Source organism: Harpia harpyja, chromosome 10, assembly GCF_026419915.1.
Source record: "Harpia harpyja isolate bHarHar1 chromosome 10, bHarHar1 primary haplotype, whole genome shotgun sequence".
Lineage (NCBI taxonomy): Eukaryota > Metazoa > Chordata > Aves > Accipitriformes > Accipitridae > Harpia > Harpia harpyja.
The window spans coordinates 6933667-7005755 of NC_068949.1; positions in this window are offsets into that span (position 1 = coordinate 6933667).

Here is a 72089-nt window from a genome sequence, read left to right on the forward strand (position 1 = left end):
AAAAAGAAGAAATTTCAGTTATGTCAGTCGCAGCATTGCCAACTGCACCTGCTTTGGTATGCGTGTGGTGTTCTTTTCATGGTGCTTAATAGTTTTCCAGGGCTTTACAACCATGTATGTGAGAGGTGTAGAGAAGCTGTAGCTTCCCCTGTGCTAGTGTATAGTGTATTAACATTGCCTGGGAACTGGGGGGAAATAAATGTTTTTTCTTTCTTCCTGAGATATTCCTGTCTGAGTGATGGGTGGGTGGCTCAGTTAGACAGCCTGAAAGGTGGCTCAGTGAAACACTTGTTGTTCAAAACTAAATCTCTTCCATTCCTGTCTCTGGCTTGTGTAGATTGCAGAAATCTATTCACATTTAGCAGGGAAATTTGCACTTCTCATAAACTCCTCTGCAGGAGCATTTCACAGTCTTAGGCCAACGTATGAGGAAGCTCTGTCTTTCTTGCATGAGTTTCACCTTCCAAGATGACAGTTTCATACTGCCTGAGGGATGTACCTGTCCAGATCATCATCAGGAGACAGGTATCCTCTCGGGTAACTCTTGGCAGTTTCATTGTGAATTGTGCTCTTTGTGCCCACGTTGGGGCTTTTGTACTTTGAGTTTTTAAACCACAGCCTTTAAATGTCACAGTGAGCAGTAAACAGCATGTAAACCTAATCTTGTGGACTAAGTGCATATTACATTATATTGGTGATATACAAGTTCTTTAGAATTGTGTAGACTTGACTATTTTTGGTGAAAATCCCTGATTTATTCACTTTATTCTTAAAGATGTAATCTAAAACTGGGTTCTTCTCCACATTCTGTTTTGGTTAATTCAGCTCACTTGAGATTCTATATGTGCGTGTGTGTATGTACACCCATGCGGATATATACGAATGACTGCAATACTAGCATTACCTTGGTTTTTGGTGAAAGTAATTCTGTTATCCAAAGGAAATTAAGTCACTTCTTACACATGTAGTTTGTCATTCCACTAGATGAAATGTATGTATCTGTAGGTGATCTGACTTTAACTGATTGTTCTCTCCTTGAGGAAAAGCACTGGCGTCACACTGCGGCGATCTTCTCTTTTTGAAACCTTAATTTCTGCACAGTATACTTTCTCTAAATCCAGTCATAGGAAAAAGTCTTACATTACCAGCAGGAAATGTGAGTTAGCTTGATTACCACCTGAGGTTATACATGTATGTGTGAAATACACACAAATGTAATACATAATATATACAGTCTTTTTCTTTGCCACCTGCCAAAAATGTCAATGTGCCTGTGGTGTCAATACATTAGCGTTGAAATGGACAATTCTTTCCCTAGGTACCATATTCTGAAATAACTGATTGGGGTCATTAGTTTGTTTAATTTCGTCATTGCTGGTTTAGCTTACAAAAATGTGGATGGACCTTCTTTTCTTTTTAACAATGTACTTCAAGCAATCTTTTCTTCTAGCTAAAAGTATTTCTATATAAAATGTCACATCTATAATATCACATCCATTATTAACCTCTAAGGAAGCCTGAACCTTTGTACAAGAAATGAACAGGGTCACTAGAACAATTTTTTTCTTTGTCTACCCCATTACACACAACTATAAGAATTTTCCAAGATCCTTAGGACTGCTGTAGGCCAGCAATATGTTCCCCAAAAGAAGGAAGTCAGTGCAGTAAAGGCACTTTGCCTCTTGCTGGCTGCGGTCAGCCATTTCACAAATTCCAGTTGGTGTCATCCTTTTTCACCCCGGTGGTTATCTCGTCAAGGGATTCGACCTTTCTGCCATGACTTTTTTTCAGTAGACCCTGCTTTATTTTTCTTAACGGCCTGCTATTTGGTAGGTGTTTGCCAATTAATTTTCACTTATTTCCATCAAGGTGAGGCTGACTGGTCTGTGCTTTTTTATCTCCTCTGGAGAAGTCTGGAGAAGAACAAACAGAACCTCTGGGCGCTTAAGCTCCTGTTGCCTGGGGCTGTGAAATAAAACCCAACGGTTTAGAAATTACTTTGGCTGGGGTCTCATGAAGAGGAAGTACTTTTACATTTAAACTGTAACCTGAGTTTTGTGGATATGTTTATAAACATAGATTTTTATTTCTTTTTTTCTTTTAATCAGTCTGCTGGGATACAAAGCTGGAGAATCAATGTCATTTTGTTTTCTCTTTGATGGTACTATTGTGAGTGGGATTTTTTTTTTTTCTTGATTTTGATAGAAGGAAGAAGCAGTGAAAGAACTAGAAATCGATTTGGCTTAAAGTAAAGCTGGGATTTCTTTCAAATTGAGCTTGATAGTGAGAGAACACATTCTCCTCATTAACATGACCTGGAACCCAAGTAAAGATTTGATGCTTCAGTATAAGCAGCAGAACACTGTGTATTTTATAACTTCATGATCATTAAAAATAGGAATTTACTGCAGAACAACATTAGTAGTCTTTTTTTTTTATAATTATCATTGGTGTCTATTATGTCATATTGTATATTAGAACACTCTTCAATTACTTTCAAGTTGCCAAACTGAAAGCCTACTCTTCTTTCATGATTTTGTACTTCTGATTCAGAAACTTGGGTGTCTTGTTTCATCAGTGAAGAGTAATTTGTAACATCATGTAATTTGCACGTCATTAGTTCAGGGTGCGGTTTTAGTACATACTTTCTAGTTTCAACATGGGATCGCTAATTTTCATGGACTACTAGGCTCTATAGATCTAGCAAACTATAATTTATGCATTCATACTTTGAAATTAGTTTGTAACACTTCATAAGGTTGGGGTTTTTTTTGCTGTGGTATGATAATTAAATGGAACAAATTTTCAGAGTTTTTTAATGTACAATGTGCAAAATAACTGTGTTCTCAAGTGCACTGTTTTAATAGATATGAGGCAGAAGTTTTCCCATGTCCATTTTCAAAAGGCAGAATGCTGTACTTTTCTATGCCAACAATAGCTTCCTCTGTGTAAAGCTTCATACAGGACATGAGAAAGTATTAGAGAACAAGGTCTAAAATACTCCCTGAGATTTCCAGATGTCATAGGGCTGTCCCTTGTAGAATAAAAAAGCCTTTGCCTTCAGTGGAGACTTGCAGTTGTACTTGATATCCATTTAGGAAGGCCTTTGAATAATCATAGTGTTCATTACTGAGTACATCCTCTCCATAATCAGAAACCATTTTTGCATCAGAGTAATTTGCTTACCAGTGTAGTATGCAATCCGCTCATTCCAGTTTTAGTGGAGACAGCCACGTGTTTCCAATGACACCTACGGAATTAGTGCTATGGCAAGATAAGTCCCTTCTAAAGGACATCCACTCTATTTTTGATGAAAATTAATAAAGAATTGTTCTGTATATAGTTGTACTCATAGACCTCATCAAGAGGAAGAAAAAGGGCCTTATCCCAGACTGTGTTTAGCCACAAGGGAGGAAAACACGATTGGATGGGTGAGGCTCATTGACAAGTTATAAGGAGAATTCACAGGGTTGGATGTGATAAAAAAAATAGTTTAAGTGAGAGAATGAGATACGAATAGAAAGTGGGAAACTTGTTTTCTCGTACTTCTTTCTTTCTGCTTTTCTTCTGGTTGTCTGTGTTAGGAGCCTTTCATTGTCCAGTTTCTTTTCTTATAAGGAAGTCAGCACAGCTCTCCTGACAATTAGACGAGAGAGATGGAGTCTGATAGCTTCATGATTGCACATAGCCCAAGTGGAGAGAAGAGCAGGCAGGAGTGGGCAAATCACAGCAGCTCTTGAAGAGTTTTCTGGAGGCAACTGCTAATTCAGGACTTCCAATACTTATGCTACTGATTTTGCATTTCTTTTTTTCTTTTCTTTTTTTTCCTTTTTATTTTCTCCCCCCCCCCCCCCTTTTTTTTTTTTGTTTGGAATAAATCATCTTTTCAAAAGCCTGAGTTTGAATTAGGCACACCTCCTTCTGTAAAAGTGTAATAATGATGCTGCTAAAGCCAATAAAGAGAAAGACTTTTTTAAAATCAGAGGTATTCAAGTATAATTGCCAGTGTTGCCAGATATTTACTCTTTCTATTTTGCAGATATTCATATACTATTGGCACTTGGCTGACAAGTAAGAGTAGATATTGCTGCTCGCCTCTACTCCTTCCCGGTATTAAGGAAGAGAAGCTTTGTAGTTATGTATGATACATGTATCTCTCTTTGTCCAGTATTTATCCTACTTTACATTAGGTATGAGAGGCATGTAATTAATGACTATGTTTTGCTCTGTAGCGGGTCAGGTAGCACCAAATGGCAAGTTTGATATGAAGTGGTCTTGATTCTTGTCTTAATGGGCTTATCTTGCCCTTGACAGTAGGGGAAGAGGTGACCAGGCTCAGCCTAAGGCCCTAGAGGAGGCTGAGGCGGACATGGGCTTTTCTACTGTTAGCCCCTATCAAACTGCAAAGAAGGATTATTCTCTTCACATTCCTGCTTTGAAAACGAAACTGAAGATTTTCTCTCCCTCTTTGTGAGCAATAAAGTATGGAACAAGAAGCAAGAGGGAGTTTACCAGCTTATTGTGCCTGTTCTTTTCAAGCTAGAGGGTATGCATGATCAACTCAAATTCGTACATGAGACTTGACTATATAAATGTACGTATATACCCACACACTGATAACTTATAATCTTAATGCCTAATCATTAATGGGTTTCTCTGAACTGATCAGGGCCTTTTTGTCACCTTAATGCCGCCAGTATAGTTGAAATATCAACAGCTGGACTTGACACAAACTCACAAGAAATAAAACCAAGATCCTAAGAATCCTGCTTTATACAATACTCTGCCATACACGGTAGTGTGTTTATTGATCTCAAGCTAATGCTCACTTACTTGATTAGTAGCCTGATTTTTCAGTTAGATATTTAAACGTAGAAACCAAAGACTCAGTTATCCTTGTAATTTGCCGCCTTTGGTGTTTAAGAGCTAGCAAAGAAAGCATTATCATTATTATAGGCAGAGCGCTAGTTCTGCTTTGTTAAGGTTGTGAACTCTTTTCTGTTTAAAGGTTGACTGTCTTCTGCATGCTTTAAAATACATGTGCTTATACAGATTGCCTTCCAATTGAATGCATCTTGCAGCTGCGTTGAACCAAGTTACTCAGTTCTGAGGGTCATTAGAAACAGCGGGTTTTTTCTTCCTTTTTTTAGTCCAGTTGAAAAGGATACTAAGGAAGTTGTTTCTATTGCAGAAAAAACATATGATTTTTCTCACTTAAAGAACTTCACCTCTATTTGGTTTTATTTCTGTCTGCAAAAATGTGCTGTTGGTAAAGCTGGCATTAGATGAATGTTTGTTTTTACTGGCAGTGTATACATATCAAAAGGTTTTGCTGCAGAGAAGATCCCAGAGGTCTCATGCTGATCCAGACTAGGCTGGAAATTGTACATATTTTCCTTGGAGAGTGAAACTCTCTTCTCTGCCTAAGCAGAGTTGACATAAGGAGCTTTTCTGGTGGGAATCTGGCATTGCCACTTCTGCTTTGGAGTAGGAGATTGTCATGGGCTTCATTCACCTAAAAGCATTGTTTGTAAAGGAAAGCTAACTTGCTTATCACAAATGTTGAAAAAGGAGCCGCACAGCTCGAGTTCTGCTGGAAAGACTGGGACAGTTTCTCTCCTGCTAGAACCTGGTGTTCGACAGTCTTCTGCATTTCAGAATTTCAGAAATTCCAGAGAAACAATTACTAAACATAATCAACTCTCATTGAGATAGCTGTCAAAAAATACAGGAAAAATCATCTCAATCCTGTGAGAGTTGCCCTCAGAAAACAGGTGTGCACTTCTGTTCTAAGGAGAACAACTTCCCTTTTTGTGTTTGAGAGGGTTCTGTTGCTTTTTTCTGTAATAACCTTACTATCCTGCTATAGCAACAGATTCCTTATTTTGTTCTCATCGCATTCTCTATCAGTAGGTTAGTGTATGGTCACTAGATAAATGCTTCAAATGCCCTGCTGTTCTTAGGAAATAGAAGTTGCATCCTCAAATCTGAGTATTTATTGAACTAGCTGTGCTGGAGCTGATGCTTTGGAAAAAGTATTTTCAGGCCTCTTTGGTTTTCCTGGCTCTTATCATATTGAGCAACAAACATAACATTTTCCAAGGTAACCAATGTTTCCCAAGTAACTGGTTTGTTTTTCCAGGTATGTGAATTCTGCAGGTAACCTCTGTGTAGCAGGGAACCATCTGGAGACGTGAGCCGAGTAACAACCGGACACCGATACGGTTAAAGTTGTTCTCCCTTTATTGCCCAAATAGCGTGCTTATATACCTTGTCAAGCTAAACATCAGCTGTCCACGTGCCAAAAGCTAAAATATAATTGGTTATACTATCTCTGTCCACGTGCATAAACATAGGACACAATTGGTTATACTAACTCTGTACACGCGCCTAAACATAGGACACAATTGGTTGTACTAACTAAAACATGCAAAACTTGTCTCAGCCTAATTGGTTAAGATAAACTGCCGAATTGAGGTTCTTCATGCCAAGTTCCCTTTATCTTGGAATGTGCACCTGTGTTCTTCTAATTGGCATGTTTCTTTTTTTGTCTTCTTGTTTATTCTGTTCAAGGCCTTCTAAAGGCGTCTGGAATACTTCTGCGACCGTTAGCTAAATATGTGTCCGCAACACCTCTGGGTAATGCTTTTCTCTTTGTGACACATGAATGTTGGTTACCTTTGTGTGCTCTGCACCTGGTTCAGCCAGCCTAGACAGTACATCCCATAGCCCAGGATGACTTCTACATTTAGGCTCCGTGTGACCTAAAAAGGACCAGACGCATCTCCTGTATTCCTAATGATGCCAATGAGCTTACAGAGAGAATAATTTTGATTGAAGAGGTAAATATTTGATAAAGAAACAGTAGATATTACAGACAACCTAGAAGTGTAACATTACTTCATGAATAAAGGTAGAACAAGCGAAATCCTCTGAAGCAGTCATCTCCTGCTTCAAATTAACTTCAAGGAGAAAAGTTAAAATGAATTTATTTTTTCTGACAAACAGAGAGCTGGGGTTATGGGTATTTGTGAAAATGTCCATAAATTTTAAAAACAACCAATCAAGCAAAAAGAACTCGGTGCCTAATAGTAGTTGAAGCATTACAGCACAAAATTATGTGCATCTGTATACACAGCTGTTGGAAATGTGTAAGAACACTTGGAACAAAGTACGCTACACAGGTGGTTCACTACATTGTGGTCTGAACAGGCTGGCACTGAACTTTCAAGAGTGCTTGTTTTATACTCAATGCCCTACCAACATTTGTAGAGTCTGTTTTTGACAAATTAAAGATCCAGCATGTATGTCGACAACAACACTGGAAAGCAGATATCCTGAACTCATCTGCCATCGGACTGTCATTATTTGAGGATTTATTAAGAAATATTAGTAATGGAAACATACTCGAAGACTTGAAAATAGAAGTTCTGACTGCCATAGCACAGTGCACAACGCAGCTCAGAGGCTGCCCAGTTTCTTGTTGTTGAAGAAAGCAAAAGCAAATAACATGCAGATGCAATTTTTCATCATTTGTACAAGCACTGGACAGTCAGATCTGATTTCTTCTAGGAAAGACAAGAAAGAATGTCTCTTGCACCTATTCCACCTTCATCAATAATTGAACTATAATCATCCCCGTTGCTCTTGTAGAGGAAAGCAAATGGTAAAATGTTACTTCAGAGTACTTTGGCGAACACAGAATTTTGCTTAAAGGTTATTAATACTTCTACTTAAGTGTTCTATAGATGACTTTAACAATATCCTTGGGATATCTACTGCTAATATAGAAATAATAGGGAAGAAACGATATTCTCGCATTTGGATTGCAAATTGGTAAAAGAGGTTAAGTCCATTTGTGCTATCACTAGCTTACTAAAAAGTTCTTTGGTTCACCTTTTCAGGGCAATGTAGGTCAAAATGGAGTGTTCGTAGCTGAGTTAAGTCTTGTCACAATAAGAAAATAGACTTATTTTGGGGGAGATTTGATAAAAAGTTAATAGTGAATTTGCTGCTTCTTGTAATCAAAAAGAAACATAGTGGTAATTTTTAGCTTTTTTAAAAAAAATTTTTCCAGGTACACCGATGGAAAAACATATGCTGAATAGAAATTCTACACAAATGTTGTTACTTGTTAGAGGAATACATTCAAAATGATAACAGAGTTTGCCAAAGAGCAACTTGAGAGGTGCTTTTACATTTTTGTACAGCTAATTACGCGCAGAAAAGAAGCGATAGCACTGGGGCTTTCCACATGGCTGACAAACATACTGAAAAATTCAGTTGCTGAATTTGGAAATAAAGACGAATTCAATAATGAAGGAAGTGGGAGTATGCTACAGTGAGGATGATTAAAGACTGGATTTCCAGAGGCGGTGATCTTATTACCATTTGGGCCTTAAAAACAAGGTTAGCTACCATTATGAAATACATCTTGTGCCCTAGATTTTAGAGGCTTTCTGCAGTTCTACTTTGCAGGTGTCCACGCTGGTCCCTGCTGAGCTTGGAGCTTCTTAGGTAATGTAAGTTGCCCTCGTAATGCTCTTCCTTTAGGAGTCTCAGGGAGAGCAGGATTGCTTCTCTAGCCCTCGGGAAACTCTTATCTGCCTTGAGGCAATTATGATATTCCAGCCCTGTGCCTAATGGGCTTCTCTGTACTCTTACAGGATCTGGGATGGGGTTTTTTCTTCTTTGTGCCTAATTAGCAAAGTGTGTTGGGCATCGGGAGATGATTGTTTGGTTGTTTTTTTTTTTTAACTGACAGGTTTTGTATATTTTCATTTCACTGAAGCATTAATAATGTCCTTGAGCAGGTGAAAAAACAGAATTTGGTGGACTGCAAAACTGAAGTGATACAGAAAATCTTCTTCAGTAGGTGGCAGAGGGCTACTGAAAAGAGCTACAACACTATTTTGAAAGTGTAGGAACAGTCTGAAGAAGCATAAAATCCTCTGATGGGTCCACTTGTTAACAAAGCTCCTAGTAACAACTAATAAATTGAAGGGTTGAAAAGAAAAGAAAGCTCCTGTTCTCACCTCTTATGCATAGAGTTTAGATTTAATCTTATGCATTGGCTGAGATTTCCACAAACTGAACATTAAAATACAGTAAACCATTAAATTTTTCTCTATTTTCTATCAAAACAGCAGAAATCTTATTTCTTGTGGATTTATCACATATAAATTGGAGCATTTGAACAGAGATTGAATCTGGCATAACATACTCCTTAGGACTGTTTGTTACGGATGCACGACTAGCCAAATCCAACACGTGTTAAAACTCAGATTTATTCTTCAGCAAAAGTTAGTTAGAAGTCCGGTAACATTTAATAAAACCACAGGCTCAATGATGTGAAGAGAATTAATACTACACGGCCGACTTAAGAATTCCCAAGATTTAAAGTGATGGCTCAAAACGCGCGTATCACTCACCTAAAAGCTGAGGGCTCTCTCCCTCGAGGAGTTACCTCGGGCGGTGCCCCAGCCCGAGGGGGAGTCCCCGACTGCAGACCCGCTGCTCCGAGGAGGACTGCCAACGTGTCCTCCGGCGGGACCCCGTTTATACCCCTGTCGAATCTGACCTGTGGTCATTTAATTCTATTGGCCAGGAGCGTCACCTCGGTGTACCTGGCGCATCTCGATTGGCCAGTTCAAATTTCAACCTGCAGCCTGTAGGGTTTCCTTCCCCTTCTCCCTTCCTGGAGAAGTTTTGTTTCCTGCTGGCAGGATGGGGGGGCGGGATGTACTGCCACACCGTTGTCTGCCTTGATTTAATAGTGTATTCCCAAATTGGATGAGCAGCACTATCCAGGTTTCTGAACGTAATTTCACATAATTCCATGGCTTTTCAAAAAATATTTGAAGAATGTGCTCTGTTGTTTGCTAGAAGTTACAGGTGGCTGTGATTGTCCCCCCCCGCCCCCCAGTAAATTAATGAACTAATTCCAGAGAAAATACATACAAGCATCTTCTCCCTTCCCTTTCTCTTCACTAATCTATTAATGAAAGCCATAGTGTGCTCCCTGTGACGCAGCTTACACTCTGAGGATGCAGACTTCGGACACCTTAGAATCCCTTTTGGTTGTTGATATTTATTGTGAGATGATAGTGATATTAGGTTATGTAGAACATTCATTTATACTTTAATACCAAAAGAAATAATAATTTATAGAAAGGATTCCAAGTATGTAAAATAGTACTTTGTTTGATACTTGTGTGCCTGAAAGCAGGTACAATGTTATAGTTTCTGGATTCTAAGAAGAAAATCTCTCCTTGGCTAATTTGCATTAATCCAGAACCTGTTATCTCTTTGGTTGGAGGCTGTTGTTGTAAAGGCTTTGGGAACACATTTAGAATTGTTCTTGTTATACAGAAATGCTATAGCTTTCCTTTCTAGATAATACTTTTGTGATTAATGCCTATAACTTACGCAAGATCTGGTTAATAAATTCAAAGCAATCACATTAATTATTTCATCGACAGTTTGATCGTGGTCAGTATCAAAATGATTCTACATACTAGAAGGGAAACCTTATTTTAGGAACTAATCGCTTCATTCATACATTTTATTTCTGCAAAAGTGAGATTTGGAAGAACATTCATTAACTGTGAGTCATGGCTTAATGGAATCATACCAGAGTCTGTGGAATCCCTAAAAAGTTATTGAGCAAAATTGCTAAAGTAACTAATGTGCAACTGCAAATCTGAGGAGAGATGAATACAGTGTCAGCTACTATTTCCATAAATTAGACACCGCTTCTTTTCACTTGTCTTTTGAAAAATATTCAAGTAAAAATATGGTTCTATACCTCATAATATTTACCAAATGCTTGTAATTTTTCTCTGTATAATTTACATGAGTAAATTGAATTTCCTTTTTCCATGGTTTTAGAAAATACATAAGAGAAAGAATTTACTTGGTAAATGCTATGCTTGAGCAAGAAAATAAAGGTGAAATTTTGAATTCATATGTCCTATAAAAATAGAGGGAATATATATATTCTGCACATGTCAAAAAAACCCCACAAATGCAAAGGAAGATTCAGTGCTGCTTCTTTAATTCAATCGAAAGATAATGAAATGGCAGCAAAAAAGCTATAGTAGGGAGAGAAGAAAATTTGTCATGTTACTGATGGATTGTGATGTGTGAAATATAATTGGAGATGACGGGGAATATCAGAAATCAAAGCAAGCTCTTGAAAAGGCCTAAACAATGCTTGGCAGTTAAAATAAGATAATGGTTATCTGACCAAAGATGATAAGTTATGAAGCTAGTAATAAATGATCTGCCAGGGGGAGCGGCAGCGGGGCGGGGTGTGTTTCCATGATGTGCATGATGTTTTTGTGAACTTGAACAGAAAATGATACAACATTTGTAATCAAGGTAAAAGAAGGAGAAAAAAAAAAAAAGGTATTGTAAAATAGTTTTCTCTGGAGTGAGGCATGTTTGAAAAAGATATTTATAAAGCCAAGTATCATAGTTAAAGTTTATCTGCAGGAATTAAGGTATTCAAGACTTGATCTAATGTTCGTTCAAGTCAACAGAAGGATGCTTACTGACTTCAGTGCACTCTGGAGGAGATTCCCAAAACATTTGGCTTCACTTAAGTTGTCCTGCTTAGGTCAGGTTGACCTCATTTTGCTTGAAACACAGTCAGGCTTATGGAGGATGAAGAGTGATGGATATTGAGAATAATCCAGCGAACACTCAGCTGGGGAATTAAGGCTTTTGAGGTGGCTATGAAAGCCAGCCATTGACAGAAACGAAAAATGTAATTTGTTTTTCTAGCACATGCCGAACAAGTGCCAAAATGACTGATTCACTGTCTTAAATTTTAAATTAACAGAATCTGTCCATTTTGGAAAGCAGCTTATCAAACCTGCAGTTTTGTGACAGAGGATTCTGCAGTGTCCTCCAAGCTTTTGTGATCCTGGTAGGTACTGATGGTAAAACTAGAGAATGATATAATTTATATACTAGAGCAGGCTGCCTCATCCAGAATGTCAGTGTGAATAAAATTCCAATTTTTAAAACAAGTTCTTTGCCTAAATGCCTGATTTTCTATGCAGGATCCCCATCTTGCTCAGCCTTTAGAAATTTACACCCAGAAATCAGAAAAAATACAGCTACATCTTTCTAGTTCAAGTCATCATTGCACAGAGAGATTGATATGACTATGAAGACAAATCAATAAGAATGGAATGGGTCAGTGTGATTTCTGTTCCACCCAGGTTTAGTGCAAACCATCCTATTTAATGTCATAAAATCCGTGAATGTGTATTAATAACAAAACAAGGAAATCTCCCATTTCCCACTGTGACTGTGGGCTAATTACCAAGCCTCTACCAGTTTAAACATTTTCTGATCCAGAAAGCAGCCTTCCTCTGCTAGAGAAAATGTTAAAAAATAGGGCCAAAGCTCCTGTTTGTTTTCTTCCCTAAGACGGCGTGCAGGAGTGGGAACGGGAAAGGCACTGGAGGTGGAGAGGGCAGAACTACACCCCTTCAAAGCTTCACAGCTCTTGCTGCTGTAGAAGTGCTTTAGAAACCAGTGCAAGAGGCATTCATCTGGAGTTCCTTCCCCATGGTCCCATATAGGGCCAAGTGATGCACAGCACAGTGAAAGCAAGTGTCTTTAAGGCACACTTTGGGCGATCACATTTTAAGCAGTGGTCTTCATTATTAGAAATACAATTAAAGTGAAAACCCTGGTGGTAAAACAGTACCAGTCTTTGTGTGCAAGGGGTAGCTGGTTGTCTATTCCTGTAGATGAGAGTGAATTTGCAGGGTTTTTGTCAATATCGCTTCTCACAATTATTCACAGAGTCAGGAGAGGATTCAGCTAAAACTGGAATGGGAGAATTTCTAATCTGCTTTGTGGTGTGTAAACATGGTAACAGGATGAACAGTATTTTGCAAATAAATTCTTGAGAAATTGTTTGTACTATTATAGATTTAAATGCAGCATTCTGGACAAGACTATCTAATCACATTTAAAAACTCCCCAGTTTATGTGAATTTCAGCATGTCTTGATAACAAATAGTAAACGATGAACTGAATTGTGCTTGAAAGTAGATATAGAAGCATCTTTATGGCAATCTTCATTATCATTAATGAGAACGTGCCAAACTCCTGTCTTATAGCATCACATGCATATTTTATCTTTTATGTGTGAATGGTCTCGTTTACAGTTTGATGGAGACATTTTGTCCATCCTCCAAGAAGGTGGTTGAAAAACATTCTTTTCTTAAACAGATTAACAACTCAAAAACCTTGAAAGTGTTTGTGAGGTGCAACCTAAAGAAACCAAAATCCTTTTATTAAATGTGTTTTCTCTCCCTGTTCATAAGAAGGAGGGGTTTTGAATTCTTAAAATTCACTTCTTTTCATACACTGCTCATGGCTTGTGAAGGGTCTCTGTAACTTAGATCGCAACTTTTTTTGCAAAAATATTCTGGTCCAGTGTCTGGCTTTAACTAATTTTGGTGAAATTCAATCATTCGTTTACAGGTGAGTGCCTCTGGCTGGCTGATAGCAAGTCTCCTCAGCATATAAAGAATGTTGATCATCACCTGTCCTGGGCATATGTAGTTGTTTTTCTAACAGAAAAAAAGATTCTTTTTTTTTTCCCTATTTAGTCTTCTTGGAAAGAATCTATAGTTCTCAGGTTTTACTACTGACTATTCTTTTGGCTATTGCACACTGAATCTTTCTCGCATTCCTGTAAGGGAGTGTAGGTATGGCTTTTGGAAGATCATGTGACAATTTCTGCACTAGCCTTTCTGGGTACCAGAGAAATTATACTTGAACAAAACACCAGTGGGTGTCTTGGAAAGGAAAAAAAGGCAAAAAGCTCCTTTGGAAAGGAGTTTGGCTTGTCTCTTGCTGTAAGTCTGTTGCTACGTTTGCCTGCTTGGTATTAGTAAAACCTGAACTCCCCTCGCCTTTGCAGAGAGACCTTCTTCCTGTTTCAGGAAATGAGGAATCACACAAAACTGTCAGCCTGTCTCAGCTCGTAACATGTTATATTTGTAGAAATACTGCCTAGCTCTAAGCAATGACTTCAGGCTTGCGTTGGTTGCTTCTGACTTTCAGTCATTTTCAACTGTATTTTGAATAAGATGCCAGCTTCAGTATTTCTGTTCGTATGAATCAGACCTGGGAAGGAAGGGCAATATCATTATTCTAGATGGGAACAGAAAATTCAATAGAAATTAGGGCAAGAAGATTGTATTTGCTATTTACCTTAAAATTAAAAAATTATCTGTGGACATCTTTAGAGAACTGGAGCTGCTAGAGATCAGGTCCAGTACTAAGCCTGAATTGGAGAAAGACTTATTTGCTGTGTGGATAATTAGCTAATTTTTAATTGACAGTCCCTTAATTCCATCCATTTCCATCATTTCTCATGGCCGATTTTGACAAAGCATTGCTAAGAAGATGAAGAGTAGTTTAGAAAATTGTTTGGGTTAGTTTCTTAGTAGCGTCTAAAAATCAAAGTATTTGACAGTGTTTTAGGAAAGCACTAGATGACCTGAATGCTTCCGTGAGTACTGTGTAACATTTTTTACTCAGGTCAGGTAAGCTGTGTTTACAAAAGATGTTGTAAAATGTTGAATGTATTGTCCTTCCATTCGTAGCCGAAATACTTTTTCTACTGGTGGTGGCAGTGGCAGGTGAAAAATTTTGGCTGGAGAGGAAGATCAGAAGAACTTCTTAATTTATTTTGTAATTGTAACTGAACCCTCCATCAAATGGGCATATTTTGAGTAAGTGGGGATCAATTCTTTGTAATCCAGTTTGTGGAGATGTTATAAAAGATGAAATAAAATCAAGGAAAAGGTTAGAAGAAGTGCATTTCATCTAGGGACTTTATTCTTTAAGTCTTTTCCCTGTGATAGAGTTTATATTCTACTTGGTTTTCACCACATTGTAGAAAGGAAGCTTAGAAAACATGGGTCACGTTTTTGTCAATGTCATTTGCACAGTTTTAAGCTTTCTGAAGTGTTGAGAAATAGGTCACTTCCCCAGAATTTAGCAGTTAGTTTTCATGTTTAGTGGAGCTGAAGGTTAGGAAAATTTCAAAGCCTCTTTTGTTTTTCTTTTTTAAGCCATTATTCAACCTTGAAATGAAAACTCAGCCACTAAACTATGCTAAATAGCTCGTTTCCCTAGTTTGCTGATTGAGCTAAATGGCCTTTGGAGATATTTATGAAGATGACTTACCTTTCTCTTCTATAGAAGAGTCATGCTTCCTCATCCATGTAATAGAAACAAGAGAAACTCAGGCCTAAGATTTTGACATTCTGAAATGGTTTAGCTATTTTTGCAATAAATTTAGAGTTTTTAATCTGAGACCTGAGTTTTACATTCTAGAGTGAATCATAAGATACAATTTTTTCCTAAGAATTTGACCTGTAAAAACAAGATGCGTACTTGGAGAAAGTTGGATTCCTATAAACAATGAACGTTTCAGCTGTGTTACCTTTATGCGACCTCTGTAATCCTGTACATGAAGAAGGGGAAGCGCGGCTCTTCCTCCCTGTGCCCGCTACTGCTGGAAGACAGGGCAGTTAGTTAGGGGCCCGCTGAGCCGTGCTGAGGATGGTGATACGGTCAAAGTCTCTACACTTCTGAAAGTAATGTTAAAATAGACTTGCCTATCTGGAGAGACAATGGTTTTCCTCTGCGCCGAGCAAAACTCATCAATTCACGTCTTACGTTCACCCCCCTTCTACAATTCCGCATGAATAGAGGAGCTGGAAGCGAATAGAGACGAACACTAACCTTGTCTGAGCTTCTTTTTACTTTCCAGTATTGCAGCTGGGCATGGGGTAGGGCTAAAGAAACCACCGTAACCTCCCGCTTGCTTCTGGGGGTGCAAACCTGCGTGCTCCCCCAGAACACGCCGGCGGCGGCGGCGGCAGCGGCGCGCCCTGCAGCCGCGGAGCAGCAGGGGGAGCTCCCGCACCGCCGTTCACCGCCCGCCCGCCCGCCCGCCGCGACGTGGGTCCGGCGCTGGCGGCGAGGCAGGGACTGGGCGAAAACAAGGCAGTGCCACGTTGATGCCCCTCCCTGGGGCGGGGATTCTTCCTTAGCGTACGAGCCCACGACCAAAGTTTAATCCTGCTTCTCTCGCCTTTCAAGATCTGTCTGTGAAGATTAGGTTACGGGCGCCTTCAAACATACAACGCCGAACGAGGTGCTAGGAGAGGAAACCCGTAAAGCCTGGCAAAACATGGGCTTTATTCCACAGTGTTCTGATCCATGTGTTGCTCATAGAAGGCCACAGCTTGGGCATCTATCTCATTCACAGGTATAAGCTAAATGCACCGCTTATCCAAAGCTTAACATTTAGATACAATCCCTATAGGAAAGAAGTGGGGGAAAGGCTTTTGCACATTACTATCATGTTTGTCTCTTTGTTTTTCTTTTTTTTTCTTTTTTTTTTTTTGTGGCTGCAGAAAGTCACTTCCTAATTCCTCCTGTGTGCACAAATTTCATTTCACTCATGTAGAAAGCATTAGGAAACCTTTCTTTAGTTTTGAGATAATGCATTAACACATTTAAGGTAATAATTTGTCTAAATCTGGAAACATTTCCAATCCTATGCAAAACTTGGACATAGTTTATTCAAAGGTAATATTCAGCGATAAGACTTTATTTCCATTTTGTTTTATTTACAAATTTAAAAATAGAATGAGTAAACATAATAAAGTCCATTTGAAAATTGAAGGTTTTCTAAGGCATTGCAAAATACGTGTTAATCTTTTATGTACAAATACACCGAAAATGACTTGCTGTTTTCAGAAGTCTCATGGAAAATGGTTTTCAGGCAGTTAGTCCTAAAAGAAAGTTTGCATCTGACATGTATGTCATTATTTAAAATTTCATGTTTCCTCAGCTGTGGGAGAATACAAAATTCTTTCACTGGAATCTATATGCATCTTTCCTGCTGGCTTTAGTAGGCATTTGGTAAACAGTAAGATGGCAAAGATTATGATCATCTTGTGGGAATATGCATCTTTTCATTATTCTCTTAAACGTGCCCCTCCCCATCATTACAGCAGTGTTAACAGAAGGGAAAAAAAAAAACAAAAAAAAACCTTCTCAAAGAAAACTAATAAAAAGTAGCCTTAAGCAAAAATCCGAAGGAGAATGTCTTCATTGGAGGCTTCAAGTGAATTTGGCAAGAGTGGCTCGGTGTCGCAGATGGGGAACTATCCAGCAGAACTCTCCTTGCAGTCCTCAGGAAATCAAATTAGCCTGACAAATGTCTGGCTGCACACTTCAGAACTAAACTCATGAATGTTCTAGCAACATCTGCTGTTACTTATGTGAATGTGACAGAAGCAAATTGAACATAACATGTGCTAGTGAGGCAGCAAATCTGACTTTGATCTTTCTCACTTATTCAGGACAAAAGAAGAGAATGAAGTACAAGATGTAAAACAATTTCTAAAATACAATTTTAAAATTCAAATGATGACTAAAAACATCTAAAGTGACCTTTTTCAAATCATGCTATCAGTGTGCAGCAGGTCATTTTTTCCAGGAACTCCCCTTGTTCAGAACAGTTGGCCATTCAGTGAGGAGCAGGAGCTGATTTTCTAAGTTGACGTACTGCAATTCATGAAAAGAGTGAACTCTAGATATCAGAGACTTTACAGTCATGTCAATGAACCAGAGAGAGACAAATCCTAACATCAAATGTAGTCACGAAAACTACTTCTTAGCAATAATAATTAATAATTAAAGGCATATTTTCACAATTTGAAGGGGAAAATATGCATAATATAATTTCTTCCTAATGAGTCATTTTGATCAAGGAAGTACGATACTGTATCTTTTAAAGGAAAAAAAATGTGCTTTGAACCCCTAATGTTTGTAAAAGAATATCTTTGAGAATCCTTTACTTAGATTGAGGCTATTCAGGATGCCATCACATTTACACACCACTTGGTAGATTGTCACATCCTTCTATTCATTTTCAACTTCACTCTTTCCCATGTGTAGAATAATTGTTCACTCTAATTTTAAGAACGAGTGTGCAGATGCATACTCATCTCAGCCATGGATATGCCATCCTTTGCATACCAAGCTCAGTATTGTTTATATTCTTGCTGTTTTCTCTGCTAATGATAACAATTATGGGTAAAAGCATTTTACTAATGATGAAGTGGTAAGAGCAAGCATTTGGAATATTTGATTCTAGCTTTGCTATTAAGTTACTATTAATTTAGGTTTTAAACATGTCATAGAGGAACTGAAGGAACAGTCTGACTATTGACCTGTGTTTTTACATAAGATACAAAGCAGCTCAATGAATTCCCACTTGTGCATGCAAAACAAGCTTGTGTATAGCTACCAGTTATTACATTTGAAGTGCGGATTCCTATGCTCATAATGTTATAGGCAGTACAGAAGTACAGAAAGGTCTTTTCAAACAAGATGAACTCGATATTCTGTGGTCTAGCTCTTAACCTGCTATGCTGCAGAGGACTAACATAAATGTCTTGCACCGCTGAGTTGTGCCTTCCTCCCTAAAATCACTGTACAGCACTTCTCAGGTCCTTATGGCTTTTGAGGGGAGAAGAAGAATCAGTGTGTGTGCAGCTCCCAAATTTTCCCATGACGCTGGTGGAAAGCACAGGAGGGAATTTTGATGTTGTGTTCAAGAATCAAATCTATTTCTCTTGTATGCCAATAATGACAATCAGTTTAAGAACACAGAGCGAGTCAGAAAAGTAGAATATCGTAGCTTCAAATGTTTATGTATGCTTCTGTAGTAACATTCTAGTTTGAGTTTGCCAAAGTCTGGACTATGGTTTGGGTATGAAGAGCTCTGAAGAACAAACCTCTTTACTCCCCTTCATACATCATTATAGTTATTGACAGATAAGTTTTGAATCCAGTATTTTTAGTAAGATAATGAGGTGGTGAATGGTATTGTTACTTATATTTCAGGGACTGGGTTGAGCTTGCAGTTTTCTTAGTTGAACAATCTTGTTTTGATTTGTTCATTGAACAAGTCAGATACAGAAATTTTCAATGAAAGACAGCTGTGAAAGGAATAGTGATGTGTTTCTGTGGAATAATATACTGGACTATAGCCATACTTAAAACGTTAGCCATACTTAAAATGTTAGCATTTACAGTGTGGCTTTCAAGAAAGCAGGTGTAACTCTGTAGCTGGGTATACTGCTGCCTCCACCATGTGTGGACCTTTCCTGACGGGCTCTGCACCCCAAAATTTGGAAGACAGATCAATAGAGTGTTTGTGCTTGTAGTAGGGTTTCTGTTCTGCTGGGTGCAGGCCTTGCAACAGTTCTGAAGGGATGTTCCCAAAGTCTGCATGGTCTTTAGCTTTATTATAGCCAGGAGGAGTCAGGGATTTTGGAAGCATCCTGGTTGCCACCCGTGCTTCCAGGAGGAGCAGCAATATGGAATCAGAGAAATTCTTGATTAAAATTTCTGGTGTTTTCTTCAGTCTTTTTTCCTCTGGTGGCTCCAGAATGATTTTCACATTGGGTGATCTTGTTTGTGATACACAAGCATTGCTCCTTGCAGGGATGGGTGCTGTGTTCTGAGACTGAATCGAGGAAAATGTTGGATTGCAGAAGAGTCCTAGGATAACAGAGCTTTCTGTGAAAGACCAATTAATGTACTATTGCTAGTATTATCAGAAAAAGTTAAGAAAGAATAAAGTTATCTTTAAGTGCTTCTATTTTTTTAAGACTTTTAGAAGGCAGCTTACAAGTTAATACTTAGGAGAATTTGCCTCTTAAGGAGAACATTTTTGCATAGTTTCCAATACCCTCTTACATGTGGGCTGCAGTAAGCAAGGGCCAGAGTCTCAAAGGTAATTAGGTGTTTCAGTACTCAGTGGTGTCTGACTCTGCCGCTGAATTAGGCAACAAGTCCATTGAATGCACAGGGAAGAGCGTATCTTTACCCAAAAGAAGCTAAAATGCCTTCAGAACCCCAGATGCAGACTGCAGGCTCTTTGTGCTGTGTGCCATAAACACAGAGAAGCAAAAACTCTAGAAGAGACCAAATACAAAGTACATATGAAGAAAGCCAGAGGGAATGTAATGATGTTAACAGACATACATAGATCTTTTGGAAGGCTTTAAGATGCCTTGGAAATACTCTGCTTTGTCAGCAAGGTTTTTTCACTTAAATAGGCCAAAAAGAAATATTAAGAGAAAAAAAATTAAAGGAAATGATCACAGCCAGTAGGTTGGAGCTGACCACCAGATAAAAGATCAGGGTGGTTCATGTAACTTAAATGAGACTAGAAGTGGCGTGTTGGCATGTGGGCTAAGCTTCTGCACAGCTCCAAGGCACCTTTTGGCAGTTTTGTGATGCTGATTGATAGGAGCTTGTGCAACTGAGGTGATTTTTTTGAGCGTACTGACTGTGGTTTTATGCTGTGCTCTGCATTTAAGCTCTACTTAAGAGTCGGTCAAGCACAGAACCAGCTGAAGATCTGAAAGGTTCTTACTGCAGAGAAATGTCATGATTGGCAGTGGAATGAATTTCCTAATTTTACTTTGGTCCTGATCAGAAAGGCTTTTAATTTCCTGAGCATGAGGTCTTCTTTTGATAGGCAGATGGGTAAGAACCCGTTATCTTCTTTAATACATATCTATAATGCTGTACCAACTGATTAACATAGTACTGGTCTGTATGTACATACAGTGTGTATGTATATATAGTACTCGTAAGCCATACGCTGGTTTTGAATACTGATCTCAACACCCGTTCCCCTCCAGAATATTGTTTTAAAGAAAGAAATCTGTGGAAATGTGGGTAAATAAAAGCTTTTCTGGAAAGTATAACAAAAGGAGCAAAAATCTAAATGACAGGCCTGGTATGTGCCTTTCTCAGACATTTATATCTGGGTGAATCAAGGTTTATTTGTTTTTTATGGCTGCCATTGTGGCTGTCTGCTTTGCTTTTTTTCCAGCCAGCGGTGGTGTTCCTCAGAATTTGTTGCTGTTGTCTTTGTAGACTCTTTAAGCCTTCTCCACCTAGAAATGTATTATTTTGGCTGGCAGTCTACAGAGTGCCAGTATTCTCAGGAGGAGAGCAGTAAGGGAAAACAGGTATTCATCTTGCTATTGCCAGTTGAATAAAAATGATTAAGAGAACGAACTGTTGAATCTGAAGATACATCCCCTGACTGCAATTCATTCTTTCTTGCAGCTTCTCAGCAGCTTGGTTGTGGCCTTTTTTTATCTGAGATTTACTGTTTTTCTGAATAATATACAAACGAGTTATACTGTTAGCTTGAAATGGCTCAGAACTTATCAATGTAAATGTTTTCTTCTTTCAAGAAGATTAGCAAAATTCAACACCTTCTGCCTTTCCAATTGTCTACAAGTTGGGCTTAGCTAGCCAACAGCTCTCGCTGGACTCTTGATGGAGAGAGTGTGCCACCTCCATGGGGTGATCCATCCCATCTATTATTCCAGATCAAGATGGTATCTTCTGCTGGACTTCTTTGCCCTGCCTTGTGATCTCATGTAATCTCTTTTCCTTCCCTGGCCAGCAATGGGGTGAGGCCCCTGTAATGTTGGGCATATTGTGGAATCAAATAAGGATGTTAGAAATTTATAATTTGTTCTTGCTTAGTTTCAAAGCATTTTAGTGATATTACAGCTGGTGGGAGAAATAACACTAGCCATTAATTTTCTCATCTAATGTAGGCACTTTGTTTCACACTGGTTGGTAGGGGAAGAAGGCAACAGTGAAATAAGAAATACAGTCAGGAAAACTAAAGACAGATCAGAATGACTTCATTGAATGGATGGCCTGTGATGTAGCAAAATCAAATTCCTCTGTATTGAATAAAAGTAGTGCTCTGTGGAAGTCCTTTATAGGCAGCTCTGTCTCAGGAATTTTCTCCTCTCATGTTTCTCACTGTTCTATTTTTTTTTTTTTTTAATTCACTTTTCACTTGTGCATGATTTCACTCAACAAGCATGAAAAAATTAATCAAACAGGAGAAGAAAAGTTTCTATTTTATGTAATATCACTAGTACTTGTTTGTTTCAAAGAGAAAAATAGGACATATTTTGCTATGTGGCAAGATTTTCCATCTAAATTTCTGGAGCTCCTTGAAGTCGCCAAATCCTTTTTTTTTCTTTTTTTTTTTTGCTTTTCCTTATGTTTTTGATGGGGCAGAAGTTGAATTTCTCCATAGCAAAGGAAAACCAAGCATAGCAAAGGAAACCTGTGGGCAGTAGGTACATTTTAAAAAATCCATCAATCCTTGGATTTCTTTGAGGCTTAGAGGCCAGTGAGGAAGCCACATTCCTTTATCTGTGAGGGCATTCTGAATGTGACCATCACACAGTGGGTCACTTTTTCAGGCATCCTTATATAGCTCAGTAAGAGACTCTACTAAATAGAGTACAGGCAATAATAGAAAGGCATCCTTCATTGGCTACCACCTGCAATAGATAGCTGGGACTAATGTGCTAAGCATTAATATGCTCACAACACTTAATGAGTTTCCACTGACCAGGCAGCTGTCAGACTGCTGGAGCAGTGCTGGTCTCCATCACTTCTTGGAATGTGCCGATCCTGTCTACTCTCCTTTTTCTTTTCTTTTCTTTGAGTTGTGTACAACTTTGTGTCGGTGTGTTTTCTCCTTGAATTCTCAATCTGCCAGCTATTACTGTTGCAAATATTGCTCTGCTGTCAGCATGATTACCTTTCGTATCTTACATTACTTTAGCTCATATACTTTCTCATGCCTTAGCAACAATTTTCTTAGCAGAACAGAGCCAAGGTTGTAATGTGCCTAACCAGACCTTCAGTCACAAACAGTCCCTCATCCAATGTTTACATGAATGTGTTCAAAATAAACTGAAGTGGGGAGGAAAAAAGCTGGCCCAGAGGCAGCAACCCTGATGCAACACATAGTGGAAAAAGATTTAATTATAATCAAATTGTGCTAGGCACTATGGATGTGTGAGGAAGTACAGCATTCAATTCAGTGAGGACATGGGGAGCAGGAGGCACAGAGAGGTGAAGATTACATATACCCAGCTGATTACCAATATGTTTTGTCTTTGGAAAATACACACAGGTAGCATTCTTCAGTGAAAAATTGTTTTTGAGGGGAAAAAATGCAGATTTATGGCTTGTCAGCATTTAATGATATTTGTTATTTTGTTGTATTTGCTGAAGTGTTCCTACCAGAAGAATAAGAAGCCTGGAAACTATGAAGCTACATTTTAATACTGTGAATTGAAATACCTTTTGAGCTAATTTTTCATTTAAAATGTTTTAGCTTTCATTTTATGAAAGCATAAACAAAAAAATTAGAAGCTCAGTATTCAAGTATTTTTTCAAGTTATCACTACTGCCAGCAACTTCAAAACTGAGCTCCTGCACAGGATCACTACTGCCTTATGCCTCAGCACCTCCTCAGCAATGCCACCATCTGAACCCAAGTGCACTACTCAAAAAGCATACACCATTTCCTTACTAAGAGGAAGCCTTTTGTTTCAGACTCTCTGTACTTTTGTTTGTATAGAAATATATCGTTATCTTTTTCTTTATGTCCCAATACATAGACACACACACAACTGGAAACCAAAATGATTTAAATACATCTGTTCCGGCAGCAACACGTGAAAGATTAGGTCTGATGAGCGGGAAGCACTTGAAGAACGTGCTGTTAAACTGCTAAGTATCTCCTCAACATGTCATTCAGAGTCCTGAATGTGGAGGAAAAAAGCCCAGAACGGCTCCTGGGGCTGCCATCAGCAGGTCTGTGGGAAATGCTGCAGGATGGCCAGCCTCATGCACCCTTGTCAGGACTCTGAGGAATCCATTGGCCTCTCACCTATGAACTACTCCCAAGGCAGCTAGTCTCTGGTTTGTGTATCTTGGCCGTACAAGGATTTTGCTGTTGCGGTTCACAGCATCAAGGAGGCTTGGGATCTAGACTGATCTCTAAGGAACTGTTGTTACATAAGTGCTAATCTATTACAGAGTGTTTTATAATTAAGCCCTTTAGAAACTGGTAGTTTTACAGCAAACACAGAAGGGTACACTATAATACTAGATAGGCTGTGTGTTTTGTTTTCCTGAGAAGTGGAGTGGTTTTTTTATTTGTTCTTGGTAGCTGAAGGTCTGACTTGAGAAAGAGTCTTCAAAATATGGGTCAAAATGCATCTTTAAACAATGATAATGGAGAATGTAAGTCTTGTCTAATTAAGGATCTTAAAAAAAAAGTTATTATCTCCTCTTTGCAGATATTTTCCATTGGGTTTGGGGATTTGTGTGATCCCCACCCCTCCCCCACCTCCTACTGAAAGATCTGGGCAACTGGAATATCGATGCTGTCCGTGGTGGAATTAGAGATGTTTTGATTCTTTGTAGCTAGAGCCACTATCAAACAAACAGTGAAACAGCAATGTTAAATCATCAAATGTTACCCTTTCAAAGCGAATGGTGGTACTTACACTGAATCCCTAAGATGTCAGTTAAGTAAGGATTTGGGTCAGTGCAAGAGCACTACGCTAGCAACTAGACACAAATTTTTCAGCAGTGTAATAGCAGAGAAAAATATATGGAACAGCCTACCCTGAAGGTAAAAGTTTGAAAAATTTCCTTATGTCTTTTAAGTTCTGCAGTTTGCAGTAATTCTGTAGGTGATTTTATGCTAAAGGGGTATCTTTTAGCTAATAACAGCCTTTTTCTGCCTCCAGCCCAGATGAAACAGGATGGAGAAGGGAACAGGGCATACAGACCCCAGCAACGTAATTCTAAAAAGTCTTATATCTAATACTTAGTTGGCACATGTCAAGCCTTTTAAAGTGTAAGAACATTGTTACAGGCAATGTGTATGGAACCAATCTAGCTTAGCGTCCTGTCTGTGGCGGTGTCCAACAGGAGGAGGTGTGAGAGTAGAGGAAACATTTAGGGGCACTTCCCTGGAATAGTCTCCCTCTAGCTATTTGTGCCTCAGAGAGTTCCTGCATTTCTTTTGAGAAATTGCTCTTCCATTTGTCCATTTAATTTGTCCAATCTCCCTTTTACTGTTCATAGCATCCTGTGGCAAAGAGTTCTGTGGCTCACCTGCATGTTGTGTGAAGAACCAACCCCATTTGGTTCTTCTGAACATGTTACTTGTAGCTTTGCTGAGTGCCACCTGCTTCTAGTACTGGAAGGTACAGTAAAAAAACAAAGCAAACCAAAACAACACCCTATTCACCCTTCCTGTGCCATTCATGACTGTATAGGACTTTGTCGTCTCTTCCTCCGTCATCTTTCTCAAGCTGAAGAATCCTAATTTATTAGTTATTGCCTGCACAGAAGCTGTTGCAAAACTTGATCATCTTTTCAGTCTCCAGGTACTGAAACAGTTTTAGTTCACACTCAGTTTCTTATGTCTCTACCCACTCCTGGAGGACTTCTGTGCAGAGTTCCAGAAATTCCAGATAGGACTTTTGCATGTCCTGTTCATTGTTTCTTCCGGAATTAAGCTGTCATTACTTTTTTAATATATTATTGTATGCATCATTGTACAGTATATCAAGCGTATATCAAATATGCCCAGCTTCTTCATTTTCTTCTAATTTAATGACTGGACTTCACTGAGAGTATTCCATGGATTCATTACACCGGAAATAGAGTTAAGGCTTGTCTTTTTTTGCTGTCTTCTTTACCCTAGTTTAAAATGAATCATCCTGTGCCACAATAGCATATGACAGCTGTAAAGAATCACGGATCTTGCTCTAAGCCAGAATTCATTTAAAAAAAGAAAAGCAAACTAACAGTGTTATTTCAAGAGCTTTTGTTGGTCTTTCTTTTCTGTAGCCCTGTAAACCTTCTACCTAGAAATGTCCACAGTGATTTAAGATGCTCTACCTGTAGGCCTAACCTGGTTCTGCAAATTCTGTCCTGGGCAAGGCTTATTTAAAATGGAAAGATTTGGGCCTATAAACAGGGAGTTACTTAGGTTTAGTTGTGTGATTGTCACATAACTCTTGAAGTTGAAGTTGTTTCTGTACCCCAGGCTACAGACAGACATGAAGGTAATAAAACACACAGACAACCCCATTTCTTCTACACAGACCCCAGCAGACACCATGGCGAGCCTGATGTTGCACAAAAAATGATAAAAACTCTGATCTGTGAGCTGCAGAAGAGCTGTCAACTACGTTAATTTCAGTATTAGATGATCAAGATCATTGGAGAAGACAGACATTTGAGCTATTTTTTAAAGTGTCTTAGATATGTATACTCCAAAGTGTTTCCTATTATGCACTATCACCTATCCAAAATAATAAGATATAAGATACATAAATAGTATGGACTAATTCTAAAAGCTAATTCTCCTGGCTTTTGCCTTTCATGTCTAAAAGCCTCTCTTCTTAATATTTGGAAATGGTTGGTTATATATTCCCCAAATATGGTTCTTCTCACAAAGAGCCAATTCTTCTACCTTTGTTTACCTTCATTTATAAGTTTCAAAAAATGTAGCCCCTCCTGAGGGATGGGATGGAAAGAGGAAATAATTATAGATTCTTAAGGCTTAGAAAGTTGGAGAATTTTAACAAGAACTTCAAGTCTTACTGGCTTGAAACAAATACTGTCCAACAAGTGCAATTCTGTTAGCTCCACTTAGTATAAATTAGTAATTTGGTAAGAGAATATGTCAAAAGGAATGGAAGAAATTGCTACTGAATAATAAAAGAGAAGAAATTGCTAGTGCCCTCCAACAATGCACATGGATTTTAGGATTATGGTGAACACTCCCAGTCAGCCCTACTGGTGTCACCAGCAATTGCATTTTTCATAAACAATTATTCTGGGAAAAAAAAAAGTACTATTTCCAGAGTTGCGGTTCTAGCATTGCACAGCACAAAGGCTGGTTGTGCCTGTCTAAAGCACCAAGGCCCTTAGTACTTAGTCACCATCCCTGGAAGGTGTAGTCTAGTCTTTGGAGATAATGTTCCTCCATAGGATCACCACATCTCCCCATGCTCTTCATTGTAAAGCAGACTCTGATAAAACATGCTAACCCAACACAAAATCCACATCTGTTAAAACAAGCCATGTGTTCAGTACCTGAAAATATCAAAAATGGCTCATAGTAAGAGAAAGTGCAGCTTCTGGGCATCAGGATGGGAAACTTCTGTTGTTGGTGTTTATACTTAAGTTTGAGTGTTTGCTCTTAATCAGTACTTGAAAGAAGAAATTGATTTACAAAACAAAATTTCAGATGAGGTAATTAAACAAACAAAAAGCTAAAATAAGAATTAACAAAAGCAGTAGCTCCTGTAAAGCACCAGTAGGATAAACAGGAAAATAGGAGAGTACAATTAACTAAAGTACTCATCAGAGAAATGTTTGATTTGGTTTAGGATCAAAGAATATCTGAGGGGGCTCCATTAAAGCTAAAATATATTGACCTCTTTCTGTGGGATTACTATACTAATGCAAAAAGAATGAACAGTAATGCTCATGAGTTAAACTTAATTTCATCCTCTTGAAGTATGTCTTGCTGTAATGGTATGTTTACTTAAGATACGTGCCACAAACAAAATTATTACCTTCAAATGGGGTCAGGTCTACATCTGGTGTTTTAATGGGAATGAAGTGATTCTGTAGTTTTTCAGGAGGCACTTGAAACACTCTGAAGTAGTTTAGAATGTTTGTTCCTCTAAAGGAAAAAAGAATCTTCTGTGAAATTTATTTTTCTTCATGGCATCAACCTACCAAAACAATAGGTAGCTGGGATATTCAACAAGTCTTTAGTATTTTTTTAAAGATTAATATTTGTAAAGATTACAAGGATGTTTTACAACTTGTTAACAGCGATTAGAACTAGTTCATGAAAATCAAAAAAGTTATCTGAACTATCAAATATTTAGTTAATACTAATACAGTATATTTCTTCTTGGAGGTATAGTCCTGTTAACTTGCTTCTGAACATGTAAATGAGCCTGTAAACACTCACATGCACCCACACAAATTGCCTGCTATGTTGAGCTTCATAGTCTATATAGAGCAGGTACTAGATGGTTTCTTTTTCAGTATATATTTCCAGGCCAAGAAAAAAAAAAAATCTCTGCTGTCCTCTGTTTGCTTAAATCTGTAATTTTTTGAAAGTATTCTTGTACTGGGTCAGATTAAATTTGTTCTTCAGAAAACCCACAAGGGAAAGGTAATGTCAGTTCATTCGCTGAACCTCTCTGCTGGCTCTTAAGCATGGTATAACCTCCTCGAACTTTTCTCCGAGGACTGTGCACGTTGATGTCCATCTTAAAGACCCATTTCTGTCATGCTGCCTACAGCGAATTGAATTAACTTACATCCTGCTTCTGTTCTCCTTCCCTTAACCGATATCTCATTCTCTATTGCCTTCAGATTTTTGAACATCTTGAAATGGGGACTGTCCTTGAGGTTTCTGGAAGGTATGTGGGACAGAGTGTGTGCACAGGAATTAAATGAGAGTTTGTGCTTGACCAATTCCTAAACAGGTGTCAAGGATTTAATAAAGTGAGGAGCTCTACTCAGTGTAACAAATCATTTTCTCGCTGTCCCTTGAGGCACATGGTGTCTGTTCTTTGCTTCTGCCATAGCATGGATTATCACAAACAAGAAAGAAAACTGTGGCAAGCACTCCAGAGCTGCTTGTTTTGTGCTCAGTGGTTGAATTACAGGGTTAGAAAGGATCTGAAGAGACAATTTAGATCACTGCTCATTCTGGCAGATAGCTAGCTAACCTATCTGTCTGCCTATCTATCTAATGGAGGTTCAGTAGAATATTTGATCAGTTTGTTTTGGTCTGTACCTATCCAAACCAGCAAGATGTCTTAGTTACTAACTTAAATCCAATGCAGTTTATAACTGTTTCTTCTGTCCTGTTCATAAGAATAGAGCAGGGAATTGTGATGCCCTTAGAAACAAAGTCTGTACTCCAGAAAGACAGGAGTACTGCCCTGCAGTCTCTACTAACTTGCCTTCCAGGGTGAGGTCAGACAAGCTCTCGTTGCCTGTTCTGTGTTGTGGGGTATGTGCAGGCTGGTATTGCTGGTTGTCTGTCTCTCTTTGAAGGCAGGATACAACTAGTTTTGATTTCTGGCTTGTGTATCTCAAGCATGTATGTAGAACTGGCTGGTAATGCTACTATCCAGTTCCTCGTCTGTACTTAGATTTGAAAGTGGTGACTAGAATTAAACATTATGTTTTACTTGAACTCTTCTACTCAGTGGGTTTAGAACTATTCCATAGTTAAATCAATACTTCATAAAACAGAGAAGTCTGAGCTAAGGCAATTGTTACGTTATAATTCTTTTCTGCTAAATTCACTTTCATAGTTTGGTTGTGTTTTGGAGCGGCTGGGAGTGGGTTGATTTTTTTTTTTTCCAGAGGGACATAAGGAAAAACTTTATCCCAATCAAATCTTTAATCAGTGGAACAGGTTGCTAAGGGAGGTGGTGCAGCCTCCATCCTTGGAGCTTTTCAAGACCGGAGTGGATAAAGCCATGAGTACCAACATTTAACCTCATGCAGCTGACCCTGCCATGAGCAGGAGGGTGGCCTAGAAACCTTCTGAAGTCCTTTCTGAGCTGAATTATCCTATGCTCCTATGACTCTTATTGAGCTTATCAGCTGAGAGGGTCTTTTTCCTCCCTCTGATGATACAGAGATAAAAGACACACACCCCACCACACACACCCAGTATGTAGAAACCTGTTATTACAGTGTAGTATATGCTCCAGTTACCAAATTCACACACAGTGTCTTCAGTGCAAGACAAATTTCAGTATACTCAACATCGAGAGGGGCATTTATGATGAAATTATTGTTGTGAAGTGCTTATGAACAGAAAGCACAGGGCTGGAGGGGTTCACCTGCCCCTACAAGCCTCATCTCCTGCCAGCTTAAACCTGTCTGTCCTTTGCCAGCACTATGGTTGAACTTCTTTCACCTTCTCACTGTGTGTTTTGAACACAGCTGTATTTCTTTACAGCCGGCATTTTTCTGGGCTAAACAAGAAATTCTTTTCTTTTTTCACCTCTTCTTGGGGGAGAGCCTCTAATCACCCTCCTGCCTGCTCTGGGTCTGGTCCTGACTGAGATCTGGGAAGCAGCTTTGCAGCTGTGTTCTAGAGGTCTCACCACTGTGCTCTGCCTGTAATTTCCACCTGCTAAGCTCCCAGCATTTCAGAACAGTTCCTGTGATCAGTCAATAAATGCCTGACTTTGCATTTTATATTACTCTCTCTCTTTGTCCCTCTTTCCTCTTGGTCAGTTCCTTTTGTGTTTTACAGATCTATCTAGTCTCCATATTATTGGGTTTAGGTATTTTTTCACAATGGTATTATTCTGAATGAATAGAAGTCCACCTCGATTAGGTCTATCACGTTTCCTTTGCCTTAATTGCATACCAAAACAATACAGAGTTGCCATACCACAGCAAGCTGCCTGTTCAGTTTGGTACAGCCTATCACGCTGCATCTCACTGTTCTGTTTACCTCCATGTTTTCGATTATGCTTTCCTTCAGAATGTGTTCAAGAGCCTTGAGTATCGCTGAGATAAAACTAATGGATCTGCTGTTGCTTGGTTCACCTTTTGCCTTCTCTCTGAAGTATAAGTATGATTTCAGGTCCTTTTTGGTCAGGCAGTCTCTCACCTCCATTTGATAGAGGCCTGTCCGATTTCACTTGCACTTCCTCTCTGTATGCTTTCATATATTCTGGAACCGAGACTATCTGGTCCTTGCAGTGTAAGCACATTAAATCCTTTGATCTGTGTTTCTTTTTTGACAGTGGCAACCTCCATTTTAGTACTTTATTTCCATTAGTGTGGGTTTTGCCTTAGACTTCATTTTTTTCCTTATTGAAAGCCAAAAAAAAGTATTAATTCTAAAAAAAAAAGTCTAAAGAATAATCTTAAATGCATTCTTAGAGCATCTGAATGTATTTTCTTCTTATGTTCTCTATTATAGGAATGAAGACACTTGTTACTATGTAGAAAACATTTGATTTAGGGCCTGTTGTGGTTTCAGCCCAGCTGGTAACAAAGCACCATGCAGCCGCTCACTCACTCCCCCCCCTCCCCGGCCACGGTGGGATGAGGAGAAAATATAAAGGCAGGCTCGTCGGTCGAGATAAGGACTGGGAGGGAAAACTCACCACTTATGGTCACGGGCAAAAGACAGGCTCAACTTGGGGAAGAAACAAAATCAATTTAATTTACTACAAATCAAAACAAAACAAGGATATTAGGAAGTAAACCCAAACCTTAGAACACCTTCCCCCCACCCCTCCCTCCTTCCCGGCTCAACCCCACTCCCAGTTCTCTCTCCCTCCTCCCCCCGGCAGTGCAGGGGAACAGGGGACAGGGGCTGGGGTCGGTTCCTCACCCCTTGTCTCTGCCGCTCCATCCTCCTCAGGGGGAGGACTCCTCACTCGTCCCCTGCTCCCCCATGGGGTCCCTCCCACGGGAGACAGTCCTCCACGAACTTCTCCAACGTGAGTCCTTTCCGTGGGCTGCAGGTCCTCACAAACTTCCTTGGCGTGGGTCCTTTCCGCGGGCCGATCATCAGTCACAAACTGCTCCAGTGCGGGCTTTCCCATGGAGTCCCGGCCATCTTCGGGGGCCTCCGCTCCCCCGCTCCCCTCCATGGGATGCAGGGGGGGGACACAGCCTGCCGTCTCACCACGGGCTGCAGGGCATCCCCTCCTCCGGCGCACCTCCTCCCCCTCCTTCCTCACTGACCTCGGTATCTGCAGAGGGGTTCCTCTCACATTCCAATTCCCCTACTCACTACTGGTTCCCCTTCTTAAATCTGTTCTCCCAGAGGTGCTACCATTGTCACTGATGGGCTCGGCCTGGGCCAGCGGCGGGTCCGACTTGGAGCCAGGAAAGCTTCGAGCAGCTTCTCACAGGAGAAACCCCTGCGGCCCCTCCCCCACTACCAAAAATCCCCCGTGCCACACAACCCATAACAGGGCCGTTCTGGAATTACTCTTACACTTTTATCTCTAAGATGTAGCTTTCTCGTGCTGCCTATTTTCCTTCTAGTGTGTATCTAATATCTCTTTAGGGATGATTATCATCCAGTTAGGGCTGGAGGCCTTCTGAAGAAGTTCTTTCCTTTTCTTTAGAAAGAAGTTTTACATGATTTTGAATTTCTGAGTTAGTTTAAGTCCTGAGGCTCTTCATTTCAGGTAATAGTGCTTTTAATTTTTCAGGGGGGTTTTGCTGTGTATTTTTATTTTATTTTTTTAATTGAAAACCTTTGTTTACAGTCTGTTTTTATTTATCCTTTAACTGGCCATAAGTGGAACCAACTCATGATCTCATCAGCTATTTTCTATGGTGGGTGATAACACTAATAACTGAATATTTAACCAAGATAGTATTGATTATTATTGGCTTAATATATATTTCACTGTGAGTATAAATTGTGTGTAGTATTTTGTTGTGTCTATATATTGTGTAATATGTATTTTGTTGTGTCAAAGACTATGAATTATTTAAGGAAATAATGAGGCCCTACCACTAACCCAGGAAATAACCAGACCTTACTGTTATTACAGACCCGTTTCTCCAGCGTAAACCAGGGAAGCTACTGCCTTCTATAGCAATGCAAGAGTCCATTGCTGGTTTGCAGTAAGACCTTACAAGAGCAATAGCTATTCCTTCCCCTGAGCAATATGTCTGCAATGTGCTGTATTATCTACTTGGTAAAACAACAGGCACTCAGGAGCAACACAGCAGCAGGGCACTGAACTCTTGTTGCTTTAGACTGTCTGTTTTGGAATGTGTCTCCTGAGTAACATTAGTGACCTCTGCCTGTATCCCATGAGATTTATAGCAGTCTTCTAGGAGAGTGTCTCTTACCAGCCAGTGTTGTTCTCTCTGGTTTTGTATTTATTTCTTCACAGTTCACCCAGTAATATACTTAAAATGCTACACCCCACTGCCACCTTTATTTCTACTCTTTTTTCCCTTCTGTTCTTAGATCCCCATCATGATAGCCATTATCTGTCTGTTACTTGTTTTCCCATCCTATACATTATTTCTAGTTCCTCTCTTCTGTTCCTGAAATGCACTGCATTGGTTTAAAAAAATTACGGTTTTCTCCAGCCTTGCCCAATGCATTAACTAAATTGAGTCTAGACCCTGGAGTAATCTCATTGTCCATCCCCCTTTTACTTTGATCTCTATTAATGCTTTCTCTCTCTTTTCCCTTGTCCTTTGGTGTTCGTATTCTATATATTCTTGCATTACCTGAATTTCTTCTTCCTTTAAAAAGAATAATAAAAAAAAAAATCACCCACATAATTTATGGATTACTGCTCTTCTTTTCTACTCTGCCAGCTTTGATTTCAGAGGGGCGAGAGACTGGCTGTCATGCAAAGTCTGCCAGCCAGAGTCCTCTTTCCTGTCTGGACATCTTGGAAGGTTCCTTGCAGAAACAACTGAGAACTATCTGTTGATCTGCGATAGCTCGAGGCCAAGTTTGTCCCTGTCTAGAGACAAGAATAATTCCACTGAAAATCATCTGAATACTTTTTCTATCCGTGAGATCATATTTGCCCTCCACTTTTTCTTGGTCAAAAGGTGTTTCTAATTCTTGGTTACCTGCTGTCTTCCGTGTTCTTTTATATCTGGCATATTTTGAATACACCTTTTGCCTCCAGCTGCATCCAAACTCCTCTGATCCTTTCTTCTGTGAGCATTGTCAGGCCACATTTCACACAGTAATATATATCCACCTCTCTTGAACTTTTATAAGACAATTTGATGGGACAGTATTTAAAAAGCTACTTAATATTAGTCCGTGTATTTATTTGAAGGAGTTATATCTAGATTTATTTGTATTGCCCTATAAAATCCAGCATTTGTGAGAGCATCAAAAGAATTAGAAGGCAGAGAACACTCAATTAAAAAAAAAACAAACCCTGGTTACAACTTGTAGCTATTTTTCAGCTCTTTGTTGTTTTTTTATAGCTGGGAAGATCATATTTCAAAAAAGTACTAAAGTGGGATTTTACAGGAGAAGTGTTTCTGTACCCTCTGACTTAGTTTGCTTGTTATTAGGTTATGCCATTTTAGATGACAATTCAGCAAAATATTTAATATTCTACCCTTAAATGTTATGCTTGTCCTTAAATACTTTGTTGGATTGAGTCCTTGAGGGAGAATTTTCTACTCTTTACTTAGCCAAGGCCCCAAAACTTATTACTGTGGAGTAGATTATCACTATTGAACACATTGTGGCTTCCCAGCTAGCAACAGAAATGAGATTGGAAGATACAAGCCACTATGCAAAACTGCTTGTTGGGTTCCCTTTTACGTGTTACCTCAGGCTCTGCATCAAATGCCAGAAACCTTAAATCTTGGCACATCCAGAATTTTCAAGATAAGAACATGAAACAGAACAGAAATGTGTCTCTGCCACTGTATGCATGAGATTGTTCCTGTAAGGTGAGTAAGGAGAGGACATGGTCCTGATCCCTCAGGTTCCAGCAAGAATGCAGTGCACCCAGAAAAATGTGAGGAGGGAGATGAGGGTGATCAGAGGTCAGGACAGCTTCCAAACAAATGAGGATCCAGCCAGAGCAGGACTCTGCAGTGTTCCAAGGTAACTTTCACATCTTCTCCAGTCCTTCCCCAGGTTCACATCTTCAGGTATTGAAAGTCTAGACTTACATTCGAGTCTGTGGAGCTGTAGCTGACATAAACCACTTGAAAGTCTGACCCAAAATGTTCACATTTATGGGAAAATACTAAAATGAAGATCGATTAAAGAACTAGTTTGAATACCAGAAAAGCTCTAATGATGTCATTTCCTTTCCTCTGATTACAATAGCTAATGCACTTTTCTCATTAAAAAATACTGTGTATGCAGGTATACGGCATAAGACAGAAATGAAACTGCAGGTGAAGTATTCACAGTCCAGGAAATTATCCTACAGCTGGTGGTGCAGTACTCTCTGTTCTTCCTTATTTTGTATTCTCTCTGCACTGTACCTATTTCACACTGATTCTTTCCCTGTGATCATGTTGCCTCCAGTTTGAGATAACGGAGGAACCACACGGTAGATCAGTTGGAGAGTTTGTTCAAGAATTTTGCATGTAAGGATAACTGCGCTGCATCTTGTTTTCCCCCCCGAGAACTTACTGAGTTATTCCATCTTAAGTTTGTATTAAAACACCATTAATGTTCTGCAGCATAGTTTCTTACACTACCCTCGTTACTGCAGACTCATGTCCCTTCCAGTACTGTATTAAGCAGCATGACAAACATCTGTCACATGTTGGCTTTTTCATCTTCTCTGCAGGAGGAGGAGTGTTTGCAAAGGAGTAGTTTATTTTGGATTTATCTTGATACATACCTACACATATCTGCACAGAAAGAGACAGAATCACACATGGCTTGCTAAGTATTTGTTAAAAGACATGGAATGAGCTCAAATGTGGCTACTATTTAGGTTGGAAAGTGGTGATGTTTGATATGTTCTGTAGTTTCGGTGGGAGCTCGTTGTGTAGTGTTATCTTACTTCACAAGAAAGCTATGACAAGAATGAGCAAAAATGAAACAAAACTCTTTATGCCCTGTCTCCTGTATGAGAGACAGTAGTCAGGCTCACTCTTTTAACCTCTTAACAATTCTGTATTTTATTTTGTTGGCCATTTCATCACTTTTTCATCAGTGCTGAGAATATAAAAGGAAGAATAAGAAGGACCATTCAGTAAAATTATAGAACATTGAAAAGGTCAAAGGAGTATTGTTTATTGTTATATTTCACAGAACATATGAGGCTATAAAATTGCAATGCCTCATTCTTGTGACAAAGATTGTAACAAGGACAGAAAGGCCTGCATAAATCCAGTCTTTTGACAATGACTACGAGAGTGGGAAATAGTACAATTTAATCCATTGTTGTTACAGCTTTTAGATCATAATCAGTTGGTTAACACCCATGAAGTTTTAAATGACTTTTAGTTTCCTTCAAGTGACCTGATAGTTGGTTTGTGACTATTTTGAGGCAAGTTGCAAGTGGGAAAGTGTAATGTTTTATTTATTTTACTCTAGTCAAGAGTCCAGTGAATTTATTAAGTTGAAACTGCAGGATGTCTGAACTTGTCCAGGTCAGTTATTTACTCGTAGCTCACAGAAGGAGCATTTCCCATACTTGGTTTCCTATACCAGCTGAAGCAGTGATACAGCATGATTATTTCAAGAGCCATCAAGCTCAGGCTATCTGTTTTTATGGCCTCGTCGATAGCCATCTCTGGATTCTTCACATGCTATGCCAGCAGAGCTTTTGGTTATTGTTAGGGATGAGCATTAGACTGCAGAATTTGAAATGAAAGCACAGCAGGGAGGGTATTTGGGGAAGTGTTGCGTTCGGTTATCCCTGGTTCCCTTCCCAAAGCAACTGCTACTGATGAGTTTGGAGAATAGACTTACAGACTAGGTGGACATTGGCTCTAATTTAGTGAGGCTGCTCTTAAGTTTGTATAGGATCCCCCTTTCTCTGTGTAACTGTCTTAAATATTTTCTCTTCAGTAGCTGTTTGTATTTCTTCTGTGGCTGATGAATGCAAACAGGCACCTCCAAAGGCGCATGGCAGATGTGTGGTAGTTAGCCCCTGTGATTATACAGGAATCTTAAAAAGCAGATGTTTATCTTTTAGATGGCTACATTTAGGTGAGATGAACACTAAGGATGTAATTCATATCCTACTTTACTTTGTAAGGAGTTCAACTGAATATTGCTTGCTGTAAATTCCAAATTCAGTTTGGACTAAATCCATTTTGTCTGATACCTTTAAGAATGAATTAGAGCACTCCCCTTCTTAGTAAATCTCATTGTCCGTAATGAGAAAAATAGCCTGTTACTGTAATACTCCATCTGCGAATCTCGAACTCTCCAAAATTTTGGTTTGATATATAAGACTGTAGACTGTGTTGTTCAGTAATAGAAGTAGCACAATAGGAGCCAGAAGTCTGAGTCTTAGATGAAGGTTCTGTTTTAAAAAAACTGAATTAAATGTTACTACTTACCCTAGAGAGTTTCAGAACATGTATAAAGTAACAATCAGATACAGACTGGCAGACTGGAGAGTAATAATGAGATAATAACCCAGTCAGCATAACAGGCAACAGTCAAACTGCCTAACAATTGCCCTGTGAGGTTTTTGTTTGGTGAGTGCTGAATAAAAAGCAATTTTAAAGACAGTCATGGAGGAGGAGAAGAACTTGGTTTCGCGGGAGCTTTTCTTCTGTACCACAGAGCATGTAGGGAAGTCATAGCCTTCGTTTGAAGTCATGATAAGTGAGCAATGCAGGAATTGTGGGCCATCCAGTGCAACCACTGACCTTCTGATGCAGAAAAAGAGGTGAGAAATGGGGAGCTGGAAGGGGATGGATGCCCAACGGGGAGCCAGCCAGAAGGGGTTTTGGCAGTAAAGACAGCAGACTTGTGCTGGATGTAATGCAGAAAGGGGTCAGGGAAAGGAGAGGATTGTGCTGAGGTTTGACATGGTGCCAGTAGCAAGTGGAGAGCGGGTCTTTGTAACGACCTTCTAGGTGGATATCAAGACAGCAGGATTACAGTTACCAAGGTCTGAGAAAAGACTGCCACAATCACTGAGACACGGTATAATGAGAACTTTAGCTGTACGCACAGACAGGAATGTGGGGGGTTTTGTTCATTTGGTGTTTGTTAGTTTGCCTCTCCTCTTCTTTCTGAATTGGTTGATCTGGTGTATCATCTGGCTTATTAAATTTAAATTTTCAGTGGCCTTTGGGGACTAGAATTTTTAAATTAAGAGTAATTTTTTCCTGCTGCTTTGTTTTCTTAAACTACTTCTAATCCTCAGTTGGTCTGAAAAGATACTCACATATCTAAAATGCTGTCATTCATTAAGACAATCAAGCTTTTAATTAAGAAGATTTAAAATAAAGTTGTTTTAGAAGGGGACAGTGAAATACTCTCAGTTTCTTATTTAAATCTTGTCTTTCAGATTTTTATAAATGGTAAATATTATGCATTTGATCAGTATATACAGATATTAGAAAACTGACAAATCTTTTACAATAACCATACATGTCTTTAGTATAATTCAGTATTTTCTTTAAAAATCAAATTCTAATAGCTAGCAATATAATAAAAGGACTATACCATCTGCTAGCTGTATATAATTATATTAAAAACATCAGTCTGTACTTGATTCAACAATTTTCAAGAGCTCGTTAACCTTTCAAATTAGATTTGTACTATCAATTATACTTAACAAGGAACTTTTTATCCACGGCTTTTATATTTCCTTAATTAGTTCCATAACTCATTTGAGGCATTTTTCTAGTATGGTAATGTCATACAGTTATACAGCCCCAGCAGGATTTTCGGGGATGCCTTGTTTCATCTTCCCCCTTTTCTTTCCCCACTACCACACTGTAACACTTCTGTAATGATGAATGTTATCACCTCCATCTTCACTCCAGTCAGCCCACACTTGCTGTGTGGCTCACTTGAAATATTCATATTAAATATGTAAAGGGCCAGACTTTCTGTCTCTGCGAGTACTGGTGTGAATGGGCTCTGCAGTTAACCAGCTTCAGACTGTCATGTTGAAAGAATGGATTACGTGTATTCCATAATTATCTCTTGGAGTATCCCTGCCATTTTTAAAAAGGTGTGAGAAAATCTTTTTTGCCTCTGAAACTTTCAGAGAATTCTCTTCAGCCAGTTGTTCTCACCTTGACCCTTTAGAGGCCAGATTTAAGCACACAATGTGTCTAACAACAGTTTCAGCACTACCTTAAAATGGTATGATGTGCCAGTGGTGGATAGCTCTGTCTCCCTAGCGTTCATAGCAAGTCAGAGATGAAATGGGGTTGGTGTCCAGAGGGCCTTCTCTACATAAAAAAATATGTGAATTGGACACGGAAATGTAGAGAGATTCTGCATCTTACCAACATCTTCAACTTTGAAAGTAGGAAGGATCCTACAGTTGCTGTATAGATGGTGAATGCTGTGTAGGACATTGCAGTCTGTTCAACAGAAGAGGAGGATTAATTTTCACCCCAAATAAAGCATTGTTCTTAAGAATAAATCTCCATAAAGTTTATCATTTTTAGGAGTGAGGTAAAAGCTCCTCTTAAGCCACTGTTATGATTTGGAAAAACAGAAGGATGACCTAGCATTAGAAAATGTTTTAAAAATCAGAGTGTCAATCTATCAAAACAGAAAACATAAATAAGACATAGTTCATCTGGTTCGAAATACTTGGATATTACAATTTTGTTTCACATTGGGAAAATTCTCATCACTCTTCAGAAAACATCTTTATGTAGCCTTCAAGTTTTTTACACTTTAACTTCTTATCGTATTTTTCATGATTGTTTCCAAGATACATTTTAGAAAACACACAATATATGTTAAGAGTACTATACTGCAACCAGCTAATGTTATTTTTCACTTATATGCCTATCAAATTCACATTAGCAGCATTGAGGTAGTTGTATCATTTATCATAGCTTAACCTTGCTCCTTAGCTCAGAGCTGCAGGATGGGAAAGGACAGGGAAGACAACTTAAAATAGTCCTGACAGTTGTTTCTCTAGCCTGTCGTTAAAGGTCTCCCCATAGGCCATATGCTAAAGTCCAGCTTGAACCTTCTTTACTGTAATTTCAATCCATGATCTCTTGTTGTATCCACTGTAAGTATAGAATCATAGAATCATAGAATCATTTAGGTTGGAAAAGACCTTCAAGGTCATCGAGTCCAACCATCAACCATGCCCACTAAACCATGTCCTGAAGTATTCCGTCCACTCGCTTTTTGAATACCTCCAGGGATGGTGACTCAACCACTTCCCTGGGCAGCCCATTCCAATGTTTGACAGCCCTCTCAGTAAAAAAATTTTTCCTAATATCTAACCTAAGTCTCCCTTGCCTCAACTTGAGGCCATTCCCTCTTGTCCTATCTCCAGACACCTGACAGAAGAGACCAACACCCACCTCACTACAACCCCCTTTCAGGTAGTTGTAGAGAGCGATAAGGTCTCCCCTCAGCCTCCTCTTTTCTAGACTAAACAGCCCCAGTTCCCTCAGCCGCTCCTCATAAGACTTGTGCTCCAGGCCCCTCACCAACTTGGTTGCCCACCTCTGAACACGCTCAGCAACTCCATGTCTTTCTTGTAGTGAGGGGCCCAAAACTGAACACAGTACTCGAGGTGCGGCCTCACCAGTGCCGAGTACAGGGGAACAACCACCTCCCTGCTCCTGCTGGCCACACTATTTCTGATACAGGCTAGGATGCCATTGGCCTTCTTGGCCACCTGGGCACACTGCTGGCTCATATTCAGCCGGCTGTCAACCATGGATGTACGGAGAACAGATTATTTCTGTCGTCTTTATAGTGGCCTTTCAGATATTTGAAAATAGCGTTCCCCCTCCTAGTCTGGAGGCTAGGCAGTCCCACTTCTTTCCGCCTTTTTTTGTCTGTCACATTTTCTGTGCTGTGGTTAATATACTTCTTTCTCAAAGGGTGGTGCCCCAGACTGGATGCAGTGCTCCAGCTGAGATCTCCTTGCTGAGTGGAACAGAACAGAATTATATGTGTTTAGCGGTCCATGCTCTTGTTATACATATAAGTCTGCACAGGGTTTTTCTTTTTCAGTATGGCACTGCTGAGTCTTGCTCATTTTGTGACCCACAGTGATTCCCCAGAACCTGCACCCTAACTAGTTACTCCTCAGCCTGTGATGGTGAAGTCAGGAACAGCTGCCTATCCACAGAGCTATATAATTCTGCTTTCTTGGAGCGTATTTGCTAAAAGCTGTCATCCGAGTTACTGACATCCGAACTGCTAAGTATTGAATAGTGCTGGCCATAGGATGGATGCTGCAGAACTCTGCTAGAGTCATCTCTCCACTTCTATAGGGAACCATTGATAATTAACTCCCATGTGCAGGTTTTCATGCAGCTTTCCATTTTTAGAGAGATTTTGGTTCTGTGTGTGCTGTTTTCAGTCTCCTGGCACTCCATTCATCTCCCAGGAGTTCTGTAGAAAGACTGGGTTAGTCTAGCCAGCCTTGCAAGTATATAGGAAAAAGCTTACCAGGGCCTACTGTTTTGAAAACTTAAAACTAGGTATGCTGTAACCCATTTTCTCCTCACAAAGGCTGTGAGCTTATCCTTTTGTCATTGGTCTTTATAGTGCTCAGCTATCTCTAATGCTTGACAATTTTCACCATCAATAAATAAATAAATAAATTAATTAAAGTAGTCAAAAAAAGGCTTTAAACACTTTGGCCTTCAAAATGCTGTGACCTTAAAACTATTGAAAGATGGGTGATCCTGCCTGGCAATTCTGTGCCAGGTCACGGAGCATTGTTCCTGCCATTCCTGCTATTCTCCATTCTCTTCCTGCCTACCTGCTCATGCAGGGAAATATTGGGAAGGCATTCCCTGATGTGTCCTTCTGCCTCTCTGCCTGAAAAACTCTTATTTGGTGACTGCACATTTAAATAAAAATTAGGAGAATATGCTCAAAGGAAGAGGCACATGAAACATTTCCAAGAACCCTTTAAAGGTCTACACTGAAGTGGGAAGAAAAAAAAAAAAAAACCACCACCAACCCAACCCCCCCCGTTAATTGTTCAGTGCATGTTGCCGCTCACTGTACTCTATTGTTTCTCCTGCTATATGGCTTTGTTTTTTTAGAAAACAATGAAGTGCTTGAAGATGGAATGATACCAAGAGCATGTAGTCATCTTTGTTTCACAGCATTGTTCCCTAAAAAGCTGCTTCAGTTCTAGGTATATCAATAAGCTGCAGTACATTTTAAGTACTGTTTCAAACATTTTAAGTTCTGTACCTTGCATATAGTTTTGGATAACCAGCCCACTGCAGTAAGGTAATAATTTGTAAGAGAGCTTATCCTCAGCTATTTCCAGGTATGAAACACAAGGAATGGCACCAAACTTGCAACATTGGCTGGTGCTGCTGGTGTGTTGTATGCCAAACTAGAACAAAAAGAACAAGAGTGTGCTACTTCCGTATGCAGTTATCCATAGCTGAGGTAGTTTCTGTGCTGTTACCCTGACCAGTATAGCAGCACCGTGGTTATCTTCTTGCAGGTAAACTAGCCAGCAACAAGAAATAATTCGAAGTAGAGGTATTCTTAGTCAAATGCATTAAGAGGGTTCCAATGCTGGTATTTCTGGGGTAAAAATATAGTCTTCAAAGGGAATTTGTGGATGTGAAAAATCTGTGTAATATGCAAATGCTCTTACTTCTGAAGCCAGGGGGAGCTCTGCATTAAAGCGAAAGGCTATGATAAGAAAAACATGACTTTCACAAATGTATTGGCAAATCCCAAAGTCCGAACAAAACAGGTTTTTTGCTGTGCTAAAACATAAATATATGGAAAGCTTTACTAATATGCTTTTATGCTGTCTTTTTTTCACCTGGACTGTAAAGAATATGTATACTAAACTTAGATTGACAGTTTCTAGTCATCCATTTACTTTCATTGTACTTTAAGTTTATTCTAGAGGATGGCTTAAGTCATAGAATAGAATAATAGAATCATTTATGTTGAAAAAGACCTTTAAGATCATCAAGTCCAACCATTAACCTAGCACTACCAAGTCCACCACTAAACCATGTCCCTAAGTGCCACATCTACATGTCTTTTAAATACCTCCAGGAATGGCGACTCCACTACTTCCCTGGGCAGCCAGTTCCAATGCTTGACAACCCTTTTGGTGAAGAAATTTTTCCTAAGATCCAATCTAAACCTCCCCTGGCGCAACTTGAGGCCATTTCCTCTCATTCTATCACTTGTTACTTGGGAAAAGAGACCAGCACCCGCCTCGCTACAACCTCCTTTCAGGTAGTTGTAGAGAGCGATAAGGTCTCCCCTCAGCCTCCTTTTCTCCAAGCTAAACAACCCCAGTTCCCTCAGCTGCTCCTCATAAGACTTGTGCTCCAGACCCTAATCTCATGATCATCATTAAAATGATGGGTAGTATAAGTTAGAATCACATAATATTAAAAAATAAATAGCATACCCAAACATTTAAACATTGTCTTAGCCCATAGTTACTCACCGTGTTTTTGGCAAGTTATATGAAAATTACTATGAAAATGAATGACCTGCGTGATACTTAGCTTGACTTATGGCTAGGCTAAATGATGTGTAAAACTAATGGAATTATTAAAAGTGGAAATTAAGACAACACTGTTTAGTGCAGCAAGCAATCTCAAAAGTCAAGTTTAGCAATGTTGACAACATATGAAATTATATTAAATTATTATTTGGTATTATGATTGTTAATTCTAATAGTTCTTTATTATTACTTTTTTGTTCCTCATCTAGGTAATTTCACTTGCTTCTGACAATACCATCAGTTTCACAATAGTATTTTACTATAGTAAAATACACTTTCTTTCATTTATTTATATAGTAGAATGTAGCTTAAGTGAAACTGAAGGGTAACAGAGCACTGGAGACCTTCCTTAGAGGAGCCATGGGTAAAGACAAAGAGAGCATATCCCTTATGGACAGTCTCATGGCTGACAGGGCAGAGGTCTCAGCCTAGAGGGGTATGCATCTTCTTTATCTATTTGAACATTTAATAAGAAGCATATCCCCAAATTGGATTTTTGTTTAACTTTGTCTGCTTCACATGAATTCTATTGAGTCATGTCTATAGCTAAATTAAAGCATTATTTTTGCATGGCATTTCAGTACAAATTGATTATATTTTAAATAAAAAATAGTACTTTAACTTTTAGCAGCCCTAGAAATTCCACCATATTTTACTATTACAGAAATTCATAATTCACCACTGCATTATTTAATGAAGTATTTTAATACATTTAGTGAACAAAAACAGTCCTTGAAAGCTTGTCTGGCTTAACTTGCCTCTTCATTTTTCTCCTGCATGACTTGTAAAACCATATAAATGACAGGAATATAACACAAATGTTAGTTTCATAAGTATTAAACATAAATGTATTTAAAATAATTTAATTTAGTTATGCCTTATACTGAACATAAAGATATTTAAACGTAATAGAAAAAATGTAAAAAACATTTAGTAACTTAATATTTGTTGCTCTTTAAGAAAGTTGGTGCTTCTGATCTAGATAATCTGTTTCTGAAACAAAGAACTAAGGCACAAGTTTTTGAAGCAGGTAGATGCATACATGCCAGGTTCAAAAAGGAAGTGGGCATCTGTGTTTATGTAAGAACAACTATCCAAATTTATTTCCAGTAATTAATGTTGTTAGCAAATCAGATGTAGACTATATATGAGTTAAATCCAGGGCCTGTATGATAGCTGAATTATTCATAGAGTCATTAAAATGGCACCAGAATTTAGATGGAATTTTTTTGTCAATTAACTGATTAGATTAGATAACTTTTCTTCTATTAAAAAAATCAACAATATTAAAGACATATTTGTGTATGAATACTCAATATAAATGCATAGAAGCTTTCAGATTGGATGCTTGCAGAAGAGTAAGTTCTTCCAGAAAACATTATAAGCATAAACAACAGTATCTGAGATTCATGTATATCCCGTTCTGGCCAGTGGTAGACCTTAGTTGAAAAACCCCCCAAAGTTACACATAGCTACAGTGTGTGATGGGCTACTTGTAACTTTATTGTTGAAAATTCTCTTTTCGTGTCTGGTATCCTGGATACAGGTTTCCTTGCTGAAAAGGCTCAATGCCAGATCTTAATTAATTTAATTTACGAAGAGTGGAAGTGGTTCTGAGCCTTGAGGAGTCATCACCTGGAGAGTTAGAATTAATTATCCCATTATAGCATAGAGCCCCTTCTCCCAGGGTATGACCTTTAAAGACGCTTGCTGTAGTACCATGCTTCCTTCTAGAAGGTTATATATGAACAGAGTAAGGTCAGGAGCTAAACCAAGTGCTTGCTTGAGAGAGTCCATTTGTAGCTTCTTACCCGAAGAGGATGGTCTGAGCTCATGTTTGCTTGCATGCCCTTCAGATGCCAATGCAAGGTAATAAATCTGCTGTCTCTGAACCTAAAGAGGAACAAGTAAGATGAGTAATAAACTGAGCTAATAATAAATACAAAAAGTAGGATGTAAAGAACAGGGTAGAATATTTCTTAAACTGCGTATCTCAACCCATTTCAGTGAGTAACTGCACAAATAAACTGTTACTCATTTTGAAGGTTAAGCTGTAATAATACCTTTAAAACACTCAAGTAAAGTTTAAATGCAATCTACTATTTACGATAAAACATTCCTAGTGTAAGACTCAACTCCTTCCTAAATTGATTATATTCTCTTTTGAGCAGAAGTAAGTTTCAAGCATCTAATTCAAGAAGAGTCATCCATCTTCCTTTCTGCTAGTCAGACAGCTCGATATTCCAGTTTCTTCAGAAAGTCTAACTTGCCAATGGAATGGATATTTCTTTTTCTTCAGCAATACAGGCTCTCTTTGAGTAGTTCCAAGCCTGCTTAGCATTTGTGTTGTTCGTGACAGGCATTCATTTTGTGAACAAACTCATATATGCATCAGAAATGAGAAAGAAGTAAAATTTAAAAGAAAAATGCCAAGTTATTTATAGGGGCATTTCGAAGATTCTTAAGGATTGCTAAAGAATTTTTTTAAAGATTTACGGATATTTTACAGGTAGTCTACAGACAAAAAGCAATTACTGTAACCTGGGAATGTACAGTGTGAATTCATGTTATTTTAATTTATTGGTTGGGGAGGGTTCTTAATCAGTGATAAACAACTAGAGATTATGGTCATGAATCTTGTTGGGAACACATCCAGCTAATTGTTTATAAAATGCTTTTATCTTAAGTTTTAAGTAATGTCATTCCTCTTGCATGACCCTGGAATAATGATACTTCTGACGTGCGGAAACAGACTCCACAATCAGTGAGATTGTAAAGTAGGTATGTTCATTCAGCACTGGGCAGCATGGGGGGTAGTCCCACCAAAGTCGTGCGCGCCTGACTCGGCAGTTCACTTCAAATTTATACAATCAAGTGTTACATATTCACAATATGCCTATACATATGCATGACCTATCCCCACTTCATATTAAAATGAGTTCTGAGAGGTCATTTCCATAGTCTCCTCTCAACTGCGCTTGTGCAGTGCCTCTTTATGGTGGTTGTCTGGTGGTCACAGAGATGAAGATAGATGACTTCTCTTTGTCACCGCTAGTAACCTCTTTTCTTGCGCAGGCTCAGTGATTTCTTGGTATTCACCCAAGCCGCAAGACCAGTCTTGGCTGGCTCTTGGGGCCAGCTCCTGCTTCTTATCAGGAACTGTCTCTGCCTCATTGGCTGGTTCTTGGGGCCAGCTCTTCTTATCAAGGACTGTCTCTGCCTCAGCTGATTTCAACAATGTAAGCGCTAAACATCATCTTTCATCCCCCTTTATTATATCTACTGAGATTCTTTTGCCTCCCCTTGTCTCACTTCATACTACAGATCAAATCCAGTAGAATACTGAACAGGAGTTAAACAAGTAACTTCAGATGACAAAATCATTTGGCATTATGATTGAATCTATCAGTGATGTCAATCATAAAACTGGTATAACTTGGGTTTTGCAATGAACTTGGCAAGGGTACATCGTTTTCTTTCCAAACACAACAGCCAAGGAAGAAACGCTGTTTTCAGATTCCTAAGTGATCTAACTCTGTATTTTTCACAGCTACAGTTGGACATCTCAGTTGGCATTTAAAATTCTTCACTGTCACTGGCTATGAACCAAATTCATCCTGGCTGAAAAAGAATATATGAAGACTTCTTTCAATGAGCAATCACCTTTATTGTTAACATTTTCATTGATAGACTTTATCAAAAGATAAATGAACTTGTCAACATTAAGTTGCTCCTATTTTGTTCCAGGATGCCCCAAGTCCTAGTGTGATCAGTCTTTTCCCAGAGAATTTGAAAAGATGACCTTTTAATTTATGTTCAAGTACAGAATGCTAAGCAAAAGTCATAAAACCTTTGTACACTTCAGGTGTAAAATCACCCTGTATAACAGTCTGAGTCTAGCATTGCTGCTCCCAAGACTTGAAACATAGTTTTGTGACACTACCCAATCAAGTGTAACATCAAAGTCATAATGTTATAATTAAGGCAGAGGTGGCACTTTAACTTTGAATATATGTTTTTGATTACTGATACCATTCTTCCAAAAGTTCCCTTCAGGTTTAAAATTTCTCATGTTGTTCTGCCATTTCTAAGTGTGAATAAAAAAACATTTCTGACCCATTAGGAATTTGAAATTATAATTGATTGTGACTTTGATCGCAATCTAAGCTCCTGTTGGTGGGGGGAGACTTAAAAACTTGGAGATAAACAGAAACTGGGACAGAATTCAACACAGATTTAACTTCTGGTTAACCAACCTTGTGTCATAGTTTCATGAATGACTGTGATGGGGAGTAATGTGCTGCTAACCTTTTCTGAGAAGAAAATTAGTAAAATGTAATGACTGCAATAATTGAAGGAAGTAGGAAGTAGTTCTATGGTATGCAATTCAAGGTTGTTAATTTAGGGAATAAAAAAAGTTTCAGGTGGAACTTAGAAGTGATGGAGGAGGAGGAGCGGAATTCAAATGAACGAGTCCTATTGCATGATGACTGTGAGTCACTAATGAGATACAAAACTAAAAAATGTAAATGAATCCTAGGAGCCCTGTCAAACATGACCAAAGATGTGATAATGTGCGGTTAGACCTCGTTAGCTTAAGAAGTGATATGATTGCAGGGTGAGAAAAGAGCCTTTTAAACTGAAAGCTAGTGCTGGTGAAAGTACAAAAGGCTTCAAACTGGTGTTGACTACCTTAAGGCTGGATGTCAGCATAAATTTTGTGTCCATTTCTGTACCTTAGAGCTCTGGGATCCCAGAACAGCCTTCTAACCAGAAAAGAGAGAGCAAAACGAGTAATTCTGCTGCTGGGTGAAGTACCTCAGTCTGTAGAAGCAATTACCTGTGATGAGATCTTGCAATAAGATAGCCTAATGAGCCAGGGAGGAGTCCTGCTCCAGATCGCTAATTTTGGGGGAGCTTGGTTTTGTATTGGAGAATCCCCCTATGTCCTTTGAGTGCCCTAAACACCTTCTGTCTGGTTGTTCTGCGGGGTCACTGTGGCTCTTTCTCCCTTTGTTGTCTAGTCCCTCCAGGGCCTAGGGCTCCTTCCTGAGCTCTTCAGAAGGTTGGCTTCTACCACACAAACGTTTATGCCAGTAAAACCAAGGCTTAGAATTATGTAACCCAGATAACTCTGTAATTGTGTATAGTAATTTCTATGCCTTCCATGTTTAAGAAATGGTATTGTGCCAAAGTTTTAAAAAATACTTTATTATTATTTTTAGGAAGGGATTATTTTTAAAGGACTTCAACAATTAAGAGTTCCTATCTTCAAAAAATTTTTCCTGAGTAACATTGGTTTTACAAACAGCTACTTAAAAAAGACAGTTTGTCTTTGTTGCTGCACTCACTAATAGCAGATGTGCCTTTTCAATGGCATCATCTCCATTTGCTTGTGGAGGCTGAAAAATATTAGCATTCCACAATAAAAAAATTAGAGAAGCGTGTAATCCTTGTATTTGGTGGTAAAACAACAATGGTGAGCATGTTAAAAAATATCCGGTTTTATTCATAGCCAAGACCTGTTGCTTGATGATGCAAAGTGCTTCATGGTGCTTGAAGCAGCAAAATTATCCCACCCTTCACCCCCACAACCAGGAAGAGAAAATAGACCTATAATCCAGCAGCAGATTTTAATGTCACAAACAGAATTGTATCATCTACTGTAGCAAACAACACGGGCCTTTCATTTAGTACAGGAATATTGGTACTGAAAACAAAACGAACTATAAAGCTGCTGCATGTTACGTCTGTTGCACTGAGTGCAGTAATCACTGCACTGTGGAGGAGTTTTAGATTTGCAGAAGGGAAAATTTAGACTTCATCTTGCTTGATACCAGTCAATTGCTTTATGGGTTGGTAGATACTCAGAAGGGTTTTGGTTACCCCAGAAGGTCAAGCTGACCTTGTTTGCTGATTAAAAGGTAAGACTAAAGACAAGGTAATTTTGCTGACCTGGAACATTTGGTGTTAATGATGTGGCTGGATAATTTGTGATTACAATATAACAATGGTGATACAGAATGGAAAGTAGTATCATAGTAGCTGGTGAGGTTAAGAAATGGTTGTAAACTGAATATGCAAAGTACATAGAATAAGTAGTGAAAAGCGTGTGTAAAGAAGTTGTTATTTGGAACTTTACTTACGGTGATATTTTGGGAGATTGTGGCACATTGCTTTTTTTTTTGGTGGGTTGTTTTTTGTTAGGAATGAAGAATTCTGCTTCTTGATTTCTTTCTGTTTGCATAAGCTTGGAACGTAATAACTTTGGAATGATTTTTTAGAGTGAAATGGATAAAAGAAAAGGAAGGGCTATCTAGGCTACAACTAATTTGACATGTATCACGTCATAGGCTATGAAATAAAATTTTCCATGACTCTTTCTATCTGAGGCCTTTGGAGGAACTGAATTATATTTAGAGGCGATTAAAACCACACTGATTATTTTTCCAGTGGGTTTTAAATCCAAGTGGCTTTTTGTTTTTATAAAATTCATCTGGAAGAATCAGTTTAGAAAACATGTGAGACCTTTCTAGAATTGACCACAAATCCCAATTTTATTTAAACTAAGATAACAAAATATTAAACTGAATATAAGCTACCTGTATTACTAATACTGTTTGTTAAATGTTCTTAATGAACTCTGAAATGTGTATTATAATCCCTTTAAATTTGAATTAAGTTTTGAAGGCATTCTGTGAAGTTAATAGAAAAAGTTGGCATTCACTTAAAATAAAAACTCTTGTAGGTTCTTGGAGTTACCACTTTCATTTTAGGAATAAAGTAAATATGTTTCCATTGATGTCTCTGGAGCAACAGTGGTCTATAAGAGCTGGGGATGTTGCCCAATTGAATCAGTCTTTAACAAATAAAATCCTAGAATAACATTTCATTACTATTTCTTTTCAGTAAAACCCTTTATGAGGCTACAAGATCCATACAGATGGTACTAATTATGTCATCTTGTTCTTTTTAAGATGTTTTTTCCTCTAGATTTATTTTTTCACCTCTAAGCAAAACACAGAAGGCTGTTATATATAATGCATGGTCATTTAAGCAGAAAATTGTCTTAGAACAGTTAATTATTTAATTATTGCATACACTATATCCTTGGTAACACAGTTTAGGAAAAAAAAATTAGTTAAGCGAGCAGAAGCTTTTTTCCTTAAACAACATTCTTAAATAGCATTGCCTACTGTTTTCATTGAATTTAGGATAGATGAAAATCCATTCAAATGAAGATAAAATTTGCATTTTAGAACCTGGTATTTGGTTAACTTGGTTATATGTAATACATGTAAATAAAAGACTAGAATTGTAGGAGGAGGCACCTCAAGAAAAGATCGCTCCTGTCTGCAGCAAGTCAAGATCAAATAGAGACTCCAGAACCTCCCTTATAACCTCTTCTAGGACTTCATTATTCTTATATTAATGTTATGTGATTTATTTTCCTTCAAGTGAACCTAATGTCATCGCTCCAGAAAGCAAGCAGAACAATGCACTGCTGTCACCTATATGAACCAAAGCCAGGGTTAGACACCTTGGTGACTAGCTGGGCACTCCCTGCCATCTCCCTTGTCTCCTTCCTTCTTGCTACCCTTCTGACCTCTCTCAGACCAAGACAATGTTCCAAGTCTTCTACACTACAGCTTCACCTTTTCTAGACTAAATCAGCTTGTTTCACCCTTTTCCCAGAGCAATCAGAGTGGTTACAATGGTAGCAGTTAGTTTCTGCTTGCTGTGTCACTGGTCCTTTGCTGCCTGCCTGCTCTGTCCTCCTCCATATGATGAGCAGAGAGCACCAGCCCTGGGACAGTGGACGTGCCTTGGCCCTGAAAGCTGGTGTCATACAAGAAGGTAGCGTTGTGCCCACCTGCCCATCCCAATACCTGTTTCTCTCAGTGCCTTTAATATAAGCAGCAGAACAGCTCAATGCTAAGCACACCTCTGGCCAAAAGAGATGAGCAGCACCTGACTGATCACCAGTGAGACTCTGATGCTCCTTAGTGAGGACTTTCTCACGTGGGAGGTGCACTTCAACATCTTGCATGGGATGTTGCTAAGGAGCTACCAAGTCACTTTTGTGTATTTGATACACAGATATCACTCAACAACCTGACTGTCCTTTTTCTCCTGTGCATCTTTGACATGTTTGGAGCTATTCTAGCTTACAAACAGTGTTTGAAATAAAGTTAAGATAAAGCTATCTGCAGGCTCAGCTGAACAACATCAGCATCACCCAGCACTGCTCAGCCCTGTAGCACCAGCTGATGGCTCCCCTATTGTCATGTAATTTCTCTGAAGAGCTGCAGATCTTCAGTGGTAAGAAGAGTGCAGTGGATGTTATCTGCTGTATGCAGACTTAGTATCTGCTAATGAAGATTGTGTTCCTTTAAAAGGTTTTGATAACAGAAAAAGGTCTCAGCTGCTTGATGGCAGTGTACTATCCTGGCTACTGCAGGTGGGGAAGATGGGATGGGATGGGATGGGATGGGATGGGATGGGAATGCTCCTTCCCTGGCAGTGCTTGAGCATCCTTCCTTGAGGGAGGTTTGCCAGACTCTAGGCAGGATTGTGCATGTGAAGGGCAACCTGCTGTCTCAGCAAGAGAGAAGCCAATAGCACTGTTAGAGAAAGGGTGACTTTGGAGAAAAGCAGGAGGCAGACATGCAACCAGACCTCAGAGAAGATAGAAAATTTGTTCTGATGGGCCCAGAGGGGCTTAGGGTGATCTGTTACAGCACAGAAAGGCTCTAGAGGTTGCTGAAATGGGAGCAGGACTGGAAGAAGAACCCCATGCTGTAAGGATACAGTGGGTAGAGGGGAGATTCCTGGGCAAACTTCTTAAATTTCTGTTCGCTTTTACTCTGAGTTTTTTCTGCTTTTGAAGAAAATGCAATTTTTTTTCATTTGTAGCCTAATGAAACATGGCACTAGAATTAACAAAGTTCTGGTGGTATTTTGGGGATTTTGCTTGAATGATAATGTTTAGTTCATGTCAAAGCTTTTGCCAGTTCAGGGTCACATCCTAACCAGTGTACGTCTAAGAATGTGTGCCTGGATTACCAGCAAAGTATCTTCTTGTGGCTCTGCTCCTGGAGATGGAAGGCTTTGGGGTTTTGCTGGATAAAAGATGAATGCTAAATTTGGTCTTGTGGTCAGTTACTTATAAATCAGAGGGTCTTGTCTGTGGTCACGCTGGAATGGAAGAAGTACACGGTGACACTAGTTAAAAAACTGCTTCAGAAAATGGACAACAGCTAATCTTACAAAGAACTGTACACGTGTGCTTTGCTTCAGATTTAATGTGTTTGGAGTTAAGCAAGTGCTTTCATTGATTGAATTGAGACCTGCATATATTTGCTGTTATCAGCAGTGGTGAATCTGGGGATTAAATTTGATCTGATGTAAGAAAGAAATCAATAACTGTCATAATCACTGACAGTTAATTACAGGTTAAAATCTATGGGGGTTTTAAAGTATGTAAATATGCCCTGTCAAGGCTGTTTGGTTGGTGTTCTTACTTGCATGGAGAGAAGCTGCCCCAACTGCAAATGGGCAGAAAAGAATTAAAGTTAACCTGGAATAGAAGTGGCTGTCACCAGCTAAGCCTAGAGCACTGATTTTCCCTACTACATTGGTCTCTTTGTTTGCCCTTGGGATTTCTGTGCATTATCAAGGCACAGTGGCTTCACTGGCGCTATCTCACAGAGCTTAAAGGTCCTGCGTGCAGGTCTTTGAAAGGACCTCTACCACCAGTGCTACCTTTGCATAGTCATTTGGTGGCTTTACAATTTATCCTGCAGCTACATAGCAATTACCTGGAACAGATTATAATGCTAATCCAACAAGTAACATTAAAATCACTAGTGGTTGAAAATAACAAGTCTTGAATCGTGGTTTTTAAGGCAAATATAGACATCAGCTCTTATGCTTAGAGGCACCTGTGAAATAAATAATGAGGAAATACATAAAGCTATACAAAAAGCAGCAAGTTGGTTTTGTTTTGTCGACAAAAGATTTCTAGTTAAAAGTAGAAAGCTCTTTAAATGTATCTATGGGGTGTGGTTACTACAATTTTTTCAAATACAGTCTTGCCTTTCTCAAAGTGCTTCTGGTAATGGCATTTACCATGACAAAGGCATTCAGCAGGACTGTAGCTTTCCCCAGCAGCATACCTACAGCCTTTCCCAAATGAATTGTGGATTGTCCTTTAGTACTACTAGTGCATTAGCTGAGATAAATAGTGGTGTGTTTTCATTTGTCATTTCAGTCTAAGGGAAGAACTGAGCAACGTTCACTGGCAGGATCTCAGTCCTGTGCAGGACCTGCAGGAATTGCTGAGTGCTTCATTATGTCAACCCCCTCCTATTTAAATTTCCTGTATATTTCATATTTTAAATGCTTCCCAGAGCTGTGTAATATATACAGAACTTGTAAAAATACCTTTTAAAATAATGTTGTTGCACTGGGTGCCCGTGCCCAGGGGCAGCAGCTCAGGCTGAGGGGTCTCTGTGAGGAGAGGCCGGGGCTGCCGCAGGGCGGGCACGGCCGGTTCCAGCCGGTTCCAGCAGCCCCGTGGCCAGTCACAGCTGAGCCCCTCAGCTCTGCTGGTGGTGCCTCTGGGGAAACGGATTTAAGAAAGGGGAAAATGCCGGAAAGGAGAGGAATGAGGAAAAAACGTGTGAGGAACAGCTTTGTGACCACCAAGGTGGGAGGAGGAGGAGGTGCTCCAGGCACCGAAGCAGAGGGTCCCCTGCGGCCTGTGAGGAGACCATGGTGGGGCAAGGAAAGGTGTGGGGAGGAAGGAATGGCAGAGAGGGGCTGTTGTGGCCTGACCGTGACCCCCATTCCCCATCCTCTGTGCTGCTCAGGTGGGGAGAGTAGTGGAGGAGTGAGGCTGAGCCTGGGAGAGGTGGGGGCAGCAGGGGAGTGTTCTTGTTTCTCATCATCGAACTCTATATCAGTTGAAAATAAATTGATTTTCACCAAGTCAGTTTTCCTGTGATAGTGGTTGGTAAGCGATCAGTAAGTGATCTCCATGTCTTTATCTCGACCCACAAGCTAATTTTGTCCCCCTCTCCTGTTGACAGCTGTTGCGTCACGCTTGCAGAGCACATCCATCTTAAAGAATGTGTGTTGTTTAGAAAAGAAAAACAAAAACAACCCACAGCTTTCCAGAAGCAGGACAGATAGCATTAATGCATTTTATCAGTGCTTTCAAACACCAGTGACTGCTGATGTTTATGAAGTGCATGTAAATGGTTTGGTATCTAATACTGTGAAATAACCATAGATTTGAGTGATAAGAGTACATCCATGTTGAATGAAGGTACTTGAATGTGGATTTTCATCTTGGTTGTGCACACTGAAATCTAAGGTGGTCAGAGAGAATTATGTCACATGAAGAGCATTAATTCAGAGAGAGAACAGACTGAAGAACTGTGAAATAAACATCAATAGTGCTGTGTTCCTTCACTGCAGTACCCTACAGGTTGGGAATCAAAAGATTTGACAGGTTATGGGCTAGACTAAATGAGCCTAGTTTTCAAATGTTCTCGGTATAAAATTGGAGGCTCAAACTTGTCATAATATGGCTAAGGAATCAAATCTGAATGTAAATATGTATGGCAATCAATTAGTGACAGTAATAAAATTATTTCTTCAATTACAGTGAGAGTGGACGATGCAGGCAAAGCAGAAGTGGGAGGCAGAAGTGACACTAGAAGAAGGAGTAAAAAAAGAACTTATTTGCCAAAGGTAGGGAAGACATGCCACAAAATGTTTAGAAATGAGGGTGATTTTCCTGTGCTTGATCAAATGTAAAAAGCAATGCTAAAAACCCCCATGTCATTTAAAAATCTTTTTGATGTGAATTTGAAACTGTGGTTTGATAGCTTCTTCTTAACTGGCAGGATGTAGATTGCTATTTCATAGGAAATGGAGTGCAATTAGTAACTTTCCACAGCTGAAGACAGTAGTCAGCAGTAACTTTGAGGCTTTACTGATCTTAACTGCATCTGAAACAATATTCTAATATGTAGTAGCCTTGCTGGTGCAAAATTCCCCATAGGTCTGTCTCCACAAAGTAACTAGTTTTTGCATTCACTGCTATGTTTCTCTCACATCATCTTTGGCAAGGACCACTTGGGGTTTTCCCTTGCTCTGCAGTCTGGGGAATGGTCTGTTTCCTAGGAGCATCTGGAAATTTCATCTGAAAAACTCTTGTTATGTCAGGGCCCTGGGACCTGACAATGCCTGTGATCTTTCCTGGTCTCCCAATGAGGATTTGGAGAGCATTTTTTTGCCCATTGTAGGTAGGTTAGAGGCACATTCTGCAAACCTTCCTCGACTGAATGTCTGTTAAATGTACTAATATATCACCCTGATGTAATCTATATAAATATTGATTTATAAAATTATCAGGGTTGTTCCTTGTATGGAAAAGCCATTATGCAGTTAAGTTCTAAAATTGATAATTTGGCTTTATAATTTGCAGTTTGCTTTTTGTCTCAGCTATACGCTCAGCTCAGACCCTGCTACTCACCCGTTTATTGTTTTCCTTACACATCTTACCAGTATGGTTTACAGTTTGGGACTCAGAGATGTTCCTGGCTTGTCTGATACACATAGTTTCTTTTTATGTTGTGTGTCTGATTCACAGTGCTACACAACGGGAGAAGCAACAGTTTGTGTTGACCAACTCTCAGACAGCTACCTTAATATATTTAGTTTAGACTTATCCATCTACCAGTCTGTGCAGAATATGGCATCTGCTCCCATGAATTTAGTTATTCTTTATCTGATTTATAGCACATGCCTGTAATAAATTATCTCAGCACAGTTGGAGTGCGCTGAACTGCAGATTAAGAGCTGGAATGAGTGGGGAAGGCAAGTACTTTGTAAACAGGATTTATGAAATCAAAACTCTTTTTGGTTTTGATTCTATAACAGAAGCTAACAGAAAATTATCTTAACTACTAACTTTATAACATACTTCAGAAAATTCTTTTCCAACTCCACTGATTTCATATAGTTAATCTAATCTGTGTTCTGTATTTTAAATAAACATCCTGCAACTATAGCAACTGCTGGTCTACCAACTATTAAGAAGCAGGTAGGTCAAATACTGTTTCATCATGTCTGAGTCCAGTGCATTCATGTGTTCATTATTTTTACTGAAATTTTCTTCACTGAGAGCTTCGTAAAATGCTAATTTCATTTTGATGTAAGTCCTCAGCCTTTGACTTCAGGCAGACAGGCTAGGGCAGAGGCAGCGAATGTACTGCAGCCCCATCCTGCAGTCTTCTTCCCTCAGGGAGAGTTACTTTAGCCACTGGTGAAGTATTGCTCTTCAGTGTGTGTTTAGTACTTAATCTGGATTAACAAACTAGACACCGAGCTTCATGTTTTCTCTTAAAGAAAACACTAGTAGGCTGTGCATAGCCTCGGTGGCACAGCAAGAATGGGGAAATAAATATTTGTAGAGCTAAAAGGAGATTAGAGGACATGTGTAATCATGCCAGCACTTAGAGCCCCTCACTACATGAAAAGGCTTCAAAGGTTACAAATCCAGGAGGAGCTAAAGATCTGCTCAGTAACCTGGAATGCAGAGAATAACCAAAAATACCATTCTGAGGGTATGACCTAAAAGAACATATGTTGGGTAGAGTAGTTGTGAACTTGATAAGAAATGTCACTGTGGACTTGCTCAAGGCTTAGTTTACAGAGGAATCCTCAGCAGCACGGTTGGATTCCTGCAGGACACATAGTGCCATAGATTGATGATGGGAAGCATAGCCTGACTATGTTCAATAAAGATCAATTAAAGACAAAAATAGATAAAAAACTCTTCTGAGCGAAAGACCTTTGGAATAAAAAAAGGATAGGCTTCAGTCAAACAAGGATGATGGGACAAGAGACTCTTCATGCTCCATTTTATCTCATAGGTTTTAGTTCAGCAATTTGGCAATTTATTATAGTGATACATCTCTCTTGCTAATTCTTAAAATTATTGCCAGAAATATTTACAATTATAGGTTTATAAAGAGGCTGGGGTGAGTTCAGGTTGCTTAAACTTTGCTGTGTCTACAGTACTTTTTTTTTTATTTAACCCCCAGAGTTGAATTAATTTGTGTCAGGCGTTGGATTCTGGAAAGCAGTCATTAAACGTGAGTCAGAAATAATTTCTGTTTGTTTTTTCTCAAATATATCTTATGTAAAAGAAATTTAATTTTAGTTAATTTAAAAGTGTTTCTTCGCAGAAGAGCAAATGGATTGATTGACAGATTATCTAAGTTGTTACAATTGTTTAAAAGGTCAGAAACTATAACACTTAGAGGCATACCATTCTATTAGTCTAGAAAGCTTTCATCAACAGTGCCGAAATATATCGTGTGTAACTAGTGAAACTAAAAAACCGCATTTACCAATTTTTAGAAGTTGCTCGGTGATTTTTGACTGAGTGTGAGGTAGTGTAAAACTGCACGTGCTGTGTTGCAAGAACAGAATTTCCTGTAAGTACTTCCAGTAGTTCCTGGTTAAGGGAAGCTGTCGTAATGGCCTTTTGCAGGGTGGTTTTTTTCTCTGTCATGTTTAACGTAGCCACATCTAAGAGAGCTAAGAAAATAAAAGTCCAGACAGACTGTACAGTTACATACAACATCTCAATGAAGGCAATGATTCTTATTTAATCCAGATCATTGTGTCCATCTTCACGGTCACTAAAGAACCAGAATAAATGGTATTTCTCCTGTCTGGAATTCTCTTTTTCTAGTGACTTGCCATTGTAGTACTTAGATAAATATACCTGAAGCTTAAAAAACAGAGTAAGAGAAGGAGTTTTTATGGTCTCTCACCCTTAAGCTGACAAACATTTGTCATGGACAGGACCCACAGAGGTATTACAGCATAGCCTTAGATAAAATATCCTATGTTAGTACTGTACAGCAATAGTACTGCTGTGTTTCCTATAGAAGCACACAAGAACAAGCTAGTAAATGCTGTCTTAGGTTTAACAACTGGCCCGTTGTTTTTTCCTTCATTAAGAAAGCAGTAAACACTCATGTTCCTTTTATCATGTCTGTTAACATAGTAGTGGTGTACAATATGAAATGTTTCAGTCATGCTCTTGGGAACCTGCAACTCCAAACAAATGGTTTTGTATCTTCCTTGTTTGTAATACTGTGGAAGTTCTGACATTGTTCTATATTACTGGGCAGTTACTGTAATTCTAAATGTGGACATGGAAGCTGCTAGCTACATATTTAATTGATACTGCTGTTTTGGCAACAACTATTAAGTGAAATGCTAATTACAATTTTTTTTTTTAAAACAGCCTAGGAAAGAAAAGCAACTTTGAAGGTACTTTATTTAATTCATAAACAACTACTTTCTTTGAAATAAAAAATGTCTTGTTTACAGCATAAGGAGTCCACATTCAAGATGTCTTCAGCTATTGTTCTTTGAAATATTTAACAAAAATCTTTCTCAGATAAATAAAAGGCTATGGGGATTTCACTGACAAATGTTGCACTGCAGCCTGTTTCATGTTTGGTATTCACTGAGGATCAGTAGCCTTCAGAAGAATTGCTGTTGTAATGCAAGAAAAAAATTGTGTAGTTTTAACAAATTAAATATATAGAGCAGAGTGGTACAATAAAAAGGAAAATGGTACCCAGAGCTTGTCAAATATTCTGTTTTGGTACCCAGAGTCTCAAACAGAAAAGAGAACACAAAAAAGAGCCAGCCACTAGTTAGCAATGCATGTAGTAAAAGATTACAGTAATTTGGGATTTAGCTAAATTTGATTCCAGTTTTCCCTTGTTACTTTATTGAATTCCCAGGCTTGACTATAACTTAATATTATTAGGGTTTTTTTCTACAAGTTTCGATACCTAGCTCAAGTATTTTACAATGTGTATGTGTTGATGTATTACTCCATGCTTCATTTTATTTTAAAAAGCAAAACAAAAAAAAAGCTTTACTTACTCAAATGACTAATTTATCCTGTAACCAGTATTTTCCAATTAAAAACTAGTGGGAAAAAGAAAACACCACATTTTGGAACCAGCACTATGACTATAATATTAAAGGACTAAATGGAAACTGTAAACACAAATATGAACTGCCAATATGGCATATAACGTGAGAAATGAAAAAGTAGCTGCAAAGAAGTAATGGTATTACAAGATGCTTATAGTTTGAGTCATGTGAAATCTGGATAACTTCTTTATGCACTTAGGGATTCTCTGGGTACAAAGGCATTCCTACTGCATAACTTTGTTTACCCTAAGTTATGGGTCTGCATTGTCTGTCGAGCCTGTATAACGTATGGGAAGAAGGGCTTCCAGAGGATGATTTCAAAACAGCAATTAGGAGCCTAGTGAAGACTTGCCCTGGATCTCTGCGTAACCTCCTGGAGAGGTCTGGCTCTCCCTGCTATACAGGGAGACAAGACAGAGGCTTGTAGGTGGGGACCTGACTTTCTTCCACTCTGCTTTCCTAGGTGCCACTGGGTGAGATGGTGTACTGAGATTGCCCTGACTTGGTGTGAGACTCAGCGTGAGGTGAAGCTTCAACCTTGCAAGCACACCTTTTCATGTGGGGACAGTCAACAAAACTGACTGTCATAAGGGCGAAAAATCTGCATATCTCTACTTGCTAGTGTGGGGTCTAGCAGCCCACAAAGTACTGTCTGTGTAAATGCTGCAATGTGGCTCTCTTTGCCACAATCACACTTAGGCTTCCTAAGATCTAGCTACTAATTGTCTATGCTTGTGTGTAACGTCACTCCTAAATGTCTCCGTATTTAAGTGCAGCAGCATTGCCTACCATTGACTGAAGTGCTGCTGGTGATGAACTCCTTCAACACAGATACACAGAATAACGTAATTATATGGGTACGCCCAAAGAAAGCTTACGTTGTATGCAAAATTATTGACCTTCCTATAAATCATGTTTAATTAGCTCTGTACTACCATTTGCCTGTCTTTCCCTGACGGCCATGGTATGTGCTAATGGAGATGAATGGGGGGCATACCACATGCTAGTAATGCATAAGGGGTGATTGCAAAGAATGGTTGTTTTATAGAAAATATTGTAGATGTTTGTCTGGATCTGTAACACATGGTAACCTGGGGTTTTAGCAAAGTGTCTTGGTCATCCTGGGGGGTTGGCTCCATAATCTCTGAATGAAGTGTGTGGACACATATTTAGCTAACGGTCGCAAGAGCATTCCAGACGCCTTTAGAAGACCTTGAACAGAATAAACAAGAAGACAAAAAAAGAAAGATGCCAATTAGAACACAGGTGCGCATTCCACGATAAAGGGAACTTGGCACAAAGAACCTCAATTCGGCAGTTTATCTTGACCAATTAGACTGAGACAAGTTTCGCATGTTTTAGTTGGTATAACCAATTATGTCCTATGTTTATGCGCGTGTACAGGGTTGGTATAACCAATTATGTCTTATGTTTATGTGCGTGTACAGAGTTGATATAACCAATCATATTTTATGCTTGTGCGCGTGTACAGTGACTTTGCAGAATATGTGATTCTAAATATGTGTGTGTTTTAGCAATAAACGTCATCTGCTTTCAACTTTACAGGCGTCTGTTTATTTCTACCTCCTGCTGAAGTGACTTTTCCTTCATTAGTGAAAGTAGTTTTCTAGACAGGACTAAAGGACTTTCCCATTTTCGGTGAAAATACTGCAAGTTCTGCACTATGGCCTGTATCATGGCATAAGGTTACAGTTCACGTCGTTATTTCCAGCTGTATAACTGATTTCCATGCAACTTTATTGCTTATGTTGAATGTTTCATAATTATAAAGTGAGTTTAGGCAATTTTTCCAGCACTTTCACTGATTTGTGTCAGACTTTCATAGTCCCCTCTGGTCATAGAATTAACTACAGAATTCTGTGCAGAATTCTTAGAAACTTTTTCTGTGTTCTCGTAGAAAGATTGACACTTTTTGCATGTTTCAACTGAATCAGTTTTTTAAAACTAATTTTATTACATTGTTTTTCCTTTGCAGTTCCAATTAACAAAGAGAATGGGGTTTCCTAAAGTAAAGGAGCTAATTTCTTTTTGCCTCTTAACCATTTATCTATGAGAAATGAAAGAAATACAAATTGAACAGTTCTCTATAAGAAAAAAAAAGAGCAGTGGAATGTAGCAGCATGACAGCGATGCTAATTACAGATGGAGTAGAGAAAGGGATCATGTCAAATTAGTCTCAATCACATGAATTTGAATTTTTCATTTATGTAGAATAGCACAGTAGTGGAAGAAGTATCCTGCAAGAATATTTCTTTGAATCTGCCACTTGGAAACAAAGCTGAAGCTCTTCAGAAGTGCTTGGGTCAGGACTTATCTCTCTGAGATACCACATTATTGCTAGATGTTTTTTATGTGTGATTAGCAGAATGGAGTGTTACAAAGAACTGTCTTCCACCGTCTTTTTTCCCTCTGCACTTTCATGCAGTTATGTATACATACATGGATAATGTGCATGCACAACACACATGTCCTGCTAGAGTTTCTACAAAAATACGATCACAATACCTTGTGAATGAAAAGTTTGGAGACTGTAATTGTATGGAATATAAAAATAAGTCTGTGCCATATGTTACAATGTAAGACTCAAATATCCATAGGTGCATAAGATTAAAAAGTTGATAGTATATTATTATTACTGAGGTAATGTGGACTTAATTCTATAATTATTAAGGTAGCAGCAACATAGCATTAGATGTCTTAAGCATCTGTAATTAGCTTTTAGGCTTGTTCATGTTTTTTATATTCTGCCTGTATATAATTTATGAGGGACATAGATTATTCTGATACCCTGGAGATCCTGTGATCAATGCAGGTAGAGCTGGATTGAGCCTCAGGAGGTCAGGTAGTTCAGCCCCCTGCCCCAGCAGGAGCAATTATACCTAAACCATGCCTGACAGTTAATTAGCTAGCCTGTTCTCAAACCCTCCTGTGATTGAGATTCCACTCTCCCTTGGCAATTGATTTCAGTGCTGAACTATCTTGACAGCTAGAAAGATTTCCCTAATGTCTAAACTAAATTTCCCTTGCTGCAGTTTAACCCTTCTTGTCCTATTCTGTGAAGAATAGTTTTGTCCCTTTCCCTTGACAGCAACCTTTTGCATAATTGAAAACTGTTATCGCGGAGGGTTCACATCATTTTAAATTAAAAAAACCCCAGATTCTTCAGTCTTGTCTTCTGGCTCATGCTGCTCGCTGGTTTTTCTTGTCGCTTTCCTCTTGGTGCTCTCTGAATGACCTGACTTTGCTCCTCGATGCTGCTACTGGCCTGCTGTGAAGCCGTAGAGAAGCCATGGCAGTCCTCAGCTCGGTGCTGTGTGTGAGGTGGGGAAGTGCCACGGGCCAGTGGGAGCCCCCGCAGACTCCCTGCGCTGGGACAGGGGTGGGCACCTGCTGGGTGCTCAGGTCTAAAGGCAGCGCCTGTTTGCTGGTACAGCGAGGCAGGCTGTGCAGCACACAGCAGTCCTGTGCCAAGCCATGACACCAGCACAGTCTCTGCTGGCTCCTGTGCCTCTGCACTGCGTTTCCCTTTGGAGAGCCGACATGCCCACTTACCAACTTCTTTAGAACACTTTGAAATCTATAGATGAAATGTACTTTGAGAGGTGGTGGAATTTTTCTCTTACAAAACCATGGGTCTGTAATTTACATCACTTAATGTGACAAGTACAAATCAGTCCACATACTGTATATTTTTAAAATGTTCCTGGTTTATTATTTTATATAGTTAGGGCATATTTTAAAAGTATTTATTAGGACAAAATGTTGGCAGTTAGAAAATGCTAGCCCCAGTCGTTGTTTCATCCACATGAAAAGCAGTGATAGGCCAAAATTATTTAAGTAGGACCTTGATACAGTGAGGCTGCTTGGTTTACTAGCACTTTTGGGGGTTGTGGCTTTTCCTTCTGAGCTCTGTGTTGAGACTTAAAAGACCTTTCTTTCACTGTTTACAGAGCTGAGGTTTTTCTAATGGCCTGCTGCAAGCCCACTGAGGTCAGTGGCAATGAGTTTCAGTGATGCTTTTGAGCCCCATCTATTGCTATTTCAGTAAATCAGCTTTGGCCCATTTGTTTCATTTGGAATTGAACAATCCTTGCACACAGCAGGAACAGAAGCAAATGAGTAGCCTTGACAGTCCTTTTCTGATGTTTTCAGCGATTTCTTAACATTAAAAAGTAGATTAAAACCATCTCAAAGACCAAAGGGAGGACTATCTTCATTGCAGGATTTATTTACAATATGTATTTTTCCAACTTTGCTAACTATTATGCTAAAAGGAGGGGAAATTCAGACTGTGACCATTAGAGCTCAAATTTCTGATAAGTTGTTCTCAAAAGCTTGCTGTAAACACAGTCACAAGCTGCTTGTCTCAGCAAGCAGGCTACAGGAAGGCAGAATTTTGATGAAAGATGTAGGTTGCTAACGGCTGCGGTGTTTGCATTTTCAAGAGTGATGCAGTTTTTCAAACAGGTCAGTCAGCATCTGAAGAGTCAGTATCCACTAAAGTTCCTCTCAACTTCACCAAAGCCTGTGCTGGCAGTTGCATACTTTGTTGTATATATACTCTTCTTAGGGAAATGAATAAAGGGTAGGCAGGGAAGTGGAGAGGAAAGGGAAAATAAGAACAAAAAAGCCTATTCCTCAGTGAAATAATAGGGTTAAGCATTGTCTCACTATACATGTAATTTAAATATTACAAAAGACAAGTTTTATGTTTTTCATTTTAAATAGATCACAGATTATCCTGCTTTATTCAAGCATCTGACACATAATAGTAACAAATATATGAATAATAACTATTTTAACCTCTGGGCTTCCCAGTCTATCTTTGCATATCTCCATTTTTCAACACCTCAGTGTAATTAAGCACCCCAACTGCATAATCTGTTGTGTTGGATAAGTGTGAGAGGACATATGGTACATTTCTCCAGGAACTGAGATCTCCATTGCTTTTATTGTTCTGTGTCACAATCTTAATGCTTTTTTAATGGAGTTTTCAGGGGGTGAACACTGTCAGCTCATCGTCTGCTATGCTCAGCATAGAGGAAGGGGAAATACATGCTTTATGGAAGCAGGGCAGAAAATTAAAAAAGGATTTCATTAAAGTATGGGAGGAAGTTTGTTGATGGAATGATGATACTTTCTGTTCTCAGGCATGACTTCTGCCAGTTTAGCAGTGATTTAGACTGAAATTATTTTTCGTGATGTTCATACCAGTCGGGTGGCCTGCAGTAAGGACTTGGAACAAAGTCATTCCAGAAAAAACAGTGAAGTAGTTTATAACTAACTGAAATCACTGCATAACTCATGAATCATTTGGATGATCCCTCTCATTTCACTGCATATTTTCTCACTTGGTTTTCATTGATAGGAAGATCAATGCTGGCTTCTATGGACTCATGATCTTGAATATTTCACAGGAAGACCTTATGGAACAAATCTGTTTTTAAACGAAATAATACATCTGGTTTATTTAGTTCCCTGTCCAGCAAATCACTTAAGCTCTTGACTTCTGTTTGACAACTCACATATTTAAAGTTCTGCTCAAACTGCTGTGTGTTGCTGGAGTGCTGCCATATTTGGTTGAATAGATCTTTAATATATGATCGGTTCCTTTGTTTTGCCTTTTTCCTTGCTTTTCTTTCTTTCGGCTTTCATACAAGTCTTCCTCCCATTTTAGTTTTTTTTTGGTTTCTTGAGCATAATAACTCGGCCCCTATGTTTGTAACAGGGTCTAACAAAACTAAAAACATTTTACATTGCTCATATATTAGATACAGACATCTGGAAGATGAATTTACAGCAACAGGTAAGGGTTAGAATTTCAGGGCACAGCTGTCTGACAAAAAGCAGAAAGTGATTACATTTGGTACAAAGTAAGCACAAGGTGAGAGAGCAAAACAGATTGCTTTTAATGGCTTCATGTGATATTTCTAGATTATACTTTAGGAAAATTCACTGCACAAGCTAGCCTTCATAGCTGAAAATCACAGGTTAATTAATCAAGCCCAACACACATATGTACAGACATATCCATAATTCTAATACCAACCTTGACTAGAGAATATAGGAAAACACCAGCGCTGTTGACTGGGCTTGGTAAGTCTGACACATAATTCACTTGCTTAGGCAATTGTATGTAACTAGTGATTACTTCACTCTGAATCAAAAACTGACCATCTCTCAAGTGGCTTCAGCTTCATTGTAAGTAATTGCTGCAATGAGGCAGAGCTAGAGATATTAAGAACATAATTAGTTAAAATTTGGATTAGAAAATGAAGTAACCTAAAAAAGTTACACAGGCCTTCATTTACAGACTGTATGTAGTTAACATTTATCAGTTACATAGACAAAACAGTTTTAATCAATACCAGAATAATTTTATCTGTACTGAATGGGAGTTCTTAAATATGAATTAGGACATTATCTACCCAAGTTCTATATTTAAAGATATTGCTCTTTTCCTAATGAAGAGGTGGAAATTCACTGGCTGGGCAACTCACCTCTCCCCTCAAAAGCAATACTGATAGAGGGGAGACAATAAGTAAAGCAGCGCTGCAGAGGAGAGGTAACAAAATATTCTGCATGGTCGCTGCAGATGGGATAGGAAGTGTTGGGTTGAAATTGCAACAGGAGAGCTTGGCATTAGGGAAACTCTAATGATAATAGGGATAGTGACCCGCAGGAGTGGGCTGGTTAGAGAAGGCGGAGAGGATGGAGCACGCCTTCAGGCAGGGACCTAGACAAGGTGACATCTTAAGATCACCTTTCTGACCTTTAGTGGCAGTTCTGTAACTGAATTCTTTAGGTTGTAACTGCTGTAGGACCTAGGCAGAGAACATGCAAGTATGTGCACATGTGTATGAATGTAAACATAGGTGGAACAGACTTGAGTTTTAGAAATGAAATTACATTTATTTTTTTCATTATGTTCAGTTCATGGACGCAGCAATTTTATGTTTCCACTGTTTTCTTGTGATTGTTGTTTCTGTAAATAGACGAGTCTACCCTTCTCACCCAGAAGACTCCCCTCTCAAGAATGAAAAGCTTCTACCATAACTTAAATACCACTTGAAGCTTTAGAAATGCTAATGCATGAACGTTTGGTGACTAGTTGCATATGTCCATGACTGAAACATGCCACGAATTGCTTGTTTACCGGTCTTGAACGCAGTATTATTTCTTTCTCCTTATATCCACGCTGAATAAATAAATAAATACATTGCAGATTGTAAGTGCAGATTCTAAAAAAAGGCACAGCAATGTGGAAGGCCTTGCAAAAGTTTTTCAAAGACATCCTGGAGTCATATTGCTGCATACACTTATTCTCTGTTTCCTCTCCCATCAGTCTCGGTTTCTGTATTTTTTGAAGAAGTATGTAGGCATGCCTTTCCTATGACCTTGCTTCTGCTTTTCTGCAAGGAATTCTGCTTTTCTGCAAGGAAAAAGAAAATATGGAAGTTATTTCAGCAAGAAGAAATCTCCATATGGGATATCTCTGTTGATACCTCCTACATCTCTGAGAAGGCTATGGGACCAATTCTTAAACTAGACAAGTCTCTGGTTTGTTTTCTGTAATTGCTTGTTTGGTCTCACCTAACCTAATTATCATCTAACAGCTGGCCTTGGTAAGTGCTCTGGGCTGGCTCAATAATCAATAGAAAAGAATAGGCACCTCCAGAGGATGGCTTATATCATCCTAACGTAATTATCTAAAATTGGTGGGCTGAATCACCTCTGGTGCTATTTGTCTCTTTCCATCAATTATAGCAAGAGTCCGGATGACTGGCTTAAACTGGGTGATTGAAGAGATGAATCCTGCTCTCAGGTAATGTTACAAGAGGTCTGCTTCCTACAGTGTCTAATTTCTCAGCATTGTGGAAAATCCCCTTTCCCGTAGCTCGACAATAGGTTACAATGGCCTCTTGTATAAACCTCTTTCAGATGCAGTCCTCCACTCCCAGCTCTGGGTACTGCCAGTTTCCACTCAGTCTTTCCAGCTTGCTGTGAGTTGACATCCACTTGAGCCCTGCGAGCAGTGCCCTGTGTCATTGCAGCTGCTCCCCAGACCTTCAGGGGTGATGAAAAAGGAGGATGCAGTGTTCCAGCTCCAATCCTGAGATACTGAGGTAGAGAAAGAAACTAAGCAACACCACAAAGCTCCACAGTCACATCTGCTTCCCCTTTGTTAGCCCCAAATGCTACAATAGATGTTTCTTTTGCATGGCAACAAGTTACGGTGTAACTCCGCGTCTTCACTTAGCCAGTCCTCTGCTGGTTCTGGTGATCTGATTTGCTTCTCTCCTCCTCCTTCTGTACTCACTCGCTCTTATCTTCTCATGGGTTGTGTTTACAAGCTACTAGTGCAGCTTTTGGATCAAACTGACCCTCTTCCCTAAAACTGTATGAATTCATCCCACTTAACTGTAGCCATTTAAAAGTTAGATGCTTGTTCTAAACTAGCAGTCTCCATTCCCTGATAATCAGCAGAAGAGATATCAACAGAGGACATTCAACTTGTCTAAGTCATGGTCTGACTTGCTGGGCACATCCGCCTATCACCTATAGAGCAAACTTGTGGTTGCAGCAAGTTGGAGCAGCCACTGATGTTCAGTAACTTAGAGCCTGAAGTGTACTGGGGGCTAGCAAGAAAGGTGTGAAAAGGACTTTTGCTCTCTGTATCTTACTCACATTTTCTATTCTCCTTCTCTTTGATGTAGTTCCCAAAAGATTTGTGAAAGAGCCTAGCTTTCATGTTTCACTGTTCATGAGAGTTATGTTGGAAGGGTATTTTTTTCTGCACACAGTAGGTTGTCCAGTAGAACATCATTAATTGTTTTCAGTGACCTACTGTAAACGTAGTGACCCAGAGCAGTATTGCCAATGTTGCCAAACATCAGTTGTGTTTCTGCTAGACTGTGTGTCAAAGGTTTGTTCAGATAATTTGTTTTCAACTCACATGAGGAACAAAATATTCTCAAATGAGTTTTTCCTCATGCTGGGTTTTCTTGCAGATTTTAAAAACTGGGCATACACATAAAAGTCAGCCAAAAGAAGTTACACAGTCCCTGTGGTAGATTTTTATCATCAAGTATTGCCATGTACCACAGCAATCAGTTCTTACTGATGTGTCTTGATGTTTCTGAATTTATCTGACTGAAATCATAGAATCAGATTTCTAAATGCATTTTGTTTCTACATGCATTACATTATAAATCAGTTTCATTTTGTTCTTGATGTTATCCTGCAGCAAAACACAGAGAAAACACTTAATAAATGAAAATGCATCTGTCTGATTCCAAAAATCTGAGTAATACTAAAAGTCTTCAGCTGGAATATATCGATTTCTGCTAGAAAGGTTTTTCAAACCTTCTTCCCCCAATAAATTCTGACTGTTATTTTAGCGCAGATAAGATAATACTCTCAAAACATGATTGCAAGAAAATCCATAAGACTGGTATGACAAACCCTGTGTACTTCAAGAATTTTTTTTTTTTCCAGCAAAAACAAATATACAGTGTAGTGTATGTTATCCAAATGGCAAGACGAAGGAATTGGGTTTCATGAAGTAAAAATCTACCATCAGCAAGCTCATATATTTCTTAGTGGCATCATTGGGCTTTGTAAATTTGGGCTTGGGGGATCATAAAACCCCAATCTGTGTACAGTGAATTTTCTACTGAGCAGTGCAGCATTCAAATTCTGAATATTTTCACCAGTATGCGTAATAATATATCAGTTTGTAATGTTTAAGTGACTTGGTAAGAAATAAGAGGAAGAGGATTAGCTACTAAACTTGTCAGAAATATATATATTCTAAGTAAATACCAGGAGAGGCGAAAAAAAAGAAGGATTGAATTCGGTGTTTTTCCACAGCAACTGCACAGTGAGTTCTATCAGATTTACAACTTTCTTTTCTAATATGGAAGCAACACTGTTAATCTTATAAGGGTAGGATATTAGGTAACTTGCACACAGAAGCATTTTCTTTGGGTGCACGTTCAGTGACATATTTCACTGTTCTGTTTCTTTTTCAGTAAATTTTTATTTGAAAGTCAATTTATATTTATTTCATATGTCTCATCATGTGTATGTGTGCATAGTAAGACCGTAGTAAGTTGAGAGTTCTTCCATAATGAAGGCTAAAATTGCCTTCTACTGGCATATTCTTCAATGTCTTGGTTGTTTGAAACTGATACAGTTTTTCAAGGAAAAAAAAGAATATTTCTGTAAGTTCTCAAAATTTGTCAAAAATCCTGCTTTTACAATCTTAATTTTCTTACATAATTTTGTCTCAGTTTAGGAAGAAAAAAAAGTCAGTGTCATATCATTTCCTCAAATGTCATCTAGCTAAATCCCCTTGACAATTGATGCCATTGCTCTGGGAGGCTAAATATGAAAGAAACAAGAAAAAGGGCATAATACTTGTTTGTATATTTCTGTTGAAAATAACTCATTTCAGCTAGAATCAAAGGTCTATGTTGTTTTGTTTTTCACTTATCAACTCTCAGAGCAAAATTAGGCTGTGCCAAGGATGAGTAATTTTGCCATGTAACCATCCTCAGTTGGAGATTATAAAGGCAAAAGGAGTTCTTGTTATAAACCTGATAAATCTTCTATATAACTAGACTGTAGAGCTCATGCAGAACAATAATTGATGGTTGGCAAAATTCTTTACTTGCTGAGTATGTTTTCTGAGAAATTCTGTGTGGTCAGAGGTGGTAAACTGTGCCTGGCTTCCTCTTGATTAATATTCTGCATCTTTTGGCTTTCAGTGTCGATCATGGAATTGAGTATCACTTAATTTATAAAATTCTAAGTGAACAATTATTGAGTTCAAATCTGAAATTTTGAGCAGCATTGAGAGGAGAATTAGCTGTAAAAATATATGAATGTCAAGTAGAAAAAGAAGAGGAGAAAAGAGGAACGTGAGACAATGTTCAGGCAATTTTGCTTGAAGTTTACTGATAAAACAGATGATAAACCTAAAAGCGATACTGTTCTCAAAAACTCATATTCCATCTCTTATATAGTTGGACCACAGATATTTGGTCATTGTTATTCTCTGCAAGTAGTGTATCTTACGTTTAGCTAATGTTTTGAATAGTATATTGTGATTGTTAAGGTCTTTCTAAAAAGTATTCTTTTCAAAAGTGGCCTTTTTTCCTCCCTGCTGTTTATTTATAGACTCCTTGGACTGAAAGCCTCCTGTGAAGTTCATTGTGATTTCAATAGGTTTGCTATTAAAATGTCCTGCATTTTGAGTGTTCAGGGTTAAGATTCAAATACACAGAGCAAGTAAACCACAAGCAATAGCACCATGTGTTACAAAGCTATAAAGAAAATACAGACTTTGAATGCATTGACGTTTGTGTAGATACTGAAAGACTCCATCATGGCTCTGATTAATTCTAGCAAAATTACCCATTGTGCCAATTCCTGCCAATATAATAACAATTATTCTCTCCCGAGATAGGTTTTCTTATTGGGTATTTTGCTGGTTTGAGGAACTGGGAAAGTCATTGGGTAATTTAGGTTCAAACTAGATGGCTTTTATAAGTATGCTTCTAAAATCAAATCTTTGCTTTAAGGGAGAAAAAAACCAAACCATTTCTTGGTCTGTTTTCCTGATCTCTGGCTGTTTCAAGACAAACCAGATGCTTTGAATATATTATTTATTTTTTTATTTTTAAAATTACAGACAGACCATCATCTGGACTGTAAGCTGTATTTGGTAGCTGTTCTTTACAAACTTTGATTTATACATACTCCTCATTTCTAAGAAAGTTGCTGAAATAGCTTTTCCAGGATGCAGTAGAAGTGCTACACTGACAGAAAATCACAAATCTCACATGGACAATGGACAGAGAGAATCTTGAAAAAAATAAAATCCTTATTGAAATAAGAAAGTTATGCCGGCACAAGAGAAGCAAGTGAAAATAAGGCTTTTAGCTCTCAAAAACATCCTCAGATTTTCCTGTGAGTTCCATTTTTCAATTTAATAGCTATGTGACACGTACTTGACACATCTCTCCTGTAGTATAGGATGATTTCCCATCTTTATTTTCTGGGAAATACGTCTCTCTAGTGGAGATACATTTAAGATAGATGCAACAGAATCTGGATTTGTATAATTTTGCATGAAGAAGGATTGAAGAAAGCTGCCTAAAATTCCTTCTGTTAAACATCGCTTGGTGTGCATTATTCTCTTTAAGCATGAAAATAGTTTTTTTTTCAAAGGTGGAATTTATAGCAGTCTCTCATGCAGAGAGCATATTGTGTTCTTTGGAGGAAGCTCGGAAGCGCTGTCTGAGCATAGTTTGGAGAAGAGGTCTTAACAGAGTTGCGTCCGCACACAGTGTTTCTGAATTTGGCTGTTTGTTTCTGTGTCTGTATTTCTAGATGTCAGTGTTACATTTGGCTAAATTGCCTTCAGGTCTAAGGGTTTCTACTGCCTGAGAATTGACTTGTTTCCCCTGCAGTTCTCTCGCTTCAACTGGAGTGAATAGGCAAAGCCTAATGATAAATCTTTGAATATACTTAAAGAAATAGCAAGTGTTATTTGGCTCCATTATTATTTTCAGTTCTGTAATGCTAACTTAATATTGCCAACATAGTAATGCTTTTTCACAACAGAAAATAGTACAGAATAATTGGTGAATCGCTGAATAATAGCAATAGCAGTTGTAGCCGTGGGGGTCTCGTGTCAGAAGCAAGGCCAGTTGTGCAGCAGCAGATCTTGTCTGTTATTAGACCACCTTTGGAGTGATGGCATGGTAGTCAGAGGGTCTAGAGATTGTAAATCCTTTGAGGAAAATTCTGTATTTGTCGCTTAAGCTTAGGAAG